The sequence below is a fragment of the Salarias fasciatus genome, chromosome 7 (assembly GCF_902148845.1).
Source record: "Salarias fasciatus chromosome 7, fSalaFa1.1, whole genome shotgun sequence".
Taxonomy (NCBI): Eukaryota; Metazoa; Chordata; class Actinopteri; order Blenniiformes; family Blenniidae; genus Salarias; species Salarias fasciatus.
This window is the reverse complement of record NC_043751.1, coordinates 20,549,242-20,620,526: the sequence shown is the minus strand read 5'-3', so window position 1 is coordinate 20,620,526 and position 71,285 is coordinate 20,549,242. Positions and strand designations below refer to the sequence as shown.

The 71,285-nt window shown below is 42.8% G+C and overlaps 3 protein-coding genes across 7 annotated transcripts; all 3 read right to left on the bottom strand.

Moving 5' to 3' along the window:
* Nucleotides 1-31,939: 31,939 nt before the first annotated feature.
* Nucleotides 31,940-35,670, bottom strand: morf4l1 (mortality factor 4 like 1). The gene is made up of 12 exons (XM_030096012.1): nt 35,533-35,670; nt 34,940-34,986; nt 34,788-34,855; nt 34,623-34,709; nt 34,178-34,255; nt 34,055-34,080; nt 33,851-33,942; nt 33,431-33,532; nt 33,045-33,133; nt 32,703-32,875; nt 32,518-32,602; nt 31,940-32,437 (listed from the first exon to the last, which is right to left on the bottom strand). The coding sequence occupies exons 1-12, from the start codon at nt 35,570-35,572 to the stop codon at nt 32,353-32,355; spliced, it is 972 nt and encodes a 323-aa protein (XP_029951872.1). The 5' UTR covers nt 35,573-35,670; the 3' UTR covers nt 31,940-32,352.
* Nucleotides 35,671-38,993: 3,323 nt separating this feature from the next.
* pias1b (protein inhibitor of activated STAT, 1b) lies at nt 38,994-49,228 on the bottom strand. 4 transcript variants are annotated; one of them, XR_003931805.1, is made up of 14 exons: nt 49,178-49,228; nt 46,266-46,698; nt 46,038-46,122; nt 45,228-45,275; nt 44,968-45,058; nt 44,742-44,876; nt 44,551-44,656; nt 44,046-44,119; nt 43,361-43,521; nt 42,701-43,090; nt 42,473-42,612; nt 41,546-41,583; nt 40,556-41,053; nt 38,994-40,450 (listed from the first exon to the last, which is right to left on the bottom strand). XR_003931805.1 is itself a non-coding variant. In XM_030096438.1 (14 exons), exons 1-14 carry the CDS (start codon nt 49,199-49,201, stop codon nt 40,721-40,723), a joined length of 1,977 nt encoding a protein of 658 aa, XP_029952298.1. In that variant the 5' UTR covers nt 49,202-49,228; the 3' UTR covers nt 38,994-40,720. The 4 variants fall into 4 exon arrangements, 3 of the variants coding, with proteins under 3 accessions (XP_029952298.1, XP_029952299.1, XP_029952297.1); XM_030096438.1 differs by having other exon boundaries at nt 38,994-41,053; nt 42,701-42,875; nt 42,957-43,090; XM_030096439.1 differs by having other exon boundaries at nt 38,994-41,053; nt 41,546-41,556; nt 42,701-42,875; nt 42,957-43,090.
* Nucleotides 49,229-51,167: 1,939 nt separating this feature from the next.
* On the bottom strand, nt 51,168-57,429 carry skor1b (SKI family transcriptional corepressor 1b). Of its 2 annotated transcripts, none has more exons than XM_030096036.1 (8): nt 57,292-57,429; nt 55,188-56,935; nt 54,786-54,879; nt 54,572-54,676; nt 54,377-54,436; nt 53,824-53,898; nt 52,127-52,201; nt 51,168-51,326 (listed from the first exon to the last, which is right to left on the bottom strand). In XM_030096036.1, the coding sequence occupies exons 2-8, from the start codon at nt 56,916-56,918 to the stop codon at nt 51,229-51,231; spliced, it is 2,238 nt and encodes a 745-aa protein (XP_029951896.1). In that variant the 5' UTR covers nt 56,919-56,935; nt 57,292-57,429; the 3' UTR covers nt 51,168-51,228. The 2 variants fall into 2 exon arrangements, with proteins under 2 accessions (XP_029951896.1, XP_029951897.1); XM_030096037.1 differs by having other exon boundaries at nt 51,168-51,323.
* Between the last annotated feature and the right edge of the window lie 13,856 nt (nt 57,430-71,285).

The following is a 71,285-nucleotide window of genomic DNA, read 5'->3' as shown; positions in this document are numbered from 1 at the left end:
CTACGATGAATAAACCATTAGAGCTTAAGTGAAGGACATACTGATACTAATTGGATATGCTTGGTTGATTCTATTACACTATGAAGATAAGGTTAGACAGAGGGGTCAAGAGGGCACTGTGACGCTCCATCTGATTCACTGATGGCCTTCTCCATTCACCATCCACCCAAACCTCCAAACCTCCTTTAGCACCAAGTATGTGTGTGTGTGTGTGTGTGTGTGTGTGTGTGTGTCATTGTCCCGCCCCACACACACACACAGATTGAAACTCGCAGAGACACACTCAGACACATGACCTGAGGGTGAGCTGTCATGGCTGCTGCTCCTGCTTGGCCCTTAGGGAGGGCGGGCGGACAAGCTATTGATCAGCTGGAGTATTATCAGAGCTGAGGCTGTTTATCATGCTGTCTGCTCTCAGCAGGGAGGCTCCGTCTCTAATGGACCGTGCTCGGGCGCTCCCCTGCACCTGTCCTTGTCACCCCCACACCTTAAGCACCATCGATCCCCGAGTCGCCTGTCCTTGTCCCACCGGAGCCCGGCTCTGCAGAGGAGGCTGACTCCTCCGGTTCTGTCAGCGGGGAAGTGCTTCTCACTGGCGCCGTCCTGATCATCACTCTCCGCTGTATTATCTCAGAGATCGCTGTCATCCTGATACCGACACAGCATATCAATACACTTCAGACAATGGCACGTTCTCGAGACAAATTATGGCAGGATGAATAAACAAGCATGAAACATTTTCCAGGAGCTGAGAGTGAACGACACCTTATGAATCCATCAATACAACAGTTTTACGAGTGAGAGGGGATGATTTTTTTTTTTTGGCAGTGAAAACCACCAATACCCCAAATTATCGAAAATACACAGATTTGTTTCAGCACTGTGGTTAGAGGGACTTTATCTGGCCACCTCCACTCATCATATATCAGATACTTGCTCTCTTGCAGGCTAGACACCAAAATGACTCAGAACACCACCTCATGGTACAAAATGGTACTGCAATGAAAACGGGCTGGGTTTATGATTATGGTCCAAATTTTGCTACATTTTGTTTTTTAGGCTATTTTATGAAATACATTTAAAAACACACAGATGCTTTATACAAAGGAAGACTAATACATAAATAATCACACTCAGAGAGGACTGCACGCAGAGAATTCAGCATCAAATCGATCAAGCATCAGTCTCCTGTCTCTTCTATGATTGCATTGACTTCCATCCTATGTGGGATTTGCAGGTTTCAAATGTCACTAAGCGATGTTATTTTTGCTACAAACCAGCAATATTTAATGATGCTGGTCTTTGTTATGTGTACTGAAAAGTTTTATTTTAGGGTAAAATTAGAACGGGGTGGTTTCTTTGAGGAATAAGTAACAGTCCATAGATGATTTTTTTTTTTAATATGCGTGTGACTTTAATTTACTCGGTATTTAGTGGCGTGCACAACAAGCTTACGACCCATTTTACACGTTCTCCTGGTTGATTTAGGCACATGTGTCCCGTGTTTGCTGACAAAGCCAGAGCGCATTTTCCGTTGTCGGCGGCTGACCTAGTATATGTGCGCACTTGATGGGATAAAAGCGTGTCCAGTCACACACTTTGAGGCGGCGGTCAATATCAGCTCTGTGTACAGCAAAGCTGTTACACTGGCCTATTAAAAAAGAAGCAGTAAATGTCAGGCACCAGAAGCCGAGGCCATAAACAAGCCAGTGGACAGTGGTTATTCAGAGGTCACGCAGAGTGCTCAGTCGTCTGTGGCGACTGGCCGGGGGAAACAAAGTGATGAGGATTTAATGATATCCAGCTTTGTGGCTATTGATAGCAGAGTCAATGGGCTGCACTGTGGGTGTCTCTCTGATACACAGCAGATTAGCAGCTCTGTGCCAGATGAAAACGTCAGAGATCAATAGGACACAGGGGAGAATCAATAATCGTCCCACTGCTCTGTGGCTTTCATTTGGTGGATTGCTCTGGTCCTTTATGGCCCGCCGTGCTGTCAGCGTGCCATTAACTGCATTCATAAAACATGCATCACGGATCTGTCACGGGCATCATATGTTAATGTCTGCTGCTAATGAATATGAATGCTCTGTTCATAAGCCAAATCTCTCTCTCATTACATTGCTTTACACCTCACTGAGCCGCGAGAGCTTGCCTAGAATGAAATGTAAATCACGGCTTTATTGGGGTAAAATGCATGACTATCATACTAAAATGCTACGCAGGTGAGGACAAACTACAGTATCCTCACCACGACGAGGATCGAACGCTTTGAAGCTAATAGTCTTGTAAAAGTGAGAGAAATGAGTGGGCTAATTGCAATTTCATCACTGCGCCAGGGATGAGCAAATAACAGAGAATATTCAGTCATGTCCTTAAAACTATAATCACCATTACCTGGTTTGTCGCGCTTCATTATAGTCCAGAGATCTTAGATTAATTAGCATTATTGTGCACAGTGAGTGAGAGAATTGGACAGTAATTACATTAACCTTCTGGATCACACCTTGTCTTTTTACAAGACGTGTCTGAGCAATAAAGGATTGCTACTGCATAGATGATTACTCTTATCCTTGACAGTGTCTGCCTTCCAAATTGATCCAATTAGCCATTCGGGGCTAATTTAATTACTCAGGGCTGCTATAGCCTCTCTATTTTTCTGTCCTTGCCACCAGGATAATCATAACTCTGAGCTCTGGAACAGATTATCTTTAGCACACACATGAAGAAAGCAAATTTAATCTGATATGGGAAGATATGAATTAACGGACCTTCTTACAGCAACTGAATGCAAGCACAAAAAAAAAAAAAAAAGGAAAGAACCCTCTCTGTCCTGATTCCACATGTAATAATGTGCTCCACGCTGGGCTTATTCCTCAATACTATGAAAACCGGGAAGGACGGACTGTGAATGTAGCTTTGTCACAGTTATCAGTCTCACAAGACTCTTACTCCCCCGGAATATCAATCACGAGCGAAAAGTATGTTTCATTTTATACAATAATGAAGGTGAGAGCTAGTTCACATGAGAGAACATATCCACACGATTAGTATGCGTGGGGAGAGCTCATAGTTGATATTAGGTGAAGCCGCCTCTGTGCACACAGAGTAATCTCATCTGCTTCATTTTGAGCACAGCGGCGGGACGGCGGTCACGTACCAATCTTCTCCGCTCCAGGGACAATATGGGTTTGAGAAATGAGGAGAGGAAGCCACCATGTTGCCAGCCACATCCATAATTGGCAAACTGAACAAGATGAGAATGAACTCTGGGCTTGGCTCGACTTTGTTGTAATTAAGATGAAATTCACCAATCATTTAGACTCACAAATGGAGGTTTGACTGGAGGCCAAGAGCCTATTGAAATACCATTGGCTTGCAGTTTAGGTATTTATCTGTCTTTATGGAGTCGAGGAGACAGTTTCTTTAAACACTGTCTGAGGATTCAGATTCCAGTGAAACTGTGAGTGAACAACAAACAATATATCAAACAAAGTAGAAAACATGTTTAATATGATCTGGGTTTGAAGAAGTAGGAGTTTTTTTTCTTCTGCTCCATTTTAATGGCATCATCAGAGCCAGTCTCTGCAGCGTGCACAGCGCTCTACACATGGTTAGTTTTTACACTGGACGCTCTTCCTGCCACCAGCAGGATTCAAACCACAGACCCAGAGAGCAGGTTCAAGACCCGACTTTCCACAAATTCAAGAAATGTAGATTTAGAGAATTTTAAGCTGGACTCTGCCACATGGAACACAAACAGAAGTCATCAAACTACAGAGTAAAATAAACTCACGTGCAAATAATAAGTACATGATTCACCAGCATGTTTGAACTGACACCCTATGAAGTATCACCTATTTTAGGCTCCTGCATGCTTAAAATACCAATATAGACTTATTTTTTTTTAACATGCAGTGATCAAACAGAGACTTGAGATCAAAACTATAAATGTCTTTCAGACACGTGATTTTCCTTAACAAAACAAAAGCCTTAACGAAAAATGGTAACTTTGATTCTGATGACTTAATTCGAACATTGACAACACATGCAGTCGCCTACCCATCCACCCGTCTTCTACATCGATTCCAAAGCCGGCCTCAGCTGGCTGTGAGTGAAAACAACCACAAGACAAACACAGAGACGCTGTCACACATGGGCAAATGAGAGCCAACGCTTAACCTCAAATGCATGCTTTTGGAGTGTCGGAGGAAACTGAGTGGCTGGAGAAAACCTGCACAGGCACAGGAAGAGCATATAAACTGCAAACAGAAAGGCTCCAGTCAAACAGGGGACATTCACAATATGAGGCAGGGGTGCCAACCACTACACCATTGTACAGCCTCCATGCAGTGTTATTAGATTCACTGTGATAAATAACAGCATAGCCTTTTGTTGCACTCCATAATTATGCAGTTTGATCAGAGATCCCTGTTAAAGCGAACTTGTGCAAAGGTATATTCTGTATCACCACTAACTGTGATCACAGACTGGCCGTTAAGATCAGGTGGTTTGTATCAAAAAAGCTGCTTACTTCTGAATGATAGATGTTGGTATCATCATGTCTATGGTGCAGGCGCAGAAATTCAGGGTAAATAATTGTTCAAGTGAAAGATTAAAAGATCTGGTGAGCCCACCTGGCCAGGTGGAGCTCCACCTCAACCTGCTCAGTTCCTTCAGCTGAAGACTGATGTGTTTTGATCATGCAGCTGTTCGGGTTTCGGTTTAGAAGTGCGCAGAGCGCCATTTCTAATGTCCTGAAGGTGTTTCAAGAACAAATGCTAATAAATACAGTACTATATCGTCGCCAGTCGGGCCTTGTTTTTACAGCATTATACTAAATTAAGCTCTTTGTGGAATATAAAGGCTTCGCTTTTCACACTGCATGTGAAAGAGAATCTTATTCATGGAATATGTCTGCGATCTGTTGAACAGCTTGCATCCTACATTAAAAAAAAAACACACAACATAAAGATGAACAGGAAACAAATCTGCTGAGTATCCTTCGGAAAACGTGTCCTTCGGTTTGTACTTCTGGTGTATCTGCTCAGCTCCCCTCGGATTCAATTCATGAGCATGACATGTTAGATTCAGGCCAAGTTTTGGGAGCTAATGAGTTGAAACGGATCCAGAGACTTGGTCCTCACAACAGCCACTGGGAGCCACATTAAAGACGGAGTGTTTGCAGCTCCGCTCGTCCTACGGGGGATTTCTTTAGTGTCTGCGTGTGAATCTCGCCTGGTCGTGAACACAGTGTATAAACAGAGCTTTAATCAGGGGATTGTTTTGGGAGAGTTCTTTTAATCTGTGATTATAACAACAGATCAATGAGGATTCCTGCTCCGACTAGTGTCAGTGATAAAAAGGAGGATTTACATCAAATATTCATAGTAGCTTCCCCCTCGGGGCGGGATTCACCACCACAGACAACCACTGACTTTTATTCCATACAGAGCAGATAACTAAACCACTGAATACATTTTATGCAAAGGCCAAGCTGTTCCAGATTGGGTCTTATGTAAGGAAAGTTGCAAAACTACAATAATTATGTATAAAGCGCTGCTTTGTGTTAGGGAGAAAGAACAACTTTAAATAGGGTTTTCTCTTGGCATTCCCCTCCCCTGCTGATGTGGACCGAGAAACAACGGCATGCTAACGTGACAGAAGGACAGAAGTCTCCTGGGACTGCCTCAGCCTGATCATCTGAGCATGTTTACTGTTTGTTTCAAGAGTTCCTTCAAAGTAAGAACGCAGGGTTTAAAGTGGACACGTCATTTTGAATGCACAATAAATAAGAAATGATTGCTTTCATACCAAAGTGAAACAAAACTTTAAGTACTCCAGTGGTTTAAAGTCTAATCCCTCATATGTCGGCCGTTAATAGCAGCAAGATTAAATAGTCTTATGGGAGCATTTAAAAAAATATATTCCTTAATAAAAAAAAAAAAAAACTCTTGCTTCATTAACTGGATGAATTCAGTAAAATGTTCACAATCAGTATAGATTGATGCATTAAATGATGCCAGCTTACCGACTGCTGCCTGTACTTTCTACTCACTTCTTCACTGATGTTTACAAATTCATAGTTGGTTTTAACAAATCAAAGCCTCGATCTTATCTGGCCATTTGAACAGATCCTAAAGAACCAACGCGGACCCAGCAACGCAAGCCGGTTTAATCTTTTTCAATGTTTGATGGTATTTGCTTGGAAGTGAAAGCAACAAGTACATAATTATCTGTCTAATTAAGCTGCCAAAACACAAGCACAGTGCTGGAGCACCTCTGAAACAGTGAGTGCACCATTCATTAGCATGTGCTATAAGCTTATTAATCATCTAACAGCCAATTAGCACACTGTTACCATTTGCAGTGGGTGTGTAAATAAATTCCTGGGTTAATTTCTTCCTCTGATAATAAAGGGAACATTATGAAAATTAGCTCTGTGACTATGTAAATGATCTATGTCGTTAATTGCATAGCAGCGATAGATGTTTGCCATGAACCGGGCTGGTGATGCAACAAATATTTCCCGGGCTGTTAGAGAAATTAAACGGGTAGCTGCTGATTCCCCGGAGGAATCCACAAGCTACAATAATGACATTTACCCAGCCCTCTGGCACACTGATAATGACAATGTCGCTCCTTGGCAGCAGGCCAGTGGGAGGTGAGGGCGATGGTGTGGGGCTGGCAATCATCTCTCCGAGAAAGACAGCAAAGACACACACACACTCACACACACACACACACACACTGCCAGAAACAGTGGGCTTTAAGAACTAAATCAGCTCTTGTATCACCCACTGGTAATTAATAATAATTGCTTTCTAATAAGGGCCATGCCATTAGCAAATTACCTCTCCACTGAAATGCAACCACAGCAGAACACGTTGTTATTGGAAATGGAATCTAATGGGATTCACTTGACCAAAAACAAAACATGCACACAGAGGCAGACGCACACGCACTAAATTCATTGATGACCACTCACTGCTAATGGAATTACATGCATAATGCATATTATGGCTGTCAAAATAATGTCATCACTTCAGCAGACGTCAAACCGGTGCTGAATCACGGCGCGGCTCTGACAGCAAAACCGTGGGGGGATTTCACTGCTGACATTTTACTGACAAGTGCGGGCACTGAGAGATGTTTGGATGTTGAAGAAAACAAAACAAAAGGGGGAAAAAAAAGGGCTCTGTTTCTTTTTGCTTGATCTCCACTATCCCAACACCTCCACCCTCCTGGTGTCCTGGCCGTGTGATAAATGCTTCAAGCTGGTCTTAACCATGCGTGTGACAGAGGAGGAAATGGAGGCCGGTGCAGACAGACAGAATGAATGGAGCATTTGCTTCAGGTGGCTTCCATATAACAAGCTTCCATGCAATACCGGCCACTGACTGTGCAGCTCAGACACTTTGGCAAATATACTCAGCCTCCCCGAGCAGATAGAGCCTGTCTTTGCTAATGAAAGTCATGGATTATATGTATGAGAATGGATGGATTTGATGAGCAGGGTTGGTATATTTGAATCTCAGGACCACGGCTATTTTGTCTCGTTATCTTGTGGGCATTTCGGAATCTGTGCTTCGTCATTAGCTGTTTATCCTTGAATTCTCAGCACAGCTAATAACCTTCCCTCCTCCAGCTGCCCAATCAATTAACACACATGTACTACCAGGCCTATTAGAGCCAGCCAAAACTTTCCCAGCCCTGTCATCTGCTGCTGGAACAATTGCTTAATATAACACCAGACTCAAAGGAGCACTTACCAGGGTCCAATCTTCTGGAATCAATAACAACAGGCAGGCTATATTGTTTCAAACAAGGAAACAGCGGGGGGTTGTGGGGGATGAGAGGGAGAGAGATGGGAGGTGGGTCAATACAAGCGCTTGGGTTTAAGAGATGCTGGCTCAGCCATAAAAAAAAAAAAAAAAAAGAAAGAAAAAACAAGAAAGAGAGAAAACACATTGTGCCCTAAAGTGCTGCATTTCTTCTGACATGGATATAAGCACCACTTCTGGAGCAGAAGGGAGAGCAGAGGGTCTGCGTGTTGTCTGACGTCTGAGAAAGGATGCGGCCGAACACCGGGCCTCTCCATAAACTATGAGAAAAGTCATGAGGTTTAACCTCTGAGCAGCAACACAGCGGCGAAAGGGCAGCAGCCTGAAGAGAGACACTGTGTGACAGTCTGACTCTTTTGTCACCGGCGCTATAGGACACCGGAGGGGAACGGCGGGAGCCGCCGTGGCATTTTAGGGTCTGGAGAGATCTCATTTTCTTGATGATAATTCTTCAGTAGCTGTCCATCAAAGTTGATGAAAATTCAAATTGTGCTGCAGGAAGATGATTAGAAAGGCATTTGCCATCCACATAGCAAAAATGTCACAGTTTTGCTAGCATAACAATGACAGGGCAGAGCTGCTCAGGCAGACACTGGCCCGGCAGATCGTCTCCACTATTGAAACACCTAGTTTCAAATTGCACAGCTGCAAATCAGTAACAAATATCAACTTATTGTTGCTCTTGTCACGCCTTGGGTTGATCATCCTCAGAATGCAGCATCATGCTATATGCTCATGCTAATATGAATTACATGAGAATAATTGTCATAACCAGTTAGCATGGCTAGTAAGGAGTGTGAGCTAATCCGGCTAAATGTTAGTGGACATTGTTACTCCATCTACAGGTTTTCATTCAGACTAAAGAAAGCTAAGTAGGGAGCATACTGCTTAAACTGCTGAGAGTATGACTTCCATTAATTGTAATTTTTTAACATATTTTTAGTCATACTTAGGTGCAGCCTACGCTGTATAATCTAATGAGATATTTCCATCATCCTAAATTACTTCTCAGTATTTCCAGTTTGAGTAACTTGCATTTCTGCTGCTAATGAGTTCATTACATTAACAGAAGAAGAAAAAAATCCAACTTTATGTCTACATTTGAGAATAATTAAGGTGAGAAATATACTAAGAATAAATCTATCCTGTTCAGGTTAAATCAAAGAAATACTTTTTGATAATATTGTCAAACATCCATCTTCTGCAGCAGAGCAGAACGGAGCACTGGAGCCTGTCTCAGCTAAGCAAGGGTGAAGGCCGGTCGTACCCTCAATGGGTCACCGCTTTATCACTGGGCAGACAAACACACACACACATTCACACATCATTTTTTAGCAATTTTTAGCAGTTAACCTCACGTGTGTGTGTGTTTGGACCGTGGTAGAAAAGCCACAAACAGGGACAAGAGACACAGAGAGTAAAGACAGAATAGCCTGTGATCTTCTCATTATTAGGCGAGGACACAAACCTCTCTGTCAACCTTACTTAAAACGTAATTTATACTTATTTGAAAGAATATATAGTAACTGTACTTGAGTGCAAATCTTTTGCAAAACCATCCCTACAGAATCCTTCTTGTTTTTCCAACAAATGTTACCAGTAACTTATTTAAGGGACGGTTATAGCTCAGATGATGCAATTTGTTTTTATTATTATTGTTCATATCAATTGTATTTCTTTATGTTAATCACTCCTCTGAAAATGATGCTATGAATTTAACCATTAATAAAAAAAAATAGCAACATTTAAGAAAACAATTCAACAACAATAATTACAGATAATAGTCTCAGTGTGATCAATCCATCTCTGTAATGATATCGCATCATACTGTCAAGTGAAAGCAGTCGTCCTAATACAAACAACATGTATGGAATGATTCGATCGTTTCTGGTTGCTGTAGAAATGATGTGTGTTCTCATATGTCTTCAGGAGGCTAAATTAAGTTAAGCGTGCTTAAAGGACGAACCCTTTCCCTCCAGGCCATTACCACGTGGCGCCTCATGGGGACGAGAGCGGTCTGGCATACCGTTATTTACGATACACAGAGAACATACCGGCACCATTCTCTTCCCCGTTTCTGCTGATATGTACATGTACACTGTACATTTCCTGCAGCTCCTGAACCGTAAATCACCCAAAACACAAAACATTTCCTCAAAGTCTCACCCCATATATAGCCATGAGCCAGGTTTTAACTATTTTCGGGCTGCTGATTTCCTCCAGTAAGTGAAGCTGTTTACTCCATGGGACTTGTCAATGTCAGAGCCGTATGGATTGCATTGCTTCCTGTGCCAGCAGGGTGAGCTGGCTGGAGACACCACAAGCCATCGATCTGTCTGTAATCACACAGGCAGTTCTAGCTTCAGAAAAACTTCATCCTGAAGTGCTTAGCTTTGAGGACAGGATCCAATTTCTTTGCACAGCGCAGCAGAGGACTGAGGGAGGGGGGGAGGGGGGGGGGGATAGCGATGTGGTGTCAGTGATCTTTACTACAGACCTGAAACAGAAGAGCAGACAGATATCGACAGCACGCTGTCTATTATCAGCAATAGAGGCCCAAATCTGCCCCCGTGTGACCCGGTGGAAACAGTAGTGCGAGACCACACACACACACACACACCACCGAGTATTTCAGCACAGAAACCAATAACAAATCCTCGCAGCTTTTTGCTACCAAATCACAGTTGTTTAATCAGTTAAGCACAGTACATGCTGCCAAAATCTGTTGGAGTCATTTCAAAAGGAGCGAAAGAGAGAGAGTTTTAAAGAAAAAAAAAAAACATCTTAGGAGTGACGAGCAGCATTCCTGAAATTCTGCGACTCCTGCATTCAAAGAGAGAAAATACTTTCTGTCAGTGCGCGTGCAATTCCATTACAAAGTGATCATGCAGCCGAATGGTTCTGACAAATTGTGAAAATTCCATGAAAAAAAAAAACAAAAGAAAATGAGTGTTTTTTTCTGATGATATGAATTTGAATAGCTATCTATTTTCGGAGCAGAAGAGGTGGTTTTGACAAGCACCAAATGGGTGAATGATCACACCTGCATCTTTGGATGGAGACAGTGAACCTCAGCGGACAGAAAAAGGATCAAATGAGAAAGCAAGCAAGCAGGTGAAGGGGAGGTGTGAACTACGGCATCCTCCCAGGAGGAGTGTGATCATCTCTGCCTCTCATCTCACTTCTCTTTGAACTATTTACATGAAAGTATCACCGAGCCAGTCTGGGAAAATCCAGAAGATGATCTGAAATGTTAAAATGTATTTATTTGGCAGGAGTCTGTTAATGATGAAATGCCTTTAAATAAGAAATCTGCTTACAATGAGGTTGTTTTTTTTAATGAGAGATTGTCATAAAATCATACATGTATTGGTGATGTAAACAAACAACATATGGAGCTTTATCAGGCAAGTGACTGTTCTGGTAACATCTGCACTTCTTACAATTTTTCAGACTAATATTTGTACATTGATGGGAATTAAATAATGCATGATTTGATGGCTAAACACAGAGATAACTGCTGCCGCTGTTATACTTTGCCTTATGTTATAGCAATGTATCTTCCATTCAGCCAGTCCACCAGATTGACGGATTTAATGATAAATTGAGAAAGAAGAAGAGCAGCAATGATGCTCAATCTAACCAATCTTTTACAATTTAATCAGAACTGTTTCCAATTCAGATACTTTTTAAAACTGCAATGGTACTTTTCAGCGTATTATGTGATTTTTAAACAGCACAGGAGGGTGTTTTACACACAGCGGTGGAATATCTTTTGCTGACACTCTGGGAGGTGGTGTTCCATAATACAAAGGGTTAACCTAAATGTAGTAATATTTATATGTTTCATTTAGATGAGTGTGTTTGACTACATAGAGAAACCACTTAAGGTTAGAAATCCATTCAGGAGCCCTGAAATGATGACTTATGGGTGAATATTTACTCTGCTGCTTCGACATATTGAAGCAGAAACAGATGTGCAGAGAGCCAGCTGCATGCAGAGAGAGAGAGAGAGCGAGGAGAGAGAGAGAGAGAGAGAACTGTCTGCTGCTCGGTGGCTGCTATCAAACAGCACACCATGACTTCTTCCAGCTTACAGCACGCTACCTGCATACGTCCCCGCAGTTGCCATGGTAATGGAGACTGGCGTAAGTAGTGACGGGCCAACCACAGACATCAGAGCAGCTGTTAAGCAGAAACATCAGACGGCTGCTGGCGGAGGTGATTTATTAAGCCCGTGTTCAAAGTCCATCTGAACCATAACAAGCCCATAAGCATGCAGCGAATTGAATACATTACAGTGGTTGAAGGAGCCCTCTCCCTCTTCATTACGGCGTTCCTATTACATTCCACCATGCACGGGAGGAAAAACGAAAGTGCAAAAAACAAAATAAAAGATAGGCGAGTGCTCAAAATCTAGCTCACGATCTTATTCAGAGTATATCATGTTTATGCCGTAATTTGCTGCTGCATAATTGACTTCTCTGGTGTTAAGATCTCAGGAGACCCTTTCTGTTTATTCACTGAATGGCCTTTGCAGCATGCGCAGCGTATTAGCCTTTCAGAGATGTCTTGTCAGGCCTGCCACCACGCCGTACATAGAGGCTCTTCTCTACAACACCTTTCCCTGCATAATAACCTTCAACTAACCTTTAAACCACGGTGAATAATTTCAATCCTATTTTCATATCAATGGCTGAGTCAAGCCAGGCAATTATCTTCTATCCGTATACTTTGCTGTCAGTGGAGAGAATAATAAAGTTTTCCCTTGTGAGGAGCTGGAGAAGGAAGAAAAGAGAGGGAGCCAAAAAAGCAGAGCAAGATGCTGGAGATGCTATCTAAAGACATTAATGCAGCAATGAATTATTCAGTAATGACTACAAGATCTGTCATAAAAAAAAAAAAGAAAAAGAAAAGCTCTGCTAACATCTGCACTGTGTTCTGAGGGGGCTGAGCAGAGCAGGGCAGCGACGCCAGAAAGCCTCTGAAGATAAACATGACAAATTGGCAGATCATCTGTTCAATTAGGATAGCAGAGCAGGTGTGCCGGTGAGGTGCCTGTGCCACACGGTGACACAGTTACCAAGCCAAACCAGAGGCATGATGGGAAATACCTTGTTTGTGTGACAGTGATTTAGAGCGATGCACCAGAAGGATACCCCACGAAAAAAAAGGGGGGGAAAAAAAAAAAAAAAAGGATATTCCCCTTGGTACTCATTAAAATTCGACTGCAGACGGCACCCTGCCCCTCTCCCCCTCTGTTTCATCGCTTCATCCTTCTGCTTTTGGCTCCTCAGCCGCCTGACTGGACCTTCCAGGATCATTTCTTATTAATCCATAAAACATACTGCTCTGGTGATTGCATTGAAGGGAGCAGTGGAGCAGCAAAACATGAGATATGGAAAAATATCACACATTTTGGCGAGCAAGCAGGCAGGCAGTCAGGCAGATTGGGGTGGGGTTGGGTGTGGGGAAGTGGAGAGGAGAATAAGTGGCGAACAGGGAATGAGCTGCATGTGTGAGAGATGATGCTTGGGGGGAGGAGAATCACGGGGGCAAAGGAGGGAGAGGAGGTAAAGAGAGAGGGGGGGGGGGGGGTGTGGCGGGGGTGCAAGCAAGAAACATGTTTTGAAATATTAATCCGTGGTTCTGGCCGTAGGCTGGTGCACCGAGATGAAAAAACGCTGGGGAACCTTTGAAGCGAGGGAATGTACCCTGAATTTGTGAAGCCGGCGCTGCACATGCGGCCATGTTGGTGGAGAACAACTGGGGCAGGTGCAGCGTTTCTGAGAGGCCTCGTCTCCGCTGTATCCTATACGGCTTATTGGTGCAGCATGTATTTAGAGTGCTCCCTTTTCCCAGCCCTGACACAAATGAGATGAGTGTGGTACAGTGCCTTAATCCCCAGTGCCTTGTAAAGCCTTTGAAAGGAATACTTACTGCGGCATAAACTATCGTTCACAGTTTTAAAGCAAGCACGGGCTCAGAGGGAAAGACAACCTCCTGCACGGAGAATCCACCTTCTGCAGCACTGTCATATTTAGGTGAAGAGGGAAAAGTGTACAACGGGAAAATCGCAGGAGCTGATTGAACCTTAATGACCCGCTGAAACTCTGCTGAGGGACTAATAGATTCAGCGCTGTGTTGTGAATGCCCTGTGTGCCTGTTATAACCGCGGCCTACTTACTCGCAGCTCTGTGTGGCTGCATCACCTCTCAGCCATCTCTCTGTGGTATCACACAAGATTTCACAACACACACACACACACACACACAACCCGACGAACACGACCCCCACCCCACACACACCCATTCCCTGCCCAAAGCTGTACACACCAGCCACACAGCCGCAGTAAGCGTGAAGCGGCATGAAGATGCCTGCAAAAAAAACAAAAAAAAAAAAAAGTGGCAAAAAGAGAAGGCTCATTAAACATGAAAGGAAAAAAAAACTCATTTAGGTGGATGGCTTAATATGCAGAGCTAGAATTTACCACAGCAAACACATCCGCTATGAAGACAATACATTAAAACACTTTGAAAAATCACATTGGGAAAAGTCATCATCATTAAAGCGTACTCAGGCTAAGTATCTTAGATGAATTATGCTCTCTGCATCAAAAGACAGCAGGAATAACATTGAGAGTGTGTCCTTTTCTCTTCTGTTCTCTGGCAGCACCCTGCTGGGAAACTTGAAATTACCCTCTGTCTGGCTATTCTCCACTAATAATAATGATAAAGTTTTTTTCTCCCTAATTATGCAAAGAACTCTCAATTAGCATAACTCGTCCTCTGTGTCAGTACAAACAGTAGAACACCCCGCGGGCCCATGATGGTTTCATTCTCAGTCTCTCTCTTTTCTTTTTTTTCTTTTTTTTTTTTTTTTATCATTTTTTTTAATTATTTTTTTTTTCCCCCAGAATTTCTCCAGCGAGCTGATGAAGATGTACGTTAATAAAGATAACAGTGTGGTGGTGATGGTGCAGGTGTGAGAGGAGCTTGCTGTTTGGGATGATGCCGTGTTTAGTCTGCTGCCCTCTGCAGGCCGCCCCCAGGGTCTGCAGGCCTGCAGTGACACACACACACACTCTCCCTCTCACACAGCCTGCAGCACAGATTAAAGATGTATGTTTAGGGCAGATCAAATAGAATGCAGAATCCACAGGCCTACAGAGAGAAAACAACACTTTTTTTTTTTTTAAAGGGGTTTTAAATTAAACTATACATACTGTATGCTCCAGGCTTTGTCTGAGCCCGGAGTCATGGCGGCTGATAACGTCCATCAAGCCCGCTATTATCAAAAGAAAACAGGTCTCCTGCAAAACCAGAGCCACTGTTTGTGATGTGCGTGTTTTAAGGACAATGGGGTCCCGAGGGAAAACCATGAAAGAAGCCGCAGACAAATGACAGCTGGTGCAGGATTTTCTCTCCATGTCGACGTATAATGGGAGCGTGCTGCTACAATAAGACGGCAAACAGGCCTTACAGACGCATACCTGTGACCCACGGGACTTAAAGGTGTCATATATAGTTTTTTTTAAGAATGCACAGGAGTGTGAGGGGGAAAATGAGACATTAAAAGCTGAACGAGCACAGAGTGAGAAGTGTGTATTATGTACCGCTGAGTGCTGATGAAAGTGCCTGTAAGTCCTTAAGGGTTTGGCAGTAAACACTACAAACAGACAATCCCTAGAGAGCCCCATCACCTCCCTCCTCCTCCTCCTTCTGTCTCTTCTGATGACATGCTCTTTAAAGGAGAACACCATTAGGACCACGCCGGTAGTGGAGACATGGCATTTCCTTAAAAAACGACAAAAACAAAATAAAAAAAACAAAAAAAAAAACATCCAGTCAGATGCCAGTGAGCCTCAAATAGATCCACCGCTTCTGCTGACTTGTGCTCTCTCTCAAGTATCGTCAACACTGGAAAAAAGTCACAGCTGAAAGGTGTGAAGTGGACACCCAGCCACCACATGACACGGCGATATCCAATCAGCGCTCAACGTTTTGACACATCAGCAGCACTCCAGAGGGCCTGTGTCGACTCAAGTGTCCCGCATTTCTGCTCGGTGGGCGCTCGGCCCAGCCGGGAACACACACACACACACACACACACACACAGAAACACTCACAGAGAGGGGCTTGTACAATGCACAGGGTGGAGCACTGTTTCCTGTGAGACGAGGAGATGAAAGGTCACATTATGGTGTCAGATTAGACACGGCTCTGGGCCCGGCCCCGCCGCGGACGGGTCAGACACATTAGAGGGACATGTTTTCCCATCGCCTCATTGGAGGTGTGCTTGTGAGCCTCATAAAATCCTCTCCCCTTCCTCATACTTCCACTGCCTCAGGCACTCACAGAAAGAGAGTGGGAGAGAGAGAGAGTGAGAAAGAAAAAGAAGGATAGTGTGTGTGTGAGAGAGAGAGAGAGAGAGAGAGAGAGAGAGAGAGAGAGAGAAAGTGTGTGTGAGAAAGAGAAAGAGAGAGAGGATTTCACAAATGCCTTCATCATTTAAACGGCTGTGCTGTCGCTGGAGCGCAGCATGAATAATTCAGTGAGACTGCTCCTTCTTCAAACAGACAAATAGAACAGGATTACGCCTCCACAAAACAAACGGTAAACACCACAATCAAAACAACAGAATTAATTAGGTAATTAGGGAGACAAAATAAATGTGAAATAATGATAAACTCTTCTGAGACCACAGCTGCAACTCTGTTACAGTATGCAAATATGCAGATTCAAGAGTTCAGAAAACATCACCGGCTCAGAGGATTGTTTGGTATGAATGGCACTTGCAACCATTTAAAAAAGAAAAAAAAAATGATGAGATTCAACACATAATCCACATCCAAGCACACCACTGAGGAGGATTTTCCAAAGTGTATTTGCCAGACAAATCTATATGAAGCCAATCAATCACTGGTTATGAATATTCAAAGCCATTTTGGTAGATCATCACTTTCAAAAGTACTGCTCGCTTAATGTTTTATTTCTTGAAGACCCGCAGAAAAAAAAATTGACTTAAACTCTTATTAATGCTTGTACTTGAAAGTCAAAAGAGATTATAAGTCTTGGCTGTCAAGAATATATTTGTATATTCACTGTGACACCATTGAGCAGGAGAGAAAAAAAACAGATGTGGGGCTTACATAATTGAAGAATGAACAGCAATCCAGCTCAAGGATTTGTAGTTCATTTGCAGTCTGGAGTTAAGAAAGCCTTTATCTGCTTCTCATTCCAGCTGGAGTATTTCAGCGCTCTATAGCCGATTAAAAGTGTAAGCAAAGAGAATCCTTCTCATCTCGGAGAAATCCAACCATGAAGAAAAAAAGTGACAAAAGTGTGCAGAGAAGCAAGCAGACAGAGAATTTTGTTTGCCTTGTGATCTGGAAAGGTCAGGGCTAAACTTTCTGCTCGAGGCAATTAATGTCTTCGACTCATGCGCCAGGAAGTACAGTTGACATCCTCGCTTTTCTTCCTGCGACAGCCTGGCACAGGTGGGGAGCGGGGGGATTGCGGGGGCTTAGGTAAATACGAGCTATCCATTTCAAGCAATATTTAAATCACATTTCCAAATTGCAGCCCTTGAACAGCAGTTTAGAGCAGGATGAGGAGGTTGAGGCATAATGACAGCTTCTCTGGGGTTTATTGAAAGTGATGAATGCTCAGAAGAGGGGGGATTGCTCAGTGTGAATTTATGAATTTGAAAGAGATTATTTAAGCAGAGATCAATTTTAAAGTCCTACAGCTCAGTACTGATGCAATGTTTCAAGGGCAAAAAAAAAAAAAATACTGAGTGAAAAAAAAGGCATCCCTTCAACAGCCTGAAAAGCCCTTTTGCCGCTGCAACAAATTAGCTCTCTAAATCTAATAATACTTCCATCTAAACCAGTTTCATCAGCAATATCAGGGCAAGGGGGACACTACATGACTCACTCGAGTGGAGAGACACTGTGCAGATACTGTGCGCCTAATCTACCAGCTATATACGTGGCAACAGAATGCAATGATGGATGTAAAAAAAAAAAAAAAAGGATAAAAACAAGCCTTGATGTGGACCAGAGCAGCAGGGGTGAAAAAAAATAAGGAACAATCAGTAGCTGTTATGCCTTACAGTGAGTACAAATATACTGGAGAACCGCCTCTAAACTGCTGGGACTAACTATATTAGCCACTGCTGAATACAACCCCCTAAAGACAGCATTAAAGGCTCTACAAGACAGCCGGCAACACAGTGGTGCTATCAAAGGACCACAGAGACAGATCCCCGGTGTCGGAGAAAAGAAAAGAAAATACATCACTAATAAATGAACATGAGATACAAAGAAAGAAAAAAAAAATCTGGGACAAAAAGACTGTGGCGCACATATTTTGCGCGAGTCAAATGGAATAGAGAATGAGGAGCCGCCGCCGCCGCTGCTGTCCTGCAGGGGCAGGGCGGCTGTTTTTCTACAGCAGCACATCCCCGTCTATGCCAGCACTCATTTACTGATCTCATTAATATCCCCACTCCGAGGAGGAGAGAGACAGCCGCGGTGAAACAGCCTCCCCCGTATCATCCTCCCCCTCCCCCTCCCCCTCCTCCTCCTCTGCATCCTCATCCTCCATGTGCCTGTTCCACTGGGGTCCCCCCCTCCCTCTCCTCTCATCTCCGCCTCTCTGTAGTTCAGTAATTGGGCTCAGCTCATTGTTATTCAAAACCCTGTAGAACCAATTAGCTGCAGACCTCCTGACCCTGGGTTGCTATGTAATGGTACAAGCTAAAGACTCTAAGTGAGGAAGCCAAGAGCAAAGGTTTTAAATTCCTTTAGTTCCTGATTAATAATCCTGTCAGGGCGATCAGAGACATTAAAGAGAAACTCTGGTTCGGCTCCTGCTTTTATGGCTTCTCCCTCATTTCTAGGCTGTCCATTAAAGCTTAATGATGCCGGGGGTCGCTCTCTCTCCTCTGTCTTGTCAGATAAATGTACAGTTAACAGGATAATGAGGAGTCCTGATCCTCCAGCAATCTGGGACAAAGCAGCCTTGTGACCCCGCTGGGCGGACGCGGGGCATCAGGAGAGGGTGAGGCAGCGAGGAGGACAGCGGAGGCGGCGCTGGTGGCGGCGTGGACGGCGGACCGAGATGTCCGGCTGCCCCGGAGGACAGAGATGAAAGAGCCGGGGCGGATGAAACCCGCGGTGGAAGGCAGAGATGAGAGGGATGCAGATAACACCCTCATGCAACATTGATGAGGAGAGTGAAGGTAAAGGAAGAGCGGAGGCTGCCGAGCGGGCCCGCTGCTAACACTGATTTGTTTAGCTGGGCACTAAAGTGCAGCTGTTTCAGTGCAGCGCTGGTTTTCCACAGAGGGAAGCCATCAATCACTCAGGAAGATCTGCTTGTTTACACCTGGAGTATCTTATACATATACAGCCAAAAAGGCTTTAATTTTCCTTAAAAACGTGTTACATGCAGAAGTTAACAGAAAACACTGAACTACTTATAAAGACAAAGAATCAAGTTTGATCAGGGCCTTTCTGTGAGGAGTTTGCTAGAGTGTGAGCGACTGTCCGTCAGAGTTTGATGGACTGACGACCTCTGCAGGGTGTACTCTGCCTCTCGCCGACAGTCGCCCAGAACCCCGAGAAAGATATGGCAGGTGTAGAAGATGGATGGATGGAAGCTATAACTGTTTTGTCAGAACAGAACTAAAAGATTTAACATCTTCCCACATGTTGTTCTCGTCACAGCTCAAACCTTCACTGATTTGTTTTAGTCAAACAGCTCTGAACAGCCACACTAACGCAATAACTTTAGCCAAATTCAGCAGCTAAAGAGATAAGTAGCGTATAGAAAAGGATATTGGAGGCCGAAGATGAAAGAAAAATGGAGGTGAATATTAGTTTTACATTATCAGGTGACCAACATCTTGACTCCAGGAGAATTCTAACATCACTGCCTTCGGTGAATATGTTTACCCTCAAAGATGTTTATAACGAGTTAGCTGAGAAATCTGTTATTTCAGGCACAGAACAGTAGCATGGGTGCAGTGGGAGACACATTTTCAGCTTTTTTCATTGACTTACTAAAGGAGAATGACACAACATATTAATGCGCCACATTGATGACTATCATGAAAAGTCAATCTCTAACAAAGGTCTGTCCAAAAGTGAAACTCAAAGACATTGATACAGTCAGCTGCTTCATGATAACAGATTTAAGTATGGATCTAATCAAAAAATCATACCAATAGAATACACCAATGGTGTTTTTTTGCAGAGGAGGGTGGCGGAGATCCACTAGTAAATAACGTAAGTATAAATCACACTGTAAATCCTTTGCTGGGATATCTTTAAAAAGAACCAATAGGAGTATTAACAACTTTAAATGTATCTGCTTCAGAGTGATCGCCCTCCCAGCTGTTAGGCTCAGCTTTACAGTGAAAATATTTGCCTCAAATATTCTCTAGACACTGGACTAATGTTCCTGAACTGGCCCTTATAAGGCCCGGACTTGACTTGTTTGTGAATCTCCTCAGCTGATCATCACCTCCTGGACCAGGAGGATGCTGAGCTGAGCTCACACCTGTTTTCTGAAGCCCATTCGGGAAAAAAGCTGTGGTGTTTGCATTCCTGGAAGTAAAGTGCTTATTTGGTCCACTTCTTGGGAGCTTGGCCGAAGGTTTTTGATAGGATTCACATGCACTGCTGTAAACACTGGCCTCTTCAAGCCCTCTGACACTGATGCATCGCCTCCCAGGCTGTTATAAATCCTTTTACAACAAACTCCATAAAGCTCTTTTGGTGCCTAAATATTTATGGTTGCCTGAGTTTCCCCTTGAGGGTTGTTTTCTGTCAGAGTACCAACAACACTAAGTCATGTGGAGCGACTCCAGACATCTTATCTGGGAGTCGGGGTAAAGGACCTGGTGGTCTGGTCGTCCACCACACCAGATCCAAACAGGGAGGAAGGGCCACTAATGAGCACTTCTCCCTCCATCACTCCTCTCACCGGGCTCCTCTGTTAGTGGACTCAATTGACCCACCAAACAAACATGCCACTGCGTGACCTCTGCTGACCAGACAGACAAACAAACAAAGTTTTCCGTGTCAAAACCACCGAGCCTCTGTCAGGGACCGCCAGGCAGTCAATGCAGAACAAACACGCCGGAAATATCAATGGACAGAAGACAATAACGGACACGGCAGGCCGCAACCCGACCCGGCTGCCGCTTGACTCAAGAATCAAAGGGTCAATCGGTGTTATTGCAGCTACGCGGCGTCGGTGTGTGGATATGAGAATGCCGGGGAGTAAATACAGGTGTGCTGCCGGTGAATCTCGTAGGTGGGTTGCCTTCCTGAAATGTGTAATTTTGCCCGTCGCCGTGTTGCTGTCAGCTGCTAAACACAGTGGCTCCTTGAAACAAGTGTCTCTAAAAAAGCAGCAGTGGGCCTGATGAGTCCTCAAGCATCCTCCCAGTGCTGTGATTACTGACGTTTACCCTCTTTAATATGTGTAATTCCCATTTTCTCTGATTCATGGGTAAGGGCCCTCAGGGGGACTGCACTAAGTGGCAGTCTGCCAAAGCCCTACTGTTGGAAAGGCTCTAAGTCACCTCTCCTGCAGCAGTTGGATCCAGCCTGACAGTTACAGGCTGTTTCGTCCACCTTTATTATTGTTATTTGCATCTCTGATTATACAATGCCTAATGTCATGTGCTCAACAAACAGGTGTGACACGATTTTAGCTCATGACCGCATACCTATAAAAAGCATGGAAAAATCGGCAAGATGATGTTTAGCAAAACACTGGCGGCGCTTGTATCACAAAGTGCTCCTTCTGTCCAAATGCACATTAGACTGCATGTAATGATCACTGCTCAGTATGGCCAGAATAACTGACCGCAGAGGACACTACACCATGTATTTCCCTAATCCTTTTTCCAATACAGTCATATGTGGAGACTTTAGGTCATAAACCCAGGTGGAAAAGTGTAAACAGTCTTTACTTAGGTAGAACTACACACACCGGTGTCAAAATCCAATATCTTTGCTCAAGTAGGAGGGAAAAGTGAAGACTCCGACATGTGCTCAAGTCAAAAAAGTAACCCTTAGAAGGACATTTCTGTTTTTGAGCCAACTACTTCAAGCATTTCTCTTAAATCAGGCCATGGATGACGAACATGTCGCTGCTCTAAATTTGCTCCATCGGCTGTGATCTGGTTCACATTTCAGCCATGTGGTTCTTGATTTATTATGGTCCTCCTGTTCAGAAACATCTAATTCATCTGGTGGTCAAGTCTTCTTTGTTTCCAACAATGTTGCTGTTACAATTGCATTAGAAGTGATCCATTTGCATTTTTATATCCTTTGCATCGACAAATGTCAGATACGTCAGATAGAAAAAGAGAGAAGATGCTATTAGCGTTAACGTTTTATCGGAGCCATCTGTTGATGTCTGTGTGTTTGCAGTTCCTCGGCTGTTTTATTGCTGCCTCTTTTCCTTGACATTCGTTTGTAAATATGTTTCTTTGCAGAACAGCTGGGCGTTTTTGCGAAATGCCAAGAAACTGCGCCCGCATCGCGGGTGGAGGCGCATGCAGTGGAGGACTTGAAGTTCAATAAACTACTCAAACTCAGAAAAGAATTCGCACGCGCCGCCATCTAACTTCCTAACTGGCAGAGCTCGGGCTGAACTCATTGAGTGAATCAGGACTAACCCGCTCAGTGCTGACAGCTCGGTTAATGTTTACCAGCAATACTCCAATAGTCCAACTGCATGCAAGTAGCAACTAGTAATCAAGTACAAATATTCAGTAACTTGTGGACGTATAGCCCGGCTATAGGAGCCCCTGACTGCCTGCAAAGCTCTACAAACAAGCAAAGGCAGACTGTCATCATATCATTTCCAGCTCCAGTTAACAGAATTTCAGTGACCTGTCAAGATAATATTGAATTTCTCCTCCTTCCTGACAGGAGCTACTCTTCATCTTCCCCAGCAGTGAGAATGTGAGAGGCAGTGGTTTCATTTAATGTCTAGTTGGTGTATTTCTTTTCATCTCTGGGTTACAGAGTGTGCTACAGGCCAAACACAGAAGGCTCACTGTTGGAGAGCAGCTACATGATGACAGACCCACCAAGAATGTTACCCTGACCGCCATATGTAATACTGCACCAGAGTTCCCTTATTAAGGAGTGAAATAATTTCCACCAAAGTGGTTGGTGGTGCTGACAGCTCAGATTAATGCTCTCTGTAAAACAGCCAGAATAACAACTGCTCCTGCACGCATCGTGAAAACCAGTACGTTTGGCTGAGGGAAGCCTGCCAGCTCTACAAATTCATGCATATTTGGGTCTGTGAACATCTGCCAGCACAAATAATTTATGCTGTTCTCTCAGCTGAGGGGCAATGAATCCCCTCTGAAAAGTTTTCTGCAACTTCTACAGTGAGCCTGCACACCTCCCCCCCCCCCCCCCCCCCCCCCCCCTCCCTGGTGTGAAGTGGTGCAGACACACGCTTCAACCACAGACCGGGCTGAACGAGGAGCATCCCGAGGCGTGTGGGAAAGTCCCAGGCACCACTTCACTCGACCGAGAGCCAACTGTTTCCTGTCCCTCTCCGGGCCCCGGGGTTAGAACGCGCTGTCAGGGCCACATCCACAACATCCTCAGTATGAATGGAGACTTAGCCTTGGGTGGGATCTCGGCAGCAGATATCTGCATGCACGCCTCGCTGCCGGGACCCCGTAGACGTTTTTTTTTTTTTCCTCCAACAAGAGCGATGAATATCTTATGATATCGTGGAGGTGGATCAAAACATTTGAGCTCGCTGACACCACGGCTCTTCCAACCCGCTCTGCCGTTGTGCTCCGGCACAATGGCATTGGGTGATTAAACATCCGAGGGGAGTCGGATTGGTATTCCAAACGCCACCGCCAACAGATGGCATATTAATCATTAATTGATTCGCTGCCATTTCTGTTTGATGTACAGCACAAAATTCTGGGCTAATTTAGCTCCACTATGAGCTGCTCGGCGATGATAGCTTGACTATTTATGAGCAGAGAGGAAACCTAACATTTTCCTCTGAAATTACAATAACAACAGCGCTCTTTCTCTCTCTGCAGTCAACAAGCCCGGTTGGACACGAGGCCAGCTCATGCACCAGGATATCAACGAGCAAATTAAATAACAACCGTCAAAATATTTGTGTTATTATACGCCTGACAGCTAATCATAACCTGTGAAAAGTACCTGGAAGAGGAAGCGGAAAGAAAGTAGTAATTTAATAAATTAACAGTTTGGCCTTTGACTCACATAAGCAAAATGTGTGTGAGAAGAGCCCAGAAAAACCTCAGATTGACAGCCAGTTGAGTGCGTATATACGTGTGTGTGTGTGTTTGGGGCACTCCCTTCCTCTCCCCTCATTACTCTCGCCGTCTTCGCCCTCTCCTCCCGGTCCAGAGCGGCCGGCTGTACGCTCCTCCAGCAGGCTGGCAGGAGGTCAGCATCGGGCCAATCCTCAGCAGCCCCAGAAGGGAGCTGCTGTCAACAAGCAACAGGGATGGTTTGAGCACCGAGGGCAGCGCAGTGGCACGCCGGGGTCAGGAGAAATCACTCATCCCTCCGCTGACCAGCGGCGCTGCTGGAGGATATGTAGCTGTCACGGTTCAGGCCTCTTAATGAGATATCAGCATTTTATCTCTCCCTATCAAAAGTGTGCCACTGGCCGGCTTGTGGAGAAAAAACAAAGAGCCATTATGCAGTGATACGACCGGTTTAACGCTTCTTTCTGTTTACTAAACTTAAACTGAAGTCAGTGGGTTTTTTTTCAGTCAACTATTTTCTGCCGGCTGATCAGGAGTGTGTCGCCCAGTGCAGCAGTCCTGCAGTTCATCATATAATCATGGCCACATCTTAGAAGGGTGCCTTTTTGCATCTGCGTTACACTGAAAAGTATTAATTTTACCCTCAGATAAAGTCAGGAAATAAAACATGTCCAACATCCAAGTATGGTATCAAGAAAACAGCATTTAACAGATTTTAGCCATCTATACCATCTCTCACATCCAAGCCTACAGATGATCACCTGGCCTGGATTCAAACCTTTGACATTCTCACTGTGAGGCCACACTAACCACTACACAACTGTGCAGTTTCACCAGGTGCCTCTAATAAAGGAGCCTGAAACTCTGAGCTCAGCAGCTCATTTCTCAGCTAAGTCTGCCCTCTGCAGGATAAATCACAACACTTTATCTACCGAATATTGAAGACAACTCAATAGTTGTTTTGTCAATAATCAGCTTTTTGATGTTTCATCCTTACATTGCAATAAATGTTTCCATTTCTAATACAAAGAATACAAAAATATATCAAACTGAATCAAGTTAAAGGAGCTTCCTGACGGATTTGTCAGGACTGTTTCATACGAGGTGTAGGCTCCACACAGGTTCTCAGAGGAACGACCCTCTCCGACTTCAGAGAGGTCAGAGGTTAAACGACATCTCTACCATGCATTCATTCAAGTTTCGCAAAAAGAGCTCATCGGGAAATCTAAATTAACATAGAGACAACTCCACAGTGAAGAGGCGCAATCGCACCCAGACACTCAGGCGCTGATCAAAGCTGCGTGGAGACTCAGGGGAAGCGCAGATGAAAGAGGTCCACATTAAGCTGTTTACTACGGTGACATGAAAAGGTGTTGTAGCTCAGTATTCAGCCTAATGAGGCACAAAGACAGAGGGTTATCTTTTTAGATATTCAGAGCTGCCAGTTCGCAGCCTTTTACATCTGCGCCGAACATCAAAAGCAAACTCGGTTCTCAGGCGAGGCGCCGCCTAATATCGGACGTCAATCCAGGTTGGAAAAACACTCGGATAATTCACTGGAGGGCCTCTGCTCTTCTCCACAGTATTTTGATGTGGAGAACCAGAGCGTCGTGGCTCATTTTAGAGGTTTAGAATCAGAAAATCACTACAGTCTCAACATAAAGTCCATTTTAATGACACAGTCTGGTGCAAAACACAGCGAAAAAAACCAAACATTTCTGCAATATATAAAACTCGCTCTGTCAACATGGAATGAATGTCTCTGCTCAGATCTCATTGCTGTGTTTCCTCCACTTCTCTTAAACAATTTTTACTGATAACCAGGTGTCTGATGCACAAAACCAAGATCAGGGGTTAAATCTGGGATGTCTTGGTTCTCCTGGACGAACGAATCCAAGCACATCACACGTGTTCTGAAGTCTGTTTCTTGTTACTGAATATTGCAACAAGTAGGTGAGCATCTGAACAGGAAGTTAGGCTGTGTGTGACGTTTCCCTGACAGCCTGATCTTCAGTGGTCATGACAGCAGGCGGCTCATTCCAGTAAGAAGGTTCCCAAACGTGTCCGTGATCGACACTCAGCTGCTGTGAGACTGTGTTACTACTAATCACTGATTACTGTGAGTAATGCTGCAGTGTGACATAAACCCCAGCTGTATCCAAATCATTTGATGCTGATTAACAGATGTGCAGTCAAGAAAGAAAAACACACAAAAAGTATGAAAAACTCCAGGACAACTATAGAAGGGCTTCAAGCTGTGAAAAAGAACTCTTGGAAGATCAACTCAGGACAAGTATACATAGTTATCTATTTTCTTGTTCAGATCTGATTTAATTTTATTGTATTATTATTATTATGAAACAAATGTTATTTGTTCATTTCATATTTGTGTTTCGAATTCAGGTTTATCTCATTTTAACAGGGTTTATTTTGCTTGTTATTGAAGAAGTTCGTCTATTTATATTCTAATTCACTTAATATATGAAAAATATGATGCTACAGTAAGTCAACCATTGGTTACATTAACATCTTGTGTTTACGTTTTTTTTTTGTCCTTCTTTTATCTAATTACAACTTTATCAATCATCTTTTTGCACTTTGAATTCAGCAAACCTACATGAATGATGATATATGGATGCTTGATAATCACAAAACACAGCAGCATCTTTTAAAATTGAATAATTTTACCAAATGACAAAAATAACACCTAAGAGGGAAAAAAAAAAAACAGCTTCTGTTATGAGATGCTGACTGGTCCTGTTTGGGATGATGACAGACTCATCACACATGTGATGAACCCGGAGTGCAAATTGAGTGAAAGCCTCCACAGTGTCTCAGCGTCTCCCGCCGAGTGGAGGTTCTGTACACACAGCCACCACCACGCCGCATTGAAAACACATGGATCAAATAGCCCTGCTCCTCTGTTTGGCCGGCTCGCTGTTATTGGAAAGAATCTCGGTATGAATTACCAAAATCTGGCCGCCTTTCAGAAAAACAAATGGACACAGATGTAGTTTTCCGTTTTTACGGGCTGTTTATGTCTCGCAAATTCCTTCTCCAGAAGAGCCGGGGTTGGTTCTTTCATGTTTTAATGGCTCCGAGCGACCGCAGGCCTTTGTGGCGAACACGCTTTTCCAATACTAATGACATGCAGTCACACAAGACTCTGGCAGCAGCGTCCTACTGAGGCTGCATGCCCATTGTGTAATTAGTCCACCACTAATCCTAGTCTGGGGAAACATTCGCAACCACATTAAACGCGGGCCGTCTTCGCCTGCGAGAGCATGAAGGAGATGGATACGCTCTGGAGGATTCATATAGAGCGGGAATGGCTTCCATCAGGTGCTCAGACTGATAGCATTTGTTGTTTAATGGGGGGGGGGGGGGGGGGGGGGCTCCTAAGTCCCTCCAGGACTGTGTGTTTTGAGTTTACAACCTGCAAGATGGAGGCGGATTGGATGACATCTTCAAAGGAACCGTGATCTGTGTGTGAGGGGAAAGCCTCTCCTGTGCTGCTATTAGCAGAAGAAACACTTTGGAGGTGAATCAAAGTGAGGCGGTGTTTGAAACAGCAGCACCCACAGCTCCCTCACAGCCAGGAAGGAGAAGCAGGCTTTCAGATGAACACAGGCCATCTGGTGGATCTGATGCAGTATTACAACAACATCTGTCGATCTAGGCAGATTTCACTTCAACATGGGTACAAATTGGGATGTAGTCCATAACAACATACACAGCAAGAGGCATGAAGTATTTAACAAAAAACAAACATAGAAATAGATTTATATCAATCAGGTGGGCAGAATTGCACATAAAAAAAAATTTAACTTCCTTGAATCGAATAAGAGTTTTACAGATTACCTGACTTGAATCGTGGCTTCAGTTTGCATTGTTTTTGTTTCTTATTTCTAAAGTGGTGCAGAAAAAGCTTCAGGCTGAGATAAAACACCTTCAATCACTTACCTGAAGGTTAAAAAAAAGAAGCTTCAGCAGTAAAATTGGGGAGTTTCTCTCCACAGCTGCGGTGTCGTTTTCCTCCCTGCACAGTACCGAAGTGATGAGCTGGAAACAAAGACAGGAACGCTGTAAATTGTTGTGAAAACTATGAAATTCTTTAAACAGCTACAGTCACTCAAGTCTCCTGGCTCTTACTCAGTCGCTGTAGCAGAAGCTTTTGTCTCCAGTGAAACGCAATTTATTATTTCACTGAAGATCCAAACTACTGGAGATTAAGTGCAACATTAATCTTGAAGTGACTCAAATAAAATATTTGACTTTATGCAATGAAAAGTCCTTTTCTTGGCAGCCACAGATAAATATCATTTTATCTGCTGCTGTCTATATGTTTTAGCAAACGATTCCTTAAAAAGTCATGTAAGAAATACTTTAAATTATGAGTAATACCTCTTTATGTGCTCTAACTTGTAAAGTAACTCATGCATGTATTTGAGAAATAGCCAGTAACTGTGATTTATTAATATCCAGGAACAGGTTGAATGCTGTAAAAACAAAAAAAGAAAAAGAAAATGGAGATATTTTTGCTTTAATCTTTATCTTTGCCGTGTCGCCGTGGTTAACAATCTCACCTCATAGCTCCAACATCGTGCATTCAGATCTGGTCTTTCTGTGTTTGTTTGCATGTTCTCCCTGTGCGTCTTCTACGGGTACTCCAGTTTTCCTCCCACCTTGCAAACAAAAAAAAACCATACATGTTAACTGAGTGTGTGTGGTCGTCCGTCTGTGTTTGCTCTGTGAGTCACTGGGGAGGAACCCTGGCTTCGCTTATCGTTAGCTGGAATCAGCTCCAGTGACCCCTGACCCCAACCGAGACAAATCAGTATAGAAAGATGAGATCTTTAGATTGCTTGTACTCCAGAGTGTCAGTCGGGAATAATAAGTTCTAATCATGTGTGCAAAATATGTTAAATCGACTTGAACACATTTTCCTTTTCTTCACTTAGGTGGACAGAATAATTTGCTCTAGCATATAAAAACACAACCACATGTACATGCTGAAATATTCAGATGAAGCTTGTGATCCTCCCTGAAGAGCAGTGAACTCCTCTGTGTGAGACGTGTCTCTGGGCTGGCAGGCCCGAGCAGAAAACCTGCTGAAGCCATCACTCAGGACTCCAAGCCCGCCCCCCCCCCTCCCCCTATTAGCGGCGGCCGCGTCGCGCATGTGTGTCTCTCATCTGTCAGGTAACGACAGCGCTCCGGCTGCGGGTCGCCGGGGTCACGTGAAAGCCGCGGCGGCGGCGGAGGAAAACCTCTGGGTGACCCGGCCTCGACGGCGGCGTGTGAAGTGTTAATCACGGGAGGAAACAGAGGAAACCCTAAACGGATCTGCAGAGCAGCTCGGTGTGGGTGTCAGTCTTTCTGCAGGGCTGTTAAAAGGCGTCGGGGGGGCCGTGATCTGAGAGCAAAACCCCGGCGAGAAACACACATGGTCCCGGTTACGGCTGGCGGGGAAATTGGATTAAAAAAAAAAAAAAGAAGAAGAAGAAGAAGAATTCCTCTTGAAATGCTCAGGGGTTGTCCGTGCCAAAACAACTGCAAGCAGCTGACAGATGAAACCACAAATCAGTCTGAAACTAATATTTCGCCTCTCTTATCCATTTCAAGTATAAGCCAGCAGTGGAAAAGCGGCTTGCTGGAGGGGATAGTGTTCAACACATTTCAGAGCTGAGAGGCGAGAGGAGGAAGACGTACATGTCTTTCCTCAAAAAGCAGTGATTACTGCACGAAAAACATGTTTCAGCTTCATAAAGCAATGTTCTAGTTGCATACGAGCACCTGATTATTGTCTTAAGACACACGTGAAAAATGTGGGCCTGTAAATTGGCCCCCGAGTGGCCAAAAAAACACATCTTGCAGCATATGCTTCCCATCACCCGAGTGTTATTCCTGCACTGGTTTGGAGAGTTCAGCTCATTCACAACATCAGAGCAGGGAAAAAAAAAAAAAAATCAGCTCAGCCTTAAGAGAGAAGGGGGGAAAAAACAGGTGTTCAAGTTACCCCACTTTGTTTGAAATGATTTTTTAAGTGGAGTATTTACAGCTTTACAGCTGAACTGCAGCCCCGGGGCCAAGGCTGCTGCTTTTAAGAGTCTAAATGAAGACCATCTGTCCACTTTAGACTAAGTAAGTCGTGATTTACGTTCAGTTTCTTCGGGACTGAGCAAATCTTGGCTGCAGTTGCTACGTAATTAGATGAAGTAAAACAGACGTCGTGGCTGATACTCAAACACCTAAAATCAACTGAACGAACCAGAAAGAGAAGGAATTTGAACGGACTACTTGAAGACTGATCAAACATCTGCAGAGTGAAAATAACAAGACATGTTTGACCCATTTTACTCTTCATTGACGGAAAAGCTCAATAGTTTGGAAAAAGCTTGATAGCAGTTCTGTTTTTTTAATCCGGCCTGACAGGGCAGCCACATTTCTGGCAACGCTTTAACTGTCTAATTATTGCGGAGTGTTGAGGTCGACACAGAAGCCTCCTTTGTGCCTCGCACTGCCTGTTATGTGACTGATTTTGCATTTTATAGGGTAGAATTGATTGTACACCTTGGACTATAAGGATCTTTTAATAGCTTAGAAAAAGAAGAAGGGTAAAACATCAGTCTTGCAGTGTGGGTAAATGTGGATGAAATCAGAAACTGGTCAAAGAAGGTAACTTTGCAATGATGACAAAGATCAAACATCACTACAGAGGACCGGAGTTTCAGCATCACACATTCAGCAGTTACAGATCTGAGGAGGAATGAAGTGATCAAAGGAGGAAACATTACCAGGGTTCAACGGTCCAAAAACAATATGTGGAGTTTTCCAAAGGGGTTCAGGGGTGGGTAATCCATTCTCCGGGCTCCACATGAAGAACTGGGCCTGCTGTGGAAGACTGAGCCGAAAGGTCAACTCAAACCTGTAACTGATCAGAGAGCAGTGTGTTATTATGATGAGCTGCTATTCCTGTGGTGTCGGTCAGGTTCCTTTATGTGTTTGCATGTTTTGTCTGATAATACTGAAAATAGATGAATTGACACTGAAAAACTCAAAATAGCATCTCAAAATAAAACCAAAGCAGTTGTATTTCATGTGAAATGTGCTCTGCTTTTAATTTGATTCATAATTTCCTATTGAAACCAAGCCAGCCAGTTTAAAATGACCAAAAGCAGTCTGCATGTGGCCTCGATGTCTGGATTAGAACATTCACTATGAATACATCCAACTAATGACAAAAGATTGGTCCAATTTAATCTCATTTGTATCTACTTTTCATAAAAAAGTCTCTTCATGCAGAATTTGGATGCTTGTTTCTCAGAGCAAAACATTTTTTTATGGTTTAGCCTGTTTTTTGAGAACACTCATAATTCAAATGTTGATATTTTACAAGCAAAAAAGTGAAGAAAAAAAGTGATCTGGCACTGAGCCACTGACCTCTGAGCTTTGCCTCCATCTGCTGTTCAGTTCTGTAATCGACTGTTTAGTCAAACCCTCGGTGGACAAACTAGGAAATGCAGATAAACTTTGAACTTTCCTGAGGTGATGGCCAACGCCGTTTAAGTTTTGAACCGTTTTAAAGCAGCATACCAACATCCCCACATAGCTGGAAAAAGAAAGTGCAGCTCCTCCGATTCTCCTCCGTGTCAAGTTTCCATGATGATAAATCCCTGCGGTACAGTCCGTACACATCGAAAACAGATGCTTTATCTTCCTCAGAGTGAAAAGATGAACAGATTAAAACAAACCAAAGACAGACCCACACGTGGAGAATGAAAGACTTTTTTTTATTAGAAAATGATGACAGCCTACAAGACAAATTTAGCCAGCATCTGAATCCAAACAGGAAACAAATAAAACAATCTCGATTTTGGTAAACATTGGATGAAAGGAAAAAAAAAAAAAAAAAAAAAAAAAAAAAGAAACTAAAAAAGTGGTACTGAAAAACATACCAATACAGGAAGAGCGTACTCAGCAGCTTTCCACATGAAAGAAAATGAATTTGTCTGGGATTAGTGTGACATCTTGATCGTATTCTTCCTCGGTAAAGACCGACCGATCGGGCACAGTCCGCTCTCTGAAGTCGCGTTGCCAGGTCACATCCTTCCGACAGGTTAAAAATGTCGTCTCCAAACGTCAACACACTCGTGCACGCAGGGGCAGATGTGTCGGATCCGACAGGAGAACGTGCTTAAACTGCCTTGCGGTGGTACTCTGGAGGGGCGACTTCATAGTCGCTGGCGTTGAAGAGCGATGCCGAGTTCTTCACAAGATACCTGGAGAGGAGCGACAGGTGGGTCATTTCTGCAGCTGCCGCAGCGCCGAGGGTCTCGAGAGACGACCTCTGGATACTCACTTGAGGAAATCTTGTAGATAACTGAGCAGCAGTGCAAGACTCTTCTCATCCAGGGGAGTGTAGGCCAGCATGGCTCCAATTCTCACTTTGGAAAGCAGTTCGAGCAAAACTCAACAATTTGGAACAGTTGCAATGTTGTTGTGTTTCTTTAAGAAGTGAATTAGTGCAGTGAAGCGTGTGCTTACCGAAGAGTCTGAGTAGGTGAGGGGCTCCGTAAATCTGAGACATGGACGTATCTGGGTGGTTGGCCAGGATGTCTGCGTACTGAGGCCTCTCGAATTTGTAGAGAAGTTGCGTTCCCAGCATGACGTTGAAATACTCCCGGATACCAGCGACCACCTCGTTTACAGCGAACTCCCTGAGCAGTCAAGATGGGGAAAAAAAAAAAAAAAAAATTGCTTTAACATGCCGCCGACACAAGCCGGGAGCAGATATTTATACCACGCATAGAAAGTTTTTTTGCAGTTTTTCACTGCTGTCATCTGCCGCAGATCTGAGGAGATGAAATAAAAAGAAACCGTGTTTACTTGCTGTCAGAGTTTCCTCTTGATTTCTTGTAGTTTGCATAATCTTCAAGGACTGCGTCCACATTCTTTTTGGCAGGTAGGTGGAAAAGCTGAAAGCAGACAAAGTGAAGAGAAAAGCACAGATAAATTATTCTGAAAGTGTAAAAAAAAAAAAAATCCCTACATCTGATAAAATCAAAGCCTTCGGCTTTAAGAGGCAATGCAGCTGATAGATAAACCCAAAATAAATCAAGAATGGCTCCACGATTAGCAACACCAAACTGTCCACTGTAATAACAGGATGTTTTTGTCTTTATTTTTTTTATGAAAATGTCACATAAATCTGACATAAATCATTTTCGGTCAGTCAGGTTTCAGAAATAAAACTGCACAGCGGGTAAATTCACCTGTTTTTGCCGTGTGATCAGGTCCCAGTCGTCCACGAGCCACGGCTTCAGCTCCTCGGGGATTTTCACTTTTACCTCCACTCGATTTATAAAAGTTTCCTCCTAAATAAACAGCGGCAGATTGGAGATATTAAGTTGAGCGTGACAAACAGTGTGCAGTAGGTCAAGTTTACACAGAAAAAAAAGCTCAAAATACTGAAAATTCAACATCATGTTGCAAAATACTGTCAAGTGTCCGAAACCCATGTTCTTTTTCCATATTGGACTTTTTCTTTTTGCATAATAATAAACTTACTTGTTGCATTTACTAAAAACTACACTGATGGTTGCGGTTTTCACAGTGAACCTGCAGCCATTTTAACATCTGACACTTCTGCCTTCAACACAGTTACTGGGAACTGAAACCAGTCAAGAACTCACACTTTCCACAGTCGGGTCGACACGCGCTCGCTTCTTTCGTGGCGGATGAGTCGGGTCTCCTCCTGAACTCGTCCCTTCTCCTGCTCCAGGAGCTGCAGAAACACCAACAACACTGAAATGTGACACATGAACTTTTCCAGCTACAACATAAGGATGAGGTTATAAATTAAGGATGTCATGTCAATATTATATTTATGTACTCACTTTTCTGTTTGTTCTTTTTGGTTTTCCTAAGAAAGAACATTAACAAAAAAAAAACACATTTTTTAAAATCCATTCAACCAGATATGAGAATAATACTAAATGAAAACCCCTCCTTGTACTCACACATCATTTTTCTGCGATGCAGAAGGTATCTTCTTATTCGGTGCAGCACCCCTCATTCTTCCTTCTACATAATGGTCTCTGAGCACAGAAAAACACATTCAAATCTCATGTATGCACTAAATATGCTCATCATACTTGATGTTAGTACAATGATATATATAAGCACGCATTCAGGCAGCTGATATTCAGTGAAGAGTGTGGTTTCAGCTGGCAGGACAGACTTCCTGCTGTGTTCTGTCCTGTACTTAAATGAAATGAGTCTGTGGCTGAAAGTGCCTCCTCTGAAGGCCTCCAGGTGGCGCAGTGCTTCACAATCATTGATATGTTTGGATATCAAGTACCTATATTCTATCCATTTGTGTGTTTCGATACTGGGCACTGTCTCAATGCTAGCTGGTATCACTCCTCATAGTAAAAATAACATAACAAGAGAGAAGGGACTTACTGATTGGCCCTCTGAAGCTCTTTCTGTTTCTGCAGATTGCTGTCCACATACTTCAGCACTCTGCTTTCAGGAACCCATTCGTCCCAGCTGCAAGATGAAGGATCACCAATGAAATCAATCGTCTGCAAAAATCATGATCTTCACTGCTTTGAGCCAGAAACTTACTTTTTGTTCCACCCGCTGTAATGAATAAAATATTTGATTTGTTTGTCTTTGATGTTGATCTTAACACACTGCAGAGGGAAGGACGAATAATCATCAAAAACAGATAAGAGACACAGAACAGGACGATATAATGAGGCAGAGAGGAGGCCTACCTTAGCTTCGTAGAGTAACGGACCATGGAAACACAGCACTCTTTCACCTGGACGCAAAGTTCATCAATGAAATATGAGCACGTGAATCCATTCATCACTAAACAGCGCTGTTATATCAGGTAAAATACCCACACACCGACACGTTGCGATCAAAAGCCATTCAAAATAACTGGCAATAACTTTATTTCACTCATACAGCATTTTTAATTGTGTAACTATATGATGCTAGCTGTGAGCTAACAGAGAGGTGGGCGGTTTTGCAGGTGAAGCTAACGCTGCATGAATGAAGCTGCTGACTTTATCATCTCCAACATCTCTCAATTTCCAACAGATTATCTTTATGTTGCTACTCGTGAACTGCATGAAAAATTAAAGATATCTCCCAGTAACCGAAGCAGCGAAAACCCCCCAGAATGCCATGTTTTGTGTCCTTAACAACAACAATAAGAAGCTAATGTGGCTAGCTGCTGCTCGGCGGTGGCGCCACAGCTTGTTTCGACCACAATCGAACATTTTTTTTTGGACTTTCCCAGCAGCTCCGAGGCCCGCTGACACCGCGAGTCCAACAGGGCGAGAAACCAACAGCTGGTTACCTTCTTGAAATTTAGGTTTCGGGTCCTGTTTCGGCGCCATTCACAGATTAAACTATCAAAATCTGGGAAAAATCGCCAGCTCCCATTCCAGTCTGCAACGGCGCCGCTCTCTAATAACGTCACGACCGACGTGATGACGCATGCAGAGTGCGACAACGCGCCCGTCAGCACGTTTCGACGTCATCTATTGTTGTTGAGTCTGTTCATGTCTTTGACCTGGGTGCAACATGCGTTTTAAATGCCAAAGCAGGCTTAATTAATGTGCAAAAACTGACATATTTAGTCCCAGAAGCACCTGCTGAGAAAATCATTCATGAAATTGTCTTTCTTCCTTTTGTCTTCTTTTATTTTAGATTTTTTTTCTTTCTATAATGTTCACTTAAAATGTAATGAATTCAGTTTGTCCTGTTGCCCTGTTGATAATGTGTTATTATGAATAAAGTTTAAGAAAAATGTGCGTGAACTGAGTTTATAAGAATAAAACATTTATTAAAATCAAGTTGTGCAACAGACTAGATCCCCATTGAAATTGGACATTTGTCTTGATCACGTGCTGCTGCCATCTGACAGTCTGATGCCCTGTCACAGAAAACTTCACAAATAAAAACATAAACTCTCTGTATTTAAACCAGGGGTGTCAAACATAAGGCCTATTTGGCCAAAACCAGCCTGTAAGAGGTTCCAATCCAACCCGGCAAACCAAGCAGATGGCAAAAAAATTTTTTAAAGCAAACACTGATGTTTTAACAAACTTCTTAAGAGTAATGGAAACAGCACAACCCTGAGACCCGAGCAGAGGTATTAGTGATGGAGTGATAAAGATAACAAACGAGCATTAGTCTCAAACTCATGCTGTCAAGATGAGTTTGTTAAAGCAATAGTAAGAGGAGAAAGTTTTGGGACATTTCACTCTTATTTTGCACCAGAGGATACCATTAAAATTGGCTTTATTTTGAGATTGCAATAATCGTTTTCAATAATTTTTTTTTTTTTTTCATCATGTATATTGTACACTGCAATAACGTCAAATTTTGAAGTTTAAATTTCAAGGTTATCACGGCACTATTTTACCAGTTCAACCCCCTCAAAATGAAATTGAGCTGTATGTGGTCGCAGAACTAAAATGAATTTGACAACCCTGATTTAAACTGACAGGATTTAAAAGTTTGGGTATTCATTAATATAAAGTTAATCAAATTGAAGAACACACAACATCTCAATAAATTAAACAAGGGATGGGCAACTTCGATTGTTACATGGGCAACAAAAAATGCCACCTGTGTCACTTTTGGTTTGTGCTACACGCTCACTGAAACATTCTGAAGCTGAAAAGGTTCAAATGAAAACAACTTTAAACAGGCAGTATTTCATGATGAACTTTAGAGGAACCCTCTCCATGTAGCGCCTCTCACTGGGAGGCTCCTGTTCACTTAGTTTTCTCTTACAGCTGACTATATATGCATATCCTGCAAGTGAGAGAGTGTGTGAACAATTTTCAGTCTCCTCAACACACAGATGCATGCCATAATCTAATCTATTAAATCCCTTGCTAATGTTCTATAATTTTGTCCAACATTCATGTCCCTAAAAGGCAGGTTTGGCTCAGCAGGTACAGTGTGCATTGCAGCTTTGGTTCCCACAAAACCAGTAAAACAACAATACACACGCATGCACATACATAATTGTAGTTATTACACACATGTTAAAAAAAAAGTGTGTTCTCTGCCTTTTTAACTTAACCTGCCCAACTGAGTGCAGTCAGTAATTAATGTCAACAGTCACACTGAGTCACTTGGTGTGGTTTTCTCCTGCTGCTCCGGGACAGTCAGTCACTGTCATTATCACCCTTGCTGTCTTCACACCTTTTGGTCACTAGTGAGTCACTGAATTTCTGTCAAACAAGCATCGGACTTGGAAAACATTTCAGCGTGGGTGGAAACGTCCAATGTTTCAGCCACTAATCTCAAAATAAACTTTTCAAGATAACTATCAACAAGATGATGTATTCTCTTTGATGATAGCAGCGTTTTCTGAGAAGTCAGTAAGAAGGAAAAAAAGGCCTTAATGGTAATGTGTAGCATAGAAATTGTATAAATGTTGCATTTTATTTGATGCTGTACTATTTCAATGTAAAGACCTATGAATAAAATCCCAAACAGACAAACTGCATCTGTTTTTCTGATTGCAGCCTTTATCCTATAACCATAAAAGTGGTTCCAGGTGAATCAGTAGTACTGAGTCAGCTCTTCTTATTGAACGTGTGTGCAACAAAGCTGAGCATCAAAGGGTGCATTAGCAATGAAAACATTAGAAAGCCTCAGCCTGCTATCAAATATTGAAGTTTGCTCAGGCAGGACAATCTTGGCTCGGCCTTCTCAAACACAGCCTGTGATCTTTTTCCTGTTTGTTGATTCTACACATTCCTTCCCGACATGACGTCTGAAAAGGGTTTCGCAGACCCCCAAACACTAACAAGGAGAGCACACAGATACAGTTAATCTGGCGGGACCCGATCCCTGTTTGTTTTCTGAAATCTTGATCTTGAAAATCATTTATATGTAGAACTTAATCCTTTGAAGGTTTCCTGTTGAAAATTGAAGTCACGACAATCGAGGGTTTTGGCTCCTGGTGGCTGCAGTCGTCCGGGTTTGGGGCTTTTATGATGACACTGAGGCTTGAACGTTCGTCAGCTCTACAAAACTTTGACATTGGTTTGGTCATGATGACATACCTGAAAAAAAAAAGTGCTCCACTTCAAATGTGTGTGAGCAGGAAAACCTGTCAATATGAGTGGAAGTAGTTCTGAGTGCACATTTTTAGAGGCCACACTGCAATCCTGGAGAAATTGGAGTGGGTAAATACTGTATGCGCGGCTGCTCACTGGAAGTAGTTCATGTCTTGGAAAACATTTCACCTCTTATCTGAGTTCTTGCTGTTTTCCTTGACTTGGCAGGTTGGTCAAACTCAGTGGTAAAGCTCAGGTATTTAAACTCTTAGGGTGTGTCACCAAAGAATTCCTAAGGCAATGACTGTCAGCTTTATACTATCATTCACCAGGCTGCTATTATCAGTGTTTGATCTCTGGGACGGATCATGTTGTGTGGTACATGCTTTGAAAGAGACCAGGATGTGGCGTTTGTTGAAAACCACTCTGTTTCCCAGATAGACCTGGCACATAAGGAAGTACAGTGCTGATACGTTTATTTTCTCTTCCCTCCACACCCTCGATGTTGTTACTCTTTCTGAAGCATGCAGTTCTTTTTATGGTTCCCTTTCATGTTTATGCTCCTGTGTATATATTTAACAGTGTGCCTGTCAGGTGCCCTCCATGATGAAACTTTTCAGCCTTCATTCCAGAACGTCCAAACTTCAATCGCTTGCCTCATTTACAGTGACTGTCCTACCGACTCCACCGTCTTCTGTTAAACTGCTACGAATATCAATCAGCACAGGAGACCTGGTAGCCATTCAAACTGATCAAAGCTTCTATTGAGTTATTGACATCATCTGAGAGCAAAAACAGACAGAAACAGGAAATGTTACAATGCATGTCAAGCAACAATGAGATCTTTAAATAGCATTATATAATTACAAAAGAAATATCACATACAATGACAGCGATGCATATCCACAAATCAAACAAATGCTGAAAATATGCATGATAATAAATAATCCTAACTGTAAGCACAAGTCAAAGAAAAAAAAAGAAAAAAAAGAAAAAAGGAGGTGGTTGATGTCCATATCAAACGACGACGGTTTGCGTCTTCTGGGCGAGGGTGCATGTTGTGATTCACTCCAAGACTAAGCTATCACAGTCATCAGCAAAATACACCAAGCTCCAGCGAGGACAGAAAGGAGCTGCGCGTCCCGTGTTCTCGCTCAGGAGCAGCGCAGCGGCTCACACGGGTGAGCGGCGTTCGGGTCGCGCGCGGACGTACAGAGCAGAAACTGGCGTCTGAAGCGGGGAAGCGTGAACACTCCGCCGACCCGCTGACTCCGTTTCGCAAGGGGAGGAAAAAAAAAAAAAAAAAAAAAAAAAGTCAAGTGCCCCAACAAAAACATAAAGACAGTGAAATGCAGTTAATCCACTTACACTCAGTGAACAGTTTTAAGCCTTTTAATCAAAGATTTAATATCAGGTGGACCAGAAACTAGCCTTGTCTGGAAAGCGAAGCAGAGATTTGTTGACTGGCCACTTCTCTATGTGTGTAGGAGTAATAAGCAAAAAATAACTTTATAACACATTCTTTAAAATAAAATAAAATAAAAACACATTTATTTAGAAATCTCACTTCTTAATATAAAAGCTCTAACTGTGGCTTCTTGCTGGATCAGTGCTCTTTATTCATGCCCCGATCGCACAATACTGACTTACTTCCAATTTGTACGCGATTTCGATGCAGTCGTAACACAAAAAGTTATTCATATTTGATTTGACAGAAGGCGGAGAGGAGGAGAAAAATGCTGCTGTGACGAAAGAAGGATCGAAGCGTTTGCTTTTCTAGTGGCAACAAGTTCCTAGAGGCATAGGGAATGCTTCTTTACAAGAAAGAGAAAAAAAAAACAAAAACAAAAAAAAAAAACAGAAACCAACACACGTCCAACATAACTTACATCATAAATAATTTCTTAAAAATAACGACCACAGCATGAATGTCCTACAGAAACTCAAAACAAACATCTACAGTGATGGCGGAAATGGCCCGATCGTTCTCCCGTCGGAAACACCGACGGAAATGATGCCATTTAGAAAATAAAGAAAGTGTTACACATGTTCCTGTTTCGCTGTGACTTGCCTTTTTGTACGTCGACGTGACAATGCCCATTTTCTTTATGTTCTAAATACCATGTTCCACCTGGGTGGGTTCTGTGCACGGATGCCCAAATAATGCCGTTGACAGGATGTATCGAAAGGAAACTGTAAAAACCAGGTACAAAAGGTACAATATAATCAAAGGACCACATGAAGAGGTGTGAAAAAGTCTTCAGTATTCACAGAAAAATATCAACTGAAGCAACTCACCGGACAGGAAGTGTCCTAAGTTTATATACATATGATACGTAAAATTGAAAATAGATTTCCTCTCTGTACATAGCACTGTATTCTTCTCTTCCATCTTCCTCTTCCGTATTTACAAAGAGGTCCTGTCCTCCACGTCTCCCTTGTCTTTCAGTTCTGTGTGGGGATCTAGTCAAGAGAGATAACGTCAGATATGGAGCCGTAAATGGCCGCCGCCGCCGCCTCCACCGAGGACCTAGACAGTCCCGAGATGGCGTGGCTGTCCCTGTCCCGGTCTTTGTCGCGGTCCCGCAGGCTGCTGGAGGACACCAGGCTGCTGGTGCTGCCGCTGTTGCTGCCGCCGCCGTTGGTGGCGGCCAGCGCGCTGCTCCCCGGGGTGCCCGGCTGCTCCCGCAGCATCGGCGGGGAGCCGTAGGGCAGGAACCGGTTGAGGAGCAGGTCGTGGTCCTCCGGGGCGGACGCCGACGCCGCCGCTGCGGCCGCCATCACCATGTTGTAATGCTGGCAGGAGAGGAGACAAAGTCAAAACTCGCACAAGTTTGTTGTAAATATTTAATAAAAGAAAGAAAGAAAGCGATATATGAAATCTTATCTTCAAGACATGTTATGTGAAGCCACCGCCCATTTGGCTGATTAGATATTCAAACTATGGGAGCTGGTTTGGGTTATGTAATCTTGTCGGCATGACGTCAACATATCTATTAACAGGTCCTTTCACTCTGTACTACAGCCGAGAACGGCGTGTGAAACATGTTATTAATAGACTACGTGGAAATCCTGGATGCGTCCCATGCGGTGCGTGTGGCCGTCTGAATTTTGTTATGAGCACTCTAATGGAAAGTAAGGGGTCTGTAGACATGACTTTCTTCAGTGATTAGGACCTTCTGTAAACTGTGCCAGGCCTAAAAGTGACTCCTGTAGATGTAACAGCAACCACGAAATTGGTCCAATCTGAATGTAGAAACAGAAGAGCAGGCGTGAGTGTAAATGTACCTGATTGTCACCTTGGAGGAAGGAGAAGAAATTCAGATCTGTAAAAGAAGAAGCGTGTGATTGGGTCACTGAGCGCAGTTCCAACATGCTGAATGTGTCTGTGTTGTTCACAAGGTTTGTATAAAAACACACACAACTCACAAATAACAAGTCCAAGTCCTTTCTCAAGACTTCGACCATCCCAGTAGATACAGTGGAACTTCGGTTTAACAAAAAGAAAAAATGACATGTACCAGTGAGCTCTGTTGACGTTCCCAATTCAGATAAGATCAAGTCTAAAACACTTCGGCTGAGAGGAAATGCATGAGGAGTGTGGAGCTTAAGGGAGAGCGGGTCTCTTTATGAAGAACTAGGTCCAGAGAGGCTTTTTGAAACTAAATCTTCTTTTAGCCTCTTTAACGCTGAGCCCATTTTATAACATCTAAAGATTACAAAGCTACCAGACAGGAAACTTTCTTGCCCATTTTATAGTCCTAAGTATAACTATGGCCATATTTACCAATATAAGCACCAAATCACAAGAGTCACCAGTATGGAACACACTAGAACTCAATAATGTCCAATAACTGCTCGATATTGGAAAATAATGCAGCAGTCCTCGCTTTTTTCCCCCCCTGTGCAATCCTACAGCCATAAAATCTAAATAAATCAACTCAAAAGACAGTGGGGATAACTAAGACAGTAAAGCAAGAGAGGACTGATCGTCCGCAGCCCTGCCTCGGCGCTAAAACCTGCGCTGATATGATCATCGGGGTATTATATGCATGCTGCTCTTCCTGTGACAGGTTCACTGCAGGATCTCTGCACTAACGAGGTAATGCTCCACATCCACCGAGGACAGCATAATTTATCGCCGCGATCGATAATGCTTTTAGCAAGCGCCCAGGCAGCGGTGTTAAGTCCTGAAAGGACTATTGACAGGCGTACCTGGCAGGTCACTGGCTGTGTGGTAATAGTGGCGATAGTCCTGGATGAGAGGTGGAGGGGGAGGAATGTAGCTGGTCTCCACGGGGGGCATGCTGGGAGCTCTGCTGGCGGGCGAAGCCTGGCTGTGCAGGTTGAGGACTCTGAGAGGAAACGGCAACAAATGGCTTCAGCAACACGACAAAAGGAGAATGTTAGCAGACATCTACATGCTGTGGTTTGGAGACTCACCCTTTGCTTGGAGGAGGAGAAACGGGCGACAGTGAGGGACAGGGCCTCTTAGGAGGCGGCTCATCGTCCAGCTCATCCTCTGAAGAGCTGTCCAGTGTCAGATCAATCACATCCACTTTTTTATTGTTGTCGTGCGATGATCGTTTATGTTCGTGGGAGTCCGATCGAGACAAATCTACAAAGAGATGGCAAAGTTCACGCGGTGCACGCAGACGAGTCACCTGACTTGTGATGCTGAAACGTGAAGGCGACGTACCGCTGTCGACTCCATTGTAGGAAGCGGACACCTCCTGCACCTCCTTCTTCGACCTCATGGGGGCCCAGCTTCCGTCCTCTTTGAACTGGATCTCATCACAGTCGGAGCAGCTGTTCAGGATTTCCATGAACAACCTGAGAAAACCGAAAGCTTTTTAGAAACATCCTCCAAAACAATTTCCTCATTTATATAAACCTCAGCTTCACCTCAAAATCAGACTTTGTAATCTAGACTAACATCAAAACGAAGACATTATAAGACAATTATTGCATAAATATCCTACTCACTCACAAATCAGCATCAATAAAAATGGCTCCAATTATGGGCTTATTGATAAACATTACAATGATTCAGCATCACAGAGGTCAACTCGTTTTGAAAGCACACTCAGAGTTTGTGCTCACCCGTCGATGATGAGATGCTCATACGGTGCCTTCTTGTCACAGACTGGACAGACCCAGGTCGGCTTCTTCTCATTCATTTGGATATAAAGCGTTGCGTCGAAGCACTGGAGGTGCGAACACGTCATCGATCGACACGGGATGGTCAGCCTCATCTTCCCCAGCTGGAACACGACAGACCAGCAACACGGGCAGTGAAATCAGGAGTGGAGAAACATTTCTCAAATGAGTTACAGTTGCACTGAAGTGTATGATGACTAAACTTCATTTTGAATGTTGACTCATTTAATTTAGGATCTCAAGCTGAGACACCATCAAACTCAAAATAATTGAAACATCTTAGTCTTATTGAGAGTTTGCTCTTCTGAAGAGGTTGTTCATTGCGTTTTCTCGTCTGTGATAAACTATAGAAAAAATGTTTCTTCCACAAACTTTGAATGGATTCTAATACTTTGGATTATTTACCAAATTGAGCAAACAACACATTTAATCTTTACTAAACAATGGGGTGCTGATATGCTTGTTAAACTTGAGGTTTTGCCAATACACTCACGTTCCAGCTTTTGCATCACACACGTTATATAACATCTGATCACATGTGAAAAGTCATGAAAATACTTGTAAAAAAAAAAAACCCCTTGCTTTCCCAAACAGTGAGATATTTAACGAACACTTTAATTTTATTTACAGGACACAGGAGGGAGACTCGTAGACTGGTGGTAGCGATTTCACTTTCTGGATCAGCCGTCAGCTTCTCTTTGACTGAAAGAAAAGTGCAAACACAACGTAAGAACTCAAACACTGTGATTTAGGTCACCTGTATTTATTTAGCAGGACTGGATTCACTAAAAAACACACTGAACACAACTTCTGTACAGACAGTCATCAGTATCAGGTTATTGTCACATGTCGACATGGAATAACGGCAACAGATATGACAGAGAAAATGTGAGTTCTGTGTGGGAAGAAAATGATAAGAAACAAACAAAACTAAACCTAAGTGAAAGCAGTAGTTTCTTTCTACCTTCGTCACTTCCGTGAGCTTTCTATAGGCTAAAACAATGCAGTCAAACAGGTCACAGAACTGCAATAAGAATGGAGCTTTGACCTTTAAAAATGTGCTTGCCTTATATTGTTTGTTTTGTTTTGTTTTTTTTAACAGATGGCAACACAGCATGTTTCCTATCACTTACTTAGGGCTCTTGAATGATCTGGGTTCCGGATTCCTTTGGCCCGTAGTCTTTGCAACAACACTGCAGACGACTGCTGCCTCACCAGGTACACAGCCATGGAAAAACTCTGAGAAAAGAGCGAAGCAGATCACTATGATGTCTCAAGGATTCCTCACAACCGAATCTGCCGGCGGCTTATTCAAAGCTCGTACCCTCCCAATTTCTGAAGTCCATGACACCACGATTGTGTTGGGGACTGTGGTGGAAAGTCGGACAAGAGATGTGATGTTAATAGGGCGACTGGGCCTTTTTGGTTCAACTCCATTTTTGGTGGGAGGAAGATATCCCTGTGGAGAAAAGACACACAATCAGTGCCACGAAACACAATGATACAATTACAATGAGAAGAGGATACAAATACTGAGAAAGCGGACTCACTGGTAGATTACAAGGCTTTCCGTTCACCTTCACACACAGATTTGGTGGAAAATGATCCTCCTGGGGACAGCTCGTCTCTGATAAACAAAACCTGACAGAGGAAAAATTATACATCATATAAGTACTGAGAGGAAAATGCCAAAAGCAGTTTGTTTTTGCTGAGCTGTCACTCTGAGAAAAGACTCTCATTTATTGGATCATTTCAGTTGCTTCAGATACAGCAATCTAGATCTGTGATATAGAAGATCAATTCGTCATACCTTAACTGAACTTGAACAGCAAAGTCACATTTGGTCCCAGATATGTCCCTGAAGAGAAAACACAAAGACAAGTCAGACTAGGACCCTTTAAACTGGGACACCTTTCTATATTTTCATCCACATATAACCTTCTACAACAGTATCTAATCATGCTCCTAAACCACAGATGGACCTGTGTTTTATTTCTTGTTACTTCACATCTGCAGTCATTAAATATTTATTTGGTGTTAACTTAAACTCCTTTAATACATTTTCAAGTCACTTGTTGTGATGATTCAGCACCAACAGTCACTGATGTGACTTGCATTCATGTGGCCGTGTTGACGGAGAGATATGAGCTGAATCTACACAAACCTACAAATGGAAAATTGTGGGAAAGCATGGATTGCAGTTTTTTTTTATGTTAACTGTTCTTGCATCAGCGGGTTTAATCGTTGGATTTAACATGCACCTCAACTACGGATCCCATGCCTAACTTTATCATAGGAGCCTCTAGATTGGATTTATCCTAGGACCGTCTTGTGGAGAGTCGATAGTAGTAACCACAACACCACATTATCACTTTATCACTTACATAAAGGCCCAGTAAAAGAACATGAGCTTATGAAAGGATACAACCATGAAATCAAGCATAACGTGTCTCCTTTAATATCAGCTGAATTTACTCTGACATCTGGGTCAGGTCACACATGTTTGTGAAAGCAGTAGTGGGTAAAAGGTGGTGATGATACTTTCACAGTGTCAGTCCTTCTTCCCCTTCATCTGTTTGAGAGCAACAGAAAGTAAATAGCAGGGAGCATTCTCACTCACATGGAGCTGCTGATCTGTTGGACTTGCTGAGGTGTTAATGCAAAGGCATAGCAAGCTTCCTGGAACCTCTGACTGTTGTCTGAAGCTGCGGAGAAGAAAGGCACAGATTAACCCTAAGAGACAGCAGAAGCTGCACTGATACCAGCGTGTGTTAAAGATGTACCGGGTGGAGTGTCCAAGAAGTGTTATCAGTCCACACACAGCTGAGCAGCAAGATGAGCGACTTACCCAGACTGGTGGGCTTAATCAGCTCATCCAGCACATCGTAGAACGGCAATCTCTGTAGCTTGACATCAGGGTGCAAAGGGTGCAGGGAGGAGGGGAGGTGAGGCAGGCTCAGCTCGTGCTTCGGTCCGAGTAAAGAAACCGGCAGCAGCGATGACGGCGAACTGTGGCTGTCAAACCCCAGCTGGGCGAGGCCGGCAGGCAGACTGGACGCAGAGTGAACGCCGGGGATGGCGAGGTCCACCGGCGACACCATTTTGGAAGGGAAGCGTCGTCTATAGAGCTCTTTGATCTTCATTTGCACTGCGGGACTGCAACCAGCCTTGAGTAGGTGCAGAGCTTTGGTCAAGAGTTCATGCTTACGGCCGTGCTTATTCCGTCCTGCGTACCCCAACAACACCTGGAGCTCAGAAACTCGAAGGCTCATTACCATTTGCTGGTAAAACATGAAAGGTGGGGGGAAAATGACAAAATGATGAGGGAATTTTGAAAAAAATTAAATAAAAAAAAACATTGCTTTTTCATCTTTCATCATTATTTTGTACTAAAAACACGATCATGTCTTTGAAAACACCAAAATCCTCCTCTTGCTAACAGAACTTTGACACCCATATTATTTTCATTTCTGACACGTGGCTGGAGCAGAAGGATCAATGTCCCCTCTTTGGTCCCTGTCAGGCAGCACTTGTGTATCAATAAAAGACCAACAAAAAAAGCATCACGATACAGTATATTGAACAAACACAGACACTCTGCAATGACCTTGGCAGACGGCCCGCTGGCTACAAACACAAGTGCACATCTTCTGGTGTGCTTCTTTTCAAAAACCCGATCCATTAAAAGAAAAATCTGAAAAGGCTGCAAACGATGAAACAGGGTGTGGACTCCAATGACATGATGAAATCCAATAAACCAAAGGCTTTTTCCAAAGAAAACACAAGAGAGTTAATAATTAATTTAGTAATAATTCAACCAATGTTGGAAAAGCAGTTTGTAATGTTTTATTAGAAGAGATTGTGAAAGATAAGGAGCCACAATTTCATGTGCATGTATTTGTTTTTATTAATCCTTAACGTCCTGGGAAGTGAAAATGCATAAAATATGGCTGCGCCCACAATGTTTCAGCTGTGATTTTACACCAGAGAAGCTTTCATGATATTCCTATTTTATGAAAGGAAAATCAGGCAAAATCTAAACACACCTCATTTATGAACTTTGTTTATTTGCAGTATGCATCTTGTTTTTAGGTTTTGGTAGTATTTTCTTTGTGTGTCTGTTAATCTTCTACCTTCTTTTATATTTAAATTTGTATGTGTGGTACTTTGAAATTAGTGTGAAATGTAACTACATTATAAAGATAATGGAATATTTCAAAACCAAAAAAAAAAAAAAAAGATTAGTTAGCCAGCAAAGTTAGAAATCATCAGTATATCAGAAATACCTACAAGCAAGCAAAAACAACCTTAAAATGACTCTGGTTCCACCAAATTTGCATCTGTTCACACAGATGTGTTCATCTTTTCTCTCAAACGCCAACGATAATACAAAAACGCTTCAAATTTGAAGGAACAACAAAACACTGCAAGGTCACATTGAACAAAAAAAAAAAAATCAATGCATGCTAAACAGCTTTCAGTATCAAGTTGACTTTGTATCATAAAATGTATCACTGACATTGAACAGTTGAACCCTAAATAATCAAAAAGTCTCAATTTACTATATCCACTGCAACACTATATCGCACAGATAAGAAGAAAACTGTTAGTCATATCCCTATTCCTGAAAACAGAAGCAGTGAGCTGTTCCAGTTCCAGTGTTTTTATGTCACAGCTGTTTCTTTTACTCATTGTGTGTTCATATCAATACAAACTGGAACTCAAAAGCATCACTATCTATTAAAATGACCCGCATAGGCTGTTTCTTCAATGAAAGCCTTCAATAGATAAAATGTAGATGAACCTGACCTGCTGTCAGTGATGGAGCCAAATTCAGATTAACTAAACAATCATCCTAAAACTGTTTTCCTTTGGAGGTCAGAGGGGACTGTTAGTGGCGCGAGTTTTTCTCCAATTCCAGAAATTTCGAGTCAGTTTTAGATGCACTATTTTATGTCACCTAAGATGAAGATAAGTACCTTTTAATTATGAATCAACAATTAATTTGCTAAGTTGTTTCGGGGGGGAAAATATGTTTTATCCCACAAAGACATGATCGGGTGTAATAACGAGGCTCGTGTGACCGTGTCCATCATCTTATGTTCAACAGAGAGCTGATTAAAAATAAAACTACAGACACAAAAGAAGAAACTAACGATGGAGACTTGTTCAGCAGAGACAGGCTAACGCCGACTGCGAGCTGACAGGATTCGTGTTCCACTGAAATGCTGCTTCTTGTATGAAGGTAAAACAGGCAGACTGTGTTTATATTTTATAAAATGTGTCTGTGGACGGTGGATTTTCCGAGATTTTATCTCTATCTGCATCAGAAAGCGGCGCTCATTTCGGTGAAGCTGCGTATGGATTCCAGGGAGTAGACAGAGCCCGTTTCAGCCCGACACCGCGGTCTGCGCTATAAACTACCCAAACTGTGGAATGGTTCATGCTGGGGTGTCGATAAGTGTGAAACCTTGGCATAAATGTGTGTTTTACCCATAAAAAAAGCGATGTGTGGGCCGATGTTCAGCTGATCCGCAGCCTAACGGAACGACGGCAACAATAACAAAGCTAATGCTAACGGGCTAGCCAGACAGCTAACTGTTCGTCTGCTCAGCCTGGGTTGCTGTTTTTTCATTATTTGTTGCAGTAGTGCCATTATCTAAGTCTCAACTCTCAAGTGACCACCAAGTTATAGCTTTAAATGCATATCCCGCAGTTTAAAACGTATATTTATGAAGCTAATAGAGGGGCTCTCTTTACCTTCAGTTCCGCACTCTCCGCCATCTTGTTCCTCTTGCTGCGCAAGCGCAGAAGCCATCCTCAAGGGACGAAGAGATTTCAGCTCATCCCGATGGCGGCCGGCAGAGGGCGCTGATACAGCACGGCGGCCAACAGGGGGCGCTGCCGCCGCTCAGGAACCAGTGGGGGGCGCTGCTGCCGCACACAAAACCACCAGCAGACAGCACAGGGCAACACTTATTTATTTATTTATTTATTTATTTATTTATTTATTTATTTATTTATTTAAAACTGGGAACTCAAGAAAATCTGTCGTAGAAGAATCAATGATGGAACTGACAATGTGTGACACACGGACAGTTTTATAGATTTCATTCTCAGTTCAACACTGAAATGAAATATCTTTGGACTCCATTTGTGGATTTCAAACTGTTGAAGGGTAATGGAATCCAGAAAATTTACACCACACAAGGTGAAGGTTTCGAAATGTGTGATGGTTTGTTTCTTGTCTATTCACATAGAGACATATAGAATAAAAGTGTTGCTTAGATTCCATTATACTTGCCTATTGATTGATTTTTCCTGGATCTCATATCTGCAGAGGGGAGTGTAAATAAACACAATTCATTTACCATAACAAGTCACGAGGGAATCTTCACACAATTAATATTTTTATTTGTTTTGGACAACTTTATGCTCAACAATCCCTTCTTTATTCATAAAATGTGGACTCCTCCACCACATGACCCAGGGCTTTGAGGAGTGTGGACACACATGTCCGCCTATATGTCTTGGACTTTGAGAGTAAACACAGATTACATAGGTGTGCTTACCGTTATAGGCACATTTTTAGGGCATATCTGTCGCTCCTGAGTGGAGGATGAGCCTTTAGAGGTCAGAGTGTCAAATTGTTGTCTGGGAGGTCAGGGTTCGAGTCCCGCTAAAACCACCTGATATAGATGCCGAAAAAGCACATTGTTTCTGACAGCAGCATGCGCACTGAAAAACTATTCGAAAGATTTTCCTCCAACACAAAAAGGAAACTTTTTCTGAGCATGTAATGTGAACATTTCCTCCATATTTATCATCAAACATGACTGAGGATCACTTTTCACTGTTTCTGAAGTCTGAACACATCATGTGCGCTGGAAACGGACCGCGTCCACCAATTTGTTTGAAGTAAAGTTATATCAGGAGATCATTGAAAATGCCAAAATGTTTCACATCCTCATTTTTAAACTTAAATAATGTATAGCGGGGTAAACTCGATAAATGTATCAATTAAGAATTAAAGTCAAAAAGACCGCGGGGTAATGGGATCATGAGGAGCTGCCTGCTTGATTTATACACTCTGTGAATATCATTTGTGGAGAATTAAGCCTGTTGACCACATAGAGGAAGAAATAAATCACATTCCTTTTAATAAAATGATTTATTCATAAGCAGTGAAAACAAATATTACATGGACAAATAGGCTACTCTTAATAGAATATGTCGCTATACTTACAAGGTCGCAGATGCACTAGTTTAGCCTCCTAATTTCTGTTGGTCAAGTCTTGAGAAACAATAGGTTTGACCACCACATAGAATTATATCGCAGGGTCACTTCAATGCAGGCTTCTTCTTTTTATTTTACTTTTTTAAATTTTAATTCCCATCACTTGGTTAAAGTGCATAACATCCAGAGTAAGCTACTGGCCCGCAGAGGAGAATTGTAGGCCCTTTATTTACATCATATGGAGCAATGAAATTGCAATAAATTAAAAAAGAAAGAAAGAAAGAAAAGAAAAGAAACAACCCACCATTACAAGATACATACATTTTCATTGCACTTTGCCACAAATAATAAATATAGACTAATCGATGGTATATCATATGCAGGATGGATGGATATACACGTTTAAATATTACAGGTAAATACAGTTTTGTCTATTTTCAGTTTGATCCCTCGGAGTGTCTGCAGAGGGCTTTTTTTTTCTTTTTCCCATGTTCCACGATTCCCATTGTTTGAGTGTTGGACCGAAGCCATGGATGAGTCTGTTCACCGCCTGTCATTCAGCTGTGTGTGTGGTTCACGGTGGCAGCAGAGGAGATTTGAAGGAGCAGGATCCGCTGCAGTGGCGAGGAGTCAACATCTTACAGGAGAAATGGTGTAACGCGTCGTGAGCTTCTATGAAGAAGGAGATCAAACAATCAAAAGTGTACCGAGCAAGCACGTGCACGAGCGCGAGTTGGAGCCTCCTGGAAATTATGCAGGTCGATGCACTGAGCAGTCCAGGTTGTGCATGCGCCGGGAAGGATGTAGTGATGCGATAATTCAAGGCTGATCAAACACGTTTGGGGAGGTTTTGGAGCCTGGGTGCAGGTAATTGTTTGTCTGCAAGCCTCTGGGTGCAGAAATGTAGCCTGTATATCACCTTAACAATTACACTTCAGCCCTCTCTTTTAGGGCTGCAGTGAATATCTGCACAGGATAATATCAGGTTATTATTGCAATATGCAATAATTGTTTCAATCATGGTTTATATATTTTTCTTTCTTTTCTTTTAATCTATATATGTGCGTGTGTTACACTCAAGGTGTTTGCCCCATTACACAAAATGATGCATTTCTATATTCAGCCAGTTCTCAGCAATTCATTACTGGACCCTCATAAAAATAAAATTAGGGACCCACTAGGGACCCTCACATAAACGTGCTATCGCAAAATTTGTTTTCTAATTTCTATTTATCGTCGATCTGTTCCTGTTTCTACTGTTTCACACTTTCATTTTAAGGGATATACAAAAATAAATGCGCAACACGACGTTATTTCTAAGCGAATTTGATCCAGATTTTACATTTTAAATCAGAAAATTTCCCCCTAAAACTTGACAAAGTAAACGGAATTAACCTCTTATTGAAAATCCGTCATAGAGAATACGTAAAGAGAACAGAGAGAACTCGCCTCCTCTGCTTTATTTCTCTCACCTCTGACGATGTGCAGCTGCTGGACCATCTCCTCCCTGTAGGAAAGCTCTCGTTTCATTTGATCCTGGAAATTGTCTGAGGAATGACACATTTATGACTCAGTGATGCTGAAGGTGCGCAAATAAAAACACGACTCAAGTAAACGTGACCCCAATCATTCACGAAACTGCTTCAACTCTTGAAAACAAGTTTGTTTGAAACTCCCTCAGTTAGAATAATCACACCAACCTTAAAATGAGTCCTGAAACAATTAATGTTGTTGAAGAAGATGCAGAGCTATATTTTTTATTTTTATTTTTTGCAGTCTTTGTAACTTTAGAAATCATACACACGCAAAGCTGATCTCATCCTATAGAGGGCGCTGTTCCCCAACTGAAACACTTGTGAATGTTGTCAAGCCTGACAATATTGAAATTTACGTTTCATATTCAATTCATATAGAAAAACATAACTATTCACTATACCACTTTTTAAATCAATTAAATAAATATACACTTTTTATCTTTTAGTTTATTCTAAATCTTAAACGTATGAAGATCTTTCTTGGTTGCTTTTATTAATGTGTTTTGTTAGTATTTCAGCATTGTATATTGATGAATTAAAAAAATTCAGCTGTTAGGTAATAAAAGTGCATTATTTCAGTATTATTAAAATAACGTTCTGCTTTATGTTTTGGGAATTCAGACTAAACTCAAACGGACATGAAACACTTTTAGAACAGAATTTTATGGCAAAATATACAGTATGACTATATTGTATTTATTGACATTGTATTTACTAAAAACAAGAATCTGAAGATATTTTACTATTGTTTGAAAAAATAAATAAATAACCAAAAATAAATAAATTCTACATCATGTCAAAGTGGTTTATAGATCTAGAATGTGATATAGTGCTGCACAATGTGGACAAAATAAACACATTTTCCTGAGAAATAAGTTACAGGTCTTGACAAGATAATTGAACAGCAAAAATATTATACAATTATTTATATTCACAAGTGATGAATATAAATAACATTTACCACTGGAGTCTTTTGAGGGATATTTATGTATTTTAACAATTTTTACAGTGGAATGCTTTCCTATTATTCTGCACAATTTACCACATATCCTCCAACAGTCCAGAGTCACTCATTCTCATGTCAGCATTGGATTTGCCTCCAAACTGAACAAAGAGTCCAGTGAATGCTGAGTTTTTAAGCATTTTGAAAAGAAGAGAATGTGGAGGATGTTTTTTTTTTTCATGGTTTAATATACGGAAACAGCTTGACTGTGCTGAAAGTTTCAGTTTGAAAAGGATAATTTTCACAGGTCTGGTTATTTTTGTGTTGCAGACTCTACACATTCTATTTTAAGCTGTTAAAATCGATATTTCTTTGTTTTTGTTTATTCCTTTAATATATTCCAAACTGATTTGTTTTCAATTTATTCCAATTCAACTAAACGACCATTCCCTGGCAGATTTCTGATGTTTAACATCCAAAGAGAGCTGTTCAAGATAAATTGCAGCAGACAAATAACAGCAGGTATTTTCAGGTTCAGCTTCTGAGTTTGGTTTTTCTCTTGACAACATCAAACGATAACGTTTGCCTCACCACCACCTCAAAAAAAGGGACTGTTGATGCCACGAAGCACCGCTGGAGCAGTGAAAAGCCTGCAGAGGAGAGGAGATCAGTGTTGCAGAATCCAGCTTACCTTTCAAGTTCTGAAATTCACGCTCCAGCTTTTTCCTCAACTCGACCTGCTCCAACAGCTGCTTCTGTAGCTCCTCTAGAAAGCAGACAGAGGAGATGTTGAAGACGAAAAAAAGGTCCAGGACACCATCTCCCATGTAAGACAGCTGTCCATTTTTTAATGACAGTGATGAGGACGTGGTTTATCAGAGCAGGTCTTTGTGGGCCTGCTCGCGTCGAAGGGAAACAGAAAATCACAGTCTCGTTTCATTTAGGCTCAGTGGAAGAAAATGGATGATTGAAAGATGGTCTAAGCTCCAGTTGGAAACGCTGAGAGGTTTGTGAGGGACCCTCAGGGCTTCAAACTGACTGGAGATGAGACAGGATGTTTCCAGAAAAGCCTGACTGAAATCAGCTTGACTTGTTAAACTCAAATTATATTAAATATTAAAATCAGTATCTAAATGTTTTCAGTGTGAAAAATTAAACTATGTTAATAATAATAATAATAATAATAATAATAATAATAATAATAATAATAATAATAATAATAATAATTTGTGACACCTTCTTACCTTTCGCCAGACTCTGTATGTCTCTTTGTGCAGTCGGAGCTCTGGCTGACGCGTCCTCGCCTGAACACACACACAGTAAATTAAATTCTTCTATCGCAAAAAGAATAATAAAAAAAAATTAAAAAGCGATTCTGCATTTTTCTAAAATGCAAAAGAAAATCGTTTTAAAATTCCTGACCTCGGTGTGTAACTTACCCTCATGCGGCTCTCTGTGGATCTCCTCGCTGCTTTGTTCATTAAAAGATTTGGTTTCGATCTCCTCCACAGTGGAAGACGGCTCCTCTTTGCTCGCACTCTCATCTTAAGAGAAAATAAATTGATGTAATTGCTGTCTTCCTTTTTATGTATTTATTTATTCATTATTTTGTTATTAAATATTTTAGTTAAAGCAGGAAAGAAAGCGTCTAACCATGAGTTGGAAGAACGCCGGGCAGGTAATTGGCTGGTCTGAACTGATAAGGACTGCTCCTTTGTTGTAGCTCACTCCTCTCTGGTGTGTAAACCTAAAAACAAAACAGTCACCGCTTTTTTTCAAGGTTTGGTTAAATTACTATAATTAGTTCAAAAATAATTATATGAAAATGTAATTAACATAAACTCTAGGTTGAAATTTGGATATTTTTATTTGGATACTTGTGTCTAAATAATGTGTACATGCTGCTTTTGCTTTTAACATAATAAACAAATCCCCCAACAAAGCACACATTTATCTGGCTTAAAGTACACACGGGCCGAGGAACAGACACGCACTTGCAGACAACTGGAGGGAAATCTAAGCGCTTGCAGCGTTTCTCGGCTATAAGTCACTCACTTCAGTGAAAGAGGCGGCTATGTGGGTCTCTGATAACTGCTTGCTCTGCAGTTCCCTGTCAGAGGACTGGCTCACATGCAGGCTCATTTTCTGGGACTCGAGCGCACCGCCGTCCTGCAACGCTTTGGAGTCCGCGTGGTTTGGCGAGGCCGCGCGCGCCAAACCGGGAGGAGTCCGAGGGCACACGGCGGAGGACAGGGGACGGGCGTCCTCCTCCCGGTCCTCCTCCTCCGGCGTCTTGTTCGTCTCCACGTCCACGTCCGGCTCGCCCTCGCTGTCCACGCACGGGGACACGGACCGGTAGCTCGAGCTCTCGCTCAAAAAGTCTGGGGATAAATACCCGGTGCGACACCCGTTGTAGGCGCCCCTGTTCCCGTAGAGCTTGGCGATGCAGTCTGCGTCTTTGATGACGGGCCTGAACGCGGACACGTAGCTGATCTTCCGGGGCGGGAGGGTGACCCCCTCCATCGGCCTGCCCTCGTCCCCGGACTTGTCGTCCTCGTTCCGCATGGACTGGGTGCTGGAGCAGCGGTCGTTGTCGACCGCGCTGTCCTTCGACGTGTTGGTGCTGCGGTCGCTGTGCTCGGAAATGTCCATGTCCGTCTGTCTGGGGGGGCACAGCAGCTCCGGCGGGGGCTTGTGCGGGTTCTGCGGGTAGGGGGGCATGGGCAGCGCGCCCGCCGCGGGCCAGAACATGGGGAAGGGGTGGTAGGCGCTGTCCTTGGTACCGGGCCACAGGACGCCCGGGAGGCCGGCTTTGCTCTGCTCGCCCATCATCCCCTCGTCTTTCTTCTGGCACAGGCCGAAGGCCGGGAACCCGTACGGGTGGGGGAAGAGCGGCGGGGGGATCTTCTGCAGCATGCCGAAGCCCTTGCTGGGCACCGGGATGACCGGGTAGCTGCGGGTGCTCGTCATCCCTCCCCGGTTGTCCTCGCAGCTGAGGAGCTTGGCGGGTATTTCGGGTGAGCCTCGGGGACGGTCGGGTCCCTGTGATTTTAAGGGCGAGCTGGAGGCTGACCCGCTGCCCGGCAGAGTCCTCTTGCGGCTGCCCCCGTTGAACATGGCCTTCACGTCTTCCCACGCGTGTAATATATCTGTCGGCGCGTTTTTATCGGACAGTTTGAGGTGCCGTCTCCAGGAATTAAAATTAGCGGCGTCTGGCTGGGTGTACTTGGACTCCGGCGTGCGGTGAGAGTGAAATATGAATTTATTGGGAGAAAAATACATGTTGCAATAGGAGCACTTGATGCACTTGGCCCTGGAGCTGTTGTACCGGGCCGGGATGAAGTTTCCCCGACTCCCCCAGGCGCACTCGTGGGACACGTCAAATGCAAAATTCTCTGGGAGCTTCGGAGGCGAGTGGGCTCCCAAAAACGACTTACAGAGTCTCTCGGCCTCGCGTTTAGTGATCATCCCGCAGCGCCTGGAGGAGATGGGCATGGCCCCGGCTCTCCGCAGGATCTCCAGCTGGACAGGGGTGCACTGCACGCACGTGATCCCCAGCGCCACGCGCCGGTTGTGTATTTCGTTGTAGCTGTAGTTCTTCAGCAGCGTGTTGGATATCTGCGCAAGGCAAAGTCTCTCCTGCCCATCTATCACCAGAGACACGATGGGTATTCCGTACAGCACGGTCTCTCCGACCTGGTTGGGCTTCAGGTTGCTCGAGTAGGAAAGTTCTTGTTTGGAGCTTGGCGATGAGGTGGAGTCTCGCCCCGCGGGTATGGGGTCCATCCTTGGAGGCCTGGAGGCTGCAGACAAAACGTTTGAGTGAATGGAGTTAAATCTTAAATTAGAGACTAATGTTAATTTTACAACTGCTTTAATTTTACGGCAAAACACTTTTATGCGTGCATTATTGATAAAGTTGTGGGGAGTTTTTATTTCTAAAGATCATTTATGTTGTGCAAAATAAAACCTTTGTACAAACTGTACATGCTCAAAAAATATTAATAGCGAAAAGTCAGTAATATCACAAGATAATGTTCCAGTTTCTACTTTAGACAGTTGAATTTCAACAGCCTGTTCTGAAAAATAAAAAAAGGCTCAATAACATTGTCAAATACACAAAGTGTGCCGGTTGTCACAAATCTGCAGCAAAACTCACCTCTAACGTCGGCGCGGCTCCCCTCCGTGGTGAGAGATAAAGCTGAGATCAGGAGGATGTCGGAGCGATAAGCGGAGTGCGCTGGGAGGATGTGAAGATGTTTGCTTCAGGACGCAGCAGTCCGCGCAGCACCGCCTCCCTCCCTGCTCGCCGTCCTCTCGTGTCTCTGCCGCGCTCCGGGTGCGTGCGGATGGTTTGTGTTGCGCCTCCACCTCCACCTCCTCCTCCACCACCAGCAGCAGAAGCAGAAGCAGAAGCAGCACCGTCCACATGGCAGGCAGGCTGTAGTACAGCCCCCCTCTACGACAGCAATCAAGTGACGGGGAAACTTATGGCGAAGGCACTCCCACTCACACAGGCAGTCTGCATTAACTATGGATTCATGACCAATGAAGATGATTTGATTTGAGTGTTTGATCTGGTCTTATAGCAGCCTGGAGGTCCACATGGATAAGGGCCTTACAACAGGGGCTAATTTATATCATGAAAACTTAAACAATTACATATTTCTATTGTTTGAATAAAATATAAATATTGAAATCCAAATAAATCTTTAATTTCCACGTGGCATATTGGGTTGCTCATACTGCATTTAATTAATCTTTCAGCACTCCCTGTTAAAAAGCGCACTGTTATTGACATTATGCATGGAGGAGGCTGCGGAGGGAATTAACATCCTGCTAAAACAGCAGGGACCCAGAGACACTTTTGTTGTGGGTCCGCATGGTGAATGCGGTGCGCAGGCCTTCGTCATGTGCGGAGTTCCCACGCATTCACCGTTTACAACAAGCGATCCGGCCTGGACACGCGTCGTGACAATAACCAGCTGCTCCAAAGGTCACTCTCTCTGTGATCCGCGTTTAGGTTTTTTTTACTCTCTCTCTCTCTCCCCCCCTGAGGTGGAAGAAAATGATCTCAGACATAAGAACAACGTGGAGCATGGCACCATAAGCGACGGACATTTAACTTTTAAACGTCCATAAAGCGTTGGGTTAATCTTCTTCTTCATCTGGCACCACGCGCGGCGACAGACACTGGTGCAATATTGATGAAGGTAACAGGACACGCTCCTGTTGGCCCTGTTGACTCCAGAGGGACAGAGAGAACAGCAATAATGACAAATTGTCCGTAATCATTCACTCATTCCAGCCATTGTTTATATTGTTTCGATTGCACACCCACCTATTTGGACACATCACCGATAATAATAATAATAATAATAATAATAATAATAATAATAATAATAATAATAATAATAATAATAATAATATGTTTTATATTATTTAAATACTTTTTTAAAATTGCACATGAATAATTGAGAATAAAAAATTTGGTGACGGTCCAACTCATGTTAAGAGAGCAATCAATTCCTATTGGAGCATCAGTCTCATCACCAATGATAACAGAGCCCGAGATGTAGCAACATAAACCTGTTAATTAACAGTGATCGTTGATATTAGATAATTTTCACGTTTTATTGATACAGTTCAAAGAAAAAAAATCTGCAAATGGACTCTTTATAATTCTTTACTATATAGCCTGCGAATCTGAACCCACTCCGTTTTAAGAGTAATAGTAAAAAAAAAAAAAAAAATTATAAAAGCATTTGTGTCAATATTGCACTCAAAATAAAAGATTTTTAAAATGTTAAAAAAAAAAAAATAGCTATATAAATTATATTTCTGGCAGCCTTCACAGTGATTTATTGATGGACCCCTCTACCAAAAATATTGCTCTTGGGAATGTCATACCTTTATTGTCACCCCCAATGACAAGGAAATCTCACCCTTGATCTACAGTTTTATTTGCCCATCCATAATTCCAGACAAAATGCAAAATTCACTGACTTATTCCCTCCACACAGGAATGTCTTTCAACTAAACTTAAAACAAGAAAATTAGAAAAAAAGAAAAAAAAAACACTGAAAAAGTCACTGAGGTCACGATCTAGCTCAGGTTTCTTTTACCTTTTTTTGTGCAGGAGAGAAACAGCTCATTTAAAAGTATGTCTGCATTAATCACAGTGCTGCATCAAAGTATGATAATCACCTGAACACTCTATTAAAATAAAAGTGCCAGCCCAGGGGAAATCTTACCTTACTCTTTAATTGTTTTGAGGCTTTGATAGGCTTTTTAATCTAAGATTAATTTATGCATTCTTAAATAACTCTACATATGATTAATAAGCTTGAAAATTAAAAGGAGACTGAAGCAATTATAACAAGTGGTTGGTCATCACCTCATTAGATGGTATTAGAAAGATGCATTTTGTGAGCAAACTGTGTGTGTGTGGGTGTGTGTGTGTGTGTGTGTGTACTTTCCTGATTGGGCATCTCAAAAATTAACAGTGAAAGAGCAAAATATGGATAGGATGTTTAATGACTGGAGAAAAAATTGCTGCAGGCTAATTATTCTGGATCTTTCCAGTTCGGTCTGGTGAAAGGGTGAGTCAGAGTCATTTATTAAAGAAAGACACACGATACAACGTTTGTCAGTTTTGGGCGCAGCGATAAGGATCGAGATCAGGTGTAGGATGTTTGGTTTCTGCAGCACTGCTGCAGAACTGGAGGGACAACAAAAGAGTAAGATCAGCTGTTTGAGAGGCCACCGGAGAGACACAGTGAAAACAGTGAGACTTGCTAAATGGTCGCTAATGTGTAAACAAGACATCACCCCTCTCCTGCTCCGATGTTTATTTGTCTCCTAAAAGCCCACCCCTGGGTCCTGACCCCCACATCCTCCACCGCTAAACGGAACATTTCTTCTCGCAGGAGGTGGCGTGGAGTGTGCGTGAGAGAGAGGGAGTATATGTGTGTGTGTGTGTGAGGGGGGAGTTCATCACTGCATCAAATGAGGCTGAGCACAGGGACCCTTTTGTCACAGACAGGGACTCATCTGCCAATGGCGAGCGGTGAGGTCCTGGGGGAAGGCAGGAACAAAGGTGCTAAAAGGCTGTGTGACAATGAGGGTGCGCCGAGGAAAGCCTTCGAGTGCGGGACGCAGGCTGCACGGGACAAGCTGTGCCAATCACCCCGCAATTACTTTTTTGTGCCATCCAGAGGCCTTGTGAGAGCATTCATGGGGAGACGCAAGGACACGAGCTGCCACGTCTCCTCCGGCGCCGCTTGGAGTATAGCGATGACCTGCAGAACGTCGTGGGTGAAATGTATAGTCAGTCACCTGCTCTCCAGTTGAGATAAAAAAAAAAAAAAAAAAAACACCCAAAATCTTTGGCAAATTCACCCCCTTTCTATTACTGACTCCACACCCATCAGACAAGAATTCAAAGGTTTGGTTTTATCCTGAGGTGTGTAGTACAATCCAGTGAAGCCGCACACAATCTGTTGTGAGAGTGAGGCTATAAAGTGGTCAGAGTTCACCACCGTGACGGTGAGAGGCGAAGAGGTGAAGCATTTTCTTTATCTCTAAGTACTGGACACAAAAAACAAACCAAAAACAAATTTAAACTAAAAGAAAAATAACATCAAATTCTGCAGTGTTTCATAACTTTGAGCTAAAATGTACTGTGTAACATTGGACAGAAATTTCACACAAGAAACGAAATAAATGTGAATGAAAGCAGAAAACAGAAAGTCCTCCATAGGGACCTTGGTAGCTACATCTGCTACTACATTTGATGAAAATAATCATCAACCAGAGGACAGATGATTGTCGAAATAACACACTGCAATCAATTCATAGTGACCCAATAACATGGAAAGTCAGAATCACATCATTCATTTCTACCGACACTCAACTTTAAATGAGCTCTAATACCGCACGCAAGTGTTCCTACTGCTAACTCATAAAAACAACGCCTAAACCTAATTGTCAATGCACTGACTGCTTAAGTATTTAGGGACTCCAAGTTTGGTGCAATGCCACTGTACACTACAGTGTAATAAAGGAAGATGCAGGAATTTGTCTATATCCAACCCCGAGCAGTTTCAATGGTGTAATGAGGAGTCAAGTGAGAATGGGAATTATCGTAATGATAACAAAGGTCTATGCACCATAGCTTGGGGCTGTATTGTAGGGCATTACCATAAAGATGCGATGTGCTTGTATTGCAGGGTTTTTTGTGAGAGAGCAGGCCAAAGCGATAATAACTATTAGTAGATGACAGTGCTTTGTGGGATTCCAGCTGTGGAGCCCAAATTTCCATACAGATAGAATGGCTCTGGGTGGATGATATGCGTATGTGGGGGAAGGGCTGGTGGCTCCATGGACTCATGCGTGCACACACACACACACACACATGCACACACACACAGAGTTTGCAAGTGGCAAATCTCAGTTCTGGACTCAGTCTTGCTGTTGTCCCCAGTTAACAGGGTGTGGGAGGAGGGGGGTGAAAGCCTCCGGTTCAAACAGCCAGCAGGTCTCTGCGGAGGAACTGTCCAGAGTCCTGAAACAGCTCGCCGCTGCTCTTCTGACAGCTTTCAAAGTCGGGAAGTGCAAAGAGTGTGTCTGCCATGTGTCTGCGTATGGGTGTGCGAGCGTGTGAACAGAGAACCAGAGATTTCCATCAAGCTCACACGCAGGTGAGAGGCTGTGCAACATACTTGTCAGCAACATGTCTGACAAAAATAAAAGCCTCGCTCCCAAAAAAAAAAAAAAAAAAAAAAAAAAAAAGCCATTTTCAAGGTTGTGAACTACCAAAAGTGCACTGATTTTACAAATACATAAAATATTCTGCATGCATGGGTGTGAAGAGGTACTCCTTAAAGGAACGGGCTGATTTTTTTTTCCAGATATAGGAGTGAGACAAGATGACTGATGAATCTGCAGATTGAATATGAAGCCAGAGACCGCAGATATAAGTATACATACTGGATCCGGAGACTCTCCACTGACCTCCGACATGTCCAAGGAAAAGGTTCTGCCCAACACTAATATCACAGCTAATCTGTTGCCGTGTTCATTGCTTACATTCAATAATACTTCTAAATAACATTATTGGCTGAAAATACAATCTATCAATCTTTAAAATTCGGAGGCAGCAGGAAAATCTCGGGTTCAGGGGGATGTGTTTTACCAGCATGATTGTTTTTACAATTAGTTCTTGAGCAGAAATCCTAAAGAGAAATACTGGTGGGTAAAACCAATAATCATTTTAATGAAATACACTTTTAGTGCATAGTCAGTGTGATGTGAAATGAACCTAAATCATCAAACAAGCTCGAGTGCAAAATCATAAGAGGGAACAATTACGACAAAAGCAGGCACACATAAAGACTTAGCAGATAATCCATATCATTAGCACCTAATTAGCATGAGAGAAGTTGGCTTTTTTTTATTGCTTATATATTAGAACAGTCGTTCGCAATAATATCTGGCAATTTGAAAAACACGAGGAAGCCTGGCGTTCAACCCGAAGCTACGCTTAGTGTGAGACGAGGCATGGGCAGTGTGGAGATTACAGAGGCACGATGTGCTTTAAGCTCTCTGAAAGAGGCCTTGTGCTCCGACACTCAGAAATCCTTTGGTCTATTTCCAACTTTGCTTCAAGTGAATCGTTCGATGAAACAAACATACTTCGATGAAACATTTCAGCTGCTATCTGACTGGAAACACTTCAGTTTTAAACAAGTGTTCATAACATTTTTAGACAACCTCAGAATAGCTGTTTGCAGTATTTGTGCTATTTCAGCTTTTAGCATACTATAAAATAAAGCTAAGCTATTACAGCTCCACTAATCTCTTTAACTCTGTAAAAAGAAAAAAAAAATATTCCACTAATGTTCCAGAGTTGATGTGCTTTTCCAGAGTGAGCGACTGAATGTGAGCAGCCGCTGAAGGTTCATTATTCTGACCTAGAAAGGACATGCAGATGTGAGGAATCACGGCTGAGTGAGTCAGAGGAAGGTGTGTGATTAGAAGGTAACTGTGATGAATTATCTGTGAAGCGAGGTTAGGTTAATAATAGCAATAGACGCAGTGATGGTGGATTCACATCTCCCGTCTCCTGAGTTCTGTCCAATGCGCTGGTGTAAATAAGTACACAAACATCTGTAAACAAAGGTGCACATGTTTTCTATCAAACAAACACAGCTGTTCCAAGCGGAGCCCAGGAGATCAAACAGGTAGGAGGCCCGGGATCCCGGGACTGAGCCGCTTTTGGTTGACTTCCAATGCCTCGCGAGCCGTGTGCGCGCATGTAAGGGCGAGGCTAGCAGGGAGGAGACAAAGACAGTGAGAGCAGAGAGCGTGAGGACACCAATCACCCTGTAATTATCCCCCTGGTGTGTGAAATGCCCAACTCTCCGTCCTTGATAGATTCACCTGACCCAATAACACAACACACAGTCACAATGGACTGGAGGCGGGATAAAGACAAGACCATAGATCAGCCAGGGATCAGCAATGAGACAAAGACCTAACATCTGGGAGCTGTGCTGAAATTAAAGAACTGAAAGACTGAACCAATCCTGTTACAGCTTTCCATTAATAGCCTGGGAGCTGCTTGAGAAACGGCAAAAGTGAGGTAACGCAGGATTCAATTTCATTTGATATTAAAGAAACACCCCTTGGCATCTCTCTCCTCTCGCATACTCTTTCCCTCTGCTGCTCACATCACTCCGTTACCTTAGAGTGATGTATTAAGCCATTTAAATTAACAATGGAATGACTTATTCTAATACACTCGTCCCAAGGAGAGCCCGGGATGCTTGCTGGAGTGGGACATCAACACCGCGCACCAACTCCGAACCCCAGGCTGGGCAGTGATGCATGTCGCTCCTTCCAGATAGCCCAAACAATCTGGCCAGCTCTCCATCCAAAAGGCAAACATTCACAGAGTCATTACGATGTGCAGAGGGTGAATAACGCCGCTGAGCCCATCATTACTGGACACAAACACATCATCTCCCCAAGACGAGTAAATAATACGCGTCGTTTTCCAAGGTGGAACAGAGACAAAAGAATCAGTAAATACACCAAAGTCCTATAAAGGAAATGACTTTTTTTGGAGTTTGAGGCGGCGAGCCAGACACTGCGGTCTTTATGAACTTGTAAAATCTCCCATTACCGCCGCTCATTCCTTTCTGCGCGCGATGCAGATGTTTAAATCATTCACACTGACGCTATGGTCAGCTGAATACAAATGATGATACAGTGGGTGCTCCGTCGGTCCCTGAGGGGCTGCACAGAAATAAATCTGAGAAAAGCACGGTTTGATTGATGCTGCTACACTCTGAATAATAATCGGTTCAGAGGTCAAACTACTTCAGCGGCATGCATTATATCATTAATTACAGACATCAATAAACAATAGGACATTGTCCATATGTTTTAAGTGTGCTTATACCTCATTTTCTCCACCGGATCATTTCACAATTATTACACAGTGACCTTAAAAACGCTGAGAAAGGCCCACCCATCAGCTATTGATTGCATTCTCAGAATATCACACCAGAAAAATGTGTCGTAGTAATTACACGTGATGAGAGAAGCACATTTTGATCTCACAGTTACATATGCAATTAAAATATTATTCATTACCTCTTAAATAAAAGCCTGGTTCTGAAATCCCATTAAATTTGGGATAATTGTGTGTGTTTAATTATAAGCTGCAGCAGGAAGGAGGGAAGGAAGGAAGGAAGGAAGTTTGGGAGAAAGTAACACAATGTGCTGTGACCTAGATAGCGGAGGAGACATTTTGTTTTAAAAGTGACCTTGCTGCGAAACCTCGGCTCAGAATAGCTCAGATTCTCCACATACTCCGAGTGCTCAGACCGAGCGCTGCCTCATTCCTGCCGAAACAGAGCAGTGGGCATCCAGACCTCAGATAACACACTCATGAAGAACGGATCAATACGGACGGACACACACACACACACACACACACACACACACACACACACACACACACACACACACACACACACACACACACACATCTTACTTTTGAAACCAGTTTTAGCCACATTTCTTTGCTAAAATGTACAAAACTTAAATTAAATTTTAAAATTCAAATTAACAATTTAACTATTAAAGGTATATAATATTGTTTCCATTAAATCTGTACAACCAACAGAATATTGTAAACATTTCATGCACAGTTTTAAATATATTTTGCTTATAATTACAGTCAGGCTTTGACTGGAATATTAAAAATACATCTATATTGCCAAAGGAATTAATGTTCCATCCACAAGCGTACTTTTTAAGAAGGGATTTTTGTGCAGAGACGTTCTGCCGCCTGTGTAAAAGTTGACCGGGATGCTGTCTGCTGCCCCGGCCCAGCATGCCCTGCTAGCTCGCTCGGAGCAGCTGGGCTCGGGCCGGTGGCTTCAACCTGCAGGCAGCCACAGGACAGCCCAAGCGGAGCTGTCTGCCACTCCTGTGCTTCATTAGGAAACAAAATATAAGGTTTCCACTCCATTAGGAATGACTTTAGGAGTGAAAGCACATAAGACGCCGACTCACCTCATCAACAATGCATTGCAATAACGGCTGAGGATGAATGAGAGCGAGCAGAGAGGGGAGAGAGAAAACAGCATTAGCCTGTATACAATGTCTTTACAGCAGAGTGGAAAAGGGAGAGAAAAAATCATTAATGCAATAAAATGTGGTCAGATTAATCAAATGCCTCAAACTCTTATGAAAATATTACAGGGAGAGAATTTTCTATTACATCTAATGGTATCTAATCTAATACTGGCAGTTAAGAGCTTGGGCATCTATTTATTGTGAAACACAATTTAGGAAGTTTAAAGGGAAGCAGTGAAGCATGCGTGCAACATAGCCGTCAGGAACATAGGCAGAGATCTTTTCCTGCTATTTTCTTTCCTCCAACTCATAAAAGCTTACCATTAAAGACTGTAGGTCGCCCTGAGTTTGGGGTTGGGGGGGGTGGGGGGGATACACCAAGACGAAAGGCAATATGTAATTAGCGTGTCATAATCAAAATGACCCACTCGGACACTTTATGATCAGCAAGGCAAAATTACTGCACCACTGGTGGCAATCTGTGGGCATGTGTTAACACCATTAACATAATGAAAATACACAAATGTTAATAGCCGCCTCTTCACACGGACAAGGAGCTGAAGCGCAATGTTAATTTCACTGTGCTTCTTCGCTAACCTGCCGGTTGTGGGGGAGACACATACAGTGTTTTTTTTGTAAATGGTTTGAAAGAGACAGAAAAAAAAAAGTGTTCCTGTCTCTTAAAACAATCTGTGAGAAGTATCATTCCCCAGCTGCACATCTCCAGCGAGAGACTCTATGGAAGATCTCATTTTCAATTATAATCTCATTTGCTTGGAAGTTGAAATGAAATCATGTTGTGAATTAGCACATGAATTTACATACTGGGATGCCTGCCAGTGTGCAGGGAGACTAATTTACCTTAAAGATTGATTTTTCTGAAAGGGATTTCAGCGATGGCGTGAGAGCAATGATGCATATGTGGGATCTGAGAAAACATTTACCAACATCCAGCAGCAGCAGCGGCAAAAACTGGATTGAGAGATGTAACTAGTGAGGGAAAAACAAATGTGGTCTCTGCTGATACACACTGCAAGAGCTTTTTCCTACAGGGGGGAAAAAAAGAGTTCCTATGAAGTTGTAACAAGGAAAAAAAACAAGAAATCACTTTACAAACTTTTAAAATCTTCACAAGGACACCGTAGGGGATCGATTGTTTACTTTTAATGGCGACATCAAAATAGACCTCTTGAGAATGGGAAGGACATTTTGAAACTGCTCCTTAATTATGGATTTGAAGACATTTATACATGTGAAGATACGACAAGCGACAAAAGAGGCAACCGGGAAAGCCGGCGTTCTTCTAGCGAGGAGGAGAAAAAGACAACAGTGGAAAAAAATTATTTCTGCCACTCCTCAGTGATGAATAAGCTAACAGCCACGGAGGGGCTTGTCTTTGTAATTTGTTAAGTTTTTAAGATAGCCACCTGCATCGAGCTACACTTGATGGTTTTCCACCCAGAATCCACTCCTTCAATCAGCGATCCACTCAGCCTCAGATTGTCCACATTAAATTACTTGCTCATTTCACAAGGCCTTCTCTGACAAAGTGCTGCAGCTGTTATTGATTCATTCTTTCAATTAAATAAAGCTTTGCTCTCTCCACTCTTTGTAAATACCTAGAGACCCCCTATCCAACACAATATCCATTCTTCTTACACTGCTAACATTATCAGTCTGCACGCAAAATTAATTCCCCCACTATTGCTGAAATAACTATAATTGCAAACTACATAGAGAGAGAAATTGGAAAGGGGTTTTAATATACATTTCCAGGTGTATTCTCCATTTGTTCAAGTCAATAACATTTTTCATTAACATTTGTAATAAAAAAAAGCAGGTTCTGTCCCCTGCTCATTTCCTTTTTAATTCAGAGATGAATTCACGACACTCCTTCCAAACTGCAATGAGCTTACACTTTCTCATTTAATTTGGTTTAAGACATCCAAATGAGATTAATGTTGGCGATCAACTATAAAACATTTTAATTTACATATTTATCAGTTGAATGAGCCATGACTCACAATAGGTAAGATGTATTAACATGATTGCATGTTGATGCAACACTTTAATATAATAGAAAATCAATATGTGAATGAAAACACATAGCAGATGTATGAATGCACGTCTTGTCATTTCAGATATTTATTGAGTTATTCCTTTGATGGACTAAGTATTTTGCCAGGATTCCTTGAAAATTATATTTGCCACTTGAAAAGCAGCACGCTGTCGAGTGAACAGCGGCGTTCTATTGACGGGGAGCGGTGGGGGGAAAGGAGGGAGGCGGTCAGCGTGCAAGGACGTTCGCGTTTTCTCCGCAGACAAATCAAAGAGAACAGAGAGAAGAAGGGAGAGAGAAAGAGATTGAGACCCCCCGTCTCTCCGCTCGCCGTCATTGTTATCCCGCCGCCTATCCGGCAGGTGGGCAGATATCCGTGTGGCTTGGCCTCAGCTGTACCGGGGTCGGCTCTCCGCTCGTCTGTGCTGGAATTATGGGTCCAGCCTTTTGCCCGTGGCACAGAGATTTAGCCGTGACCCTGAACGCAGCCTCCCCCAGAGGCTGACAAATTTTATCACGACATTTTCCCAACTTTGCCGAGAAAAAAAAAAAAAAAAAAAAAAAAAAAAAAACCCACCCGACCCACCAACCCAGGGCCAATCTAGCCCCACCAGAAGCTTCCCTTAACCTCACATCTCATCTCAGACATAATGGGAAAATCAGGCCTCTGTGAACAGGAACCCTTTAAGATTCATGGGAAATGAGGGCATGTGCTGAAATGATGAGGGACAGTGAGCACTCACAGCCTTTACTAGAGTACATTAGTGCAAATACTCTTGAAATCATTGGATACCAAATCGCCAGCTCATTCTTTTTGTAAAAGACAGAAAAAAAACATGTGAAAAACCTTTTATTATTTGGATGACTGCTGATCGTTGGGTAAAGCCGCTGGAGTTTGTGAACCACAGAGTAATTTAAACAAGAAAAAAGTGAACAGCAACATAACACATTGAAACACAGAAAATTGTGCGTTTATAAACAATAATTTCTCTTTCGTCTCTTTGTTATTAGGATTCTCTGCATTCTAATGATCTCAATTCATGAGGTCCACCATAATCTGAGCATGAAGCGATAAAATAATCCACCAGTCACAAGAAATTCACTGTACAATATAGTATCATCATCATCGTCGTCTATCATCATCATCATCGTCGTCGGGGCCTTAAGTGTAACTGTATTAAGTGAGCTGCTGTAAACCAAAAAAAAAAAAAACAAAAAACAAAAAAGAACAATTAAAACGGCATGACATCTGAATTTCATCATGACTGCAGATTCAATAGAGGAAAACGTACATGGATGAAAAAATAAAGAAACTTGTGTTTTCAAAAATGAAACAATAAAAAGAAAAGAGAAAAAAAAGAAAAAAGATTTTCGTAAAAAAAAAAAAATATATAGAGATAGACAGATACATAGATACAGATGAATACAGCTTTGTTTCAGTTCGTAGGATTAAATCTAATCAATACTAAACTGATCTAGATGACAATACTGGGAGCCTTCAGTGTTTGAGAAGCACGTTTCTACCCAACGATAAGGAAGAAAGGAAAAATGAGCACAGACAAGAGACCTAATAAATCAGAAAGCTCTTTGCTAGCGGCTGCATGCACATTAGACCACATCTTCAAGATTTCCAGAGCAAACCATGGAGCAAAACTCCATTACCTCCTGACACAAAATGCAAATGAATCACAACATGGGGTGGGAAGGAATTAAAGACCCTTCTCTAATCAATGACAAACCAGGATGAAACTCTCTCTTCCATGGCTCTGCCATAGGCAAACTTCAAGTCCCCTGAAAACGCTCGCTAACACACATGCATGCACAGGCTCGGGGACAGACGCACACACGCGTGTTTGGCACGGCCTCTCTGGCGATTCTCCCGCTTGACTGTTTCAAACTGGTGGCAGGAATCTGCCACCATATTGCTATTATTTTCCCCTGCATTTCAGGAACGTTGGGATGTTTTTCGTCGGGCGGATGGGAGCCGGACTCAGGCTGTGAGGTGAAGGGAAGAGCTGTCTCCGTTCTGCTCGGCTCTGTTCCGCTCAGACAGATGCACGGGCCTGTGTAAATGACAGCCTGAGCCCGAGGACGTCTGCTGGCTGCCGCGCGGCCTGCTACAGCCTGCAGGTGAAGTGTCTGTGGCGCCATATGGAGCAGGGAAAATTAACAACGAGAGGAAATTCTCCACAACAGCGGGAGGTCTTGCTAGTCTCTCCTCCAAACAAAATTTAGAGACGTAGAGAAACAAGAGAGGGGGAGTGATAAAATTAATGGGGTTCAACATTTTAACACAACACCGACGGCAATGTTTGCACAGAAAAACAAGAATTCCCTTTACAGTTTAGTCACATTGCACTCCCGCATTATAAATCAGCGCCTGGCTTAAGTAGTTTGACCTGTTCTATAAATGTACATTAACCCTGCCGGTGCTCCCTCGCAGGTTCTCCCGTGCTCCACGAGCCCAGCACAGTGGCTGTTAGTGCAGGTGAGCTGCCTCCATCCCTGGTGGCTCCTTATGCTCTCTGCCATCATCGCGGAGGTGCCCCCCGTGGAGCCTCTCTTGGTTTGGGTCATTGATTACAAAGAGCCTCCTGGTTTTGTCTGACAGATGTGAATCCATGCTATTTAATTTGGAGAGTTACCCTCAAAGGGACCACCATTAGCTTTCCAATCTGACCACAAATAGTGTTCCATTAAGCAGAGAGTTTGAGAAGCTCTGGTGGTGTGTCTCCTGACAGCATGAAGGAAGCCTTGGCATATTACACTGAATGTTAAATGCTTGGTTGTTTAAACAAAAGGGAGATCTTACTTTAAAGAACGTCTTTGTTTTAGAGATACATAAAGAGTCCCCTCAGCGGGATTCTTCAGGCATATTAGAGCTGAAACTGTCCTTGTTTAGTGTCTAAAGAGGGTGGGGTTGGTAGTTAAAATGTTAATAAGTGCAATTCAGTTTTAATTTAACAGCCTTCTGCATTCCTAATTACTCCACTAGCTGTGAATAAATGAGGAAGAGAGCTCATCTCTTGCCCTCTGCTTTCGACACAAAACACATTCTTACCATTTCCGATATGGAGCTAAAGGGGACTGTGTGCAAAGCGATCTCAAATCGTCCTCTCTTTATGAACAAAGCAGCATGGCTCGGTTAGCGATTTTCGCTATTATTTTCTCAGTAGGCAGAGGCCTTCAAATCCTGGAGTGAACTTTTACAGATTTTGTTGTTAAAGTGAGAAGACGAGCGTTAAAAAAAAAAAAAGTTCGCCAAAGTAAAAGAAACAGACAAGATTTGGTGGCCGAAATAAAAGTATACGGCGCCGATCATAAAGTGTTTCTTTTTTTCTTTTTCCCAACGCATTCAACAATAGGAGTACGACTCTCTGTGCAGCCATGGAGTAGAACTGTGCATAAATTACTTTATGTAATCATACAATGTAGATTAGCAT

What these genes read in the sequence shown, in the direction of transcription:
- morf4l1 (XM_030096012.1), bottom strand. Translation starts at nt 35,572, where the DNA reads ATGGCGCCGAAACAGGACCCGAAACCTAAATTTCAAGAAG. An exon ending in CAAAAAGAACAAACAGAAAA is followed by an intron (nt 33,943 to 34,054) that starts GTGAGTACATAA and finishes GTGTTTCTGCAG; the next exon opens with CTCCTGGAGCAGGAGAAGGG. An exon ending in TCGACCCGACTGTGGAAAGT is followed by an intron (nt 33,533 to 33,850) that starts GTGAGTTCTTGA and finishes CTGTTTATTTAG; the next exon opens with GAGGAAACTTTTATAAATCG.
- pias1b (XM_030096437.1), bottom strand. Translation starts at nt 49,201, where the DNA reads ATGGCGGAGAGTGCGGAACTGAAG. An exon ending in GATTAAGCCCACCAGTCTGG is followed by an intron (nt 46,123 to 46,265) that starts GTAAGTCGCTCA and finishes TCTTCTCCGCAG; the next exon opens with CTTCAGACAACAGTCAGAGG. An exon ending in CACAGCCAGTGACCTGCCAG is followed by an intron (nt 41,584 to 42,472) that starts GTACGCCTGTCA and finishes CTTCTTTTACAG; the next exon opens with ATCTGAATTTCTTCTCCTTC.
- skor1b (XM_030096036.1), bottom strand. Translation starts at nt 56,918, where the DNA reads ATGGACCCCATACCCGCGGGGCGAGACTCCACCTCATCGCCAAGCTCC. An exon ending in CATACAGAGTCTGGCGAAAG is followed by an intron (nt 53,899 to 54,376) that starts GTAAGAAGGTGT and finishes TCTGCTTTCTAG; the next exon opens with AGGAGCTACAGAAGCAGCTG. An exon ending in GCAGCTGCACATCGTCAGAG is followed by an intron (nt 51,327 to 52,126) that starts GTGAGAGAAATA and finishes CCTTCTTCATAG; the next exon opens with AAGCTCACGACGCGTTACAC.